This window comes from Ylistrum balloti, unplaced genomic scaffold, assembly GCF_031769215.1.
Source record: "Ylistrum balloti isolate Yb309-2 unplaced genomic scaffold, AGI_CSIRO_Ybal_v1 Utg369782, whole genome shotgun sequence".
NCBI classification, from domain to species: domain Eukaryota; kingdom Metazoa; phylum Mollusca; class Bivalvia; order Pectinida; family Pectinidae; genus Ylistrum; species Ylistrum balloti.
Window position 1 is genome coordinate 698839 of NW_026781970.1, and position 64692 is coordinate 763530.

A 64692-nucleotide genomic window follows, 5' to 3' on the forward strand; every position below is an offset into this window, starting at 1 on the left:
TAAATCTCGTGTAAATGAAGTGAAAAGCGAGCCAAATATATCGATGTTATATTCTGTTGTATATTGAAGTACAAAACAACGCTTTTGCTCTGATAAACTTTTCGATAAATCAAACACGTTATGAAACCACGAGCAAGCCTGCTATAATGTGGTAATTTGTGCTGCCACTGGTATGCCGATACACTGTTGGAAGATCCTGCCATATTTTTAGACATTCAATTATTCCCGCTTTCGTTATACATAAATACTTCATGTTGGTCTTATACGTTTTACAATGAATTTGAACCCCTATTGCTGGTTTCAGTTTCGGAAACCTCCGTCTCTTTCCGTAAGCAATAAAAATGTATCGTTTCTTACACTAAAAATGCCGAAGAAAAAAGCTTCAGGGAGCAGATGCTTAAAAAATCAATAAACTAAGAACTTCATCTATTTATCATGTTGCAAGTGTTCAAAGAAATGTGATTATTTGAACTTTATTTTATTTGAATGATTATAAAATTCCTTTAAAATAGATTTAAAAGCCTCTTGAGTGACGCCATGAGATAGGCAATTCAAAATGATATGTGTAATTCTAAATGTTAGACTTTTTATCAAATCGCACTCGCTTTGAGGCAGTGTATATTGATTTTCTGTATCAAATACCAATATTTCATCTGATATCTTATCAATAGATATGAAAAAGTCATCTACTCTAATATAATGTGCATCCGTCGAAATTAGGTAATGGTCAATACTTTCCCGTAGAATGGTTGTGTGGTCCTAGATTGCTGCAGATATATGAAGATTTTTTGTTTATCTGAAGCTGTATTTCTAGTGAGAAATATAGTATATAATTCTAAACGAATTATACCGATGATTTTCTTGGCCTTTCAGTTGCCAGATCTTCAATAAAATATGTATAGTATGTAATTCAAACGTGCATTAGACACTTAATAAAGGATTTCGTTTATAAAATCTAACTTCAAAGCGTTACTTTGATTTAACCTGAACGGCACCAACAGTTTGTTTAAAAATTGACAGCTTCTTGTAGTCATTAATTGCTATTCGTCCTTGGGTTTTCATTGTAATTATCAAAGTATTCATCAATGCAAAAGTACTATCTAGGGAAATCGGTAAAATCTATATTTGTCATATTAAGACATATGCATATCAAGGTCAACTCTGGGATTGTTGCTATATTATAAAGTCTAATCGTGCTGAATTTTTTTTTTTTTTAATTTGAAGTTTCTGATCAGGTAGTTATTAACCTGCTCCATGAAGACTCCACAATATCTATCATAGATAGCACCACTACGAAAGGCGAAAACACACGACTGTGTTATAGAATGAAACTTCAACGTCGAAATATGCCATATTGTCAAAACGCAATGAATACGTTATCAACATTGTCAAAACACAGGAACAGAATTATTCTGAATGTAAACAATCAACACGGTACTTAATTATCTGTTCCAAGAAGGCGGATATTGTTTTACCCTAGTTTGGTCGGTATTACGGGTCCCGTAGGATTCAATTAACACAATACTTAATTATCTGTTCAATGATGGTTGACATCACTTTACCATAGTATGGTCGGTATTAGGGGTCCCGTAGGATTCAGTCAATGCGACATTAATTACCTATTAGCGCATGAGCGACATTTAGCAAACGTCACATATCAGGGGGTAGGACTCCTGACAAAGCAGTACTGATACTATAATCAGTCACGATGCAATTGACACAGTACAAGTGTTCACATTTATTTCTATTTGGTGTACTGAAAACGGACTTTTTTTCCTTTCAAGAAAACGTTTCTTATCTGAGAAACTGTTAAAATGTAATTCATTCCAAGTTCGAGATTGTTATTTTTTATCAGTTGACAATGTTTATATTCATTTGTGACACGGAAACGTTCTGCAGAATCTACTTATTCAGAACTGAAATCCTATGACTATATACCACAGTGTTTAAACAGATATTTTCAGGAAAGACTAGCCCCCGTCGAGCCCGAACAAACTGATTGAAATTGAAATACTGATCTTTTGGCTTTTAAATTACATCTCTACCGGTTCTCGCAGTTCTCGATTATCCTGAATTTTTACCAAACGTTCTTGTCATAAAGGGCCAAATAATATACTTGAATGAAATAGAAGTACACGTTTCAGTTGTACGCAAATTTGTCTTAATTGAATAAATGTAAAAAAAAAATATTCACTTTTTATTTATTTATTTTTTTATTTTTATTTTGATAAATATTTACCACCATATTGTCGAATTGGTCCTTGTTATTAAAACAATATATCATTTACTAATGTACCCTGTGTTTTTAATACTTTTTCATATGTCATATTCATATGGTTAGGACACAAAATTGGTCGTAGCACAGGCTCTATGGACCTTTTGACATTGTTCCTGAAAGAGGTCCTTTTAAGAAACAAAATATGACCTAATAAAATTCCTTTTTGATAGTAACATTATCAAGATCTACCAGTTCAGTAAATATGTTTTATTAACTGCCCTGTGCAATTTGTCGGTCCCTTTGATGTATATTCTGTGGAATCGACGAAAGGATATATGCGCGCACGCGCACGAGCACGCGTAAGCGATTATATATATACAGTTACTCTCGTGTCTTCTACTACTCTAGGAGTCCCGGACTGTGCCGGGCTGTAATTAGTATAACCGCCATGGGAGGGGATAATGGTCGTCAGTGTCGTGTTCGGTGTCTCTGTTGTCTGTGGCATCTTCTCCGTATTCTTGTGGTGGTCAGTGTTGATGAACTAGGCTTTGTCGTGTTGCTGTCGGTGTTGTAAATCTAGTTCAAATTCTTTGTTTCTTATTGAGCATCTCATATTGATACAACTATGGTTATACAATTACATCTAAATTAAGGTCAGATTTGTGTGAAATACACATGTACTTAACATCATTTACGGTAATATACCTGATGAAATCGATGTCGAAAATAAATTTGTAAACAAATCATGACAACATATAATACAACAACACAAAATTACAATTTAATTACTTGCTATCAAAGTGGAGTACAGTAAAGTTCACAATCCTGTTTAAAATATCATCAAGTCTCTGTTTCGCTAAAACCAAAACATGATGAATGTTAAAGCTACGCTGTGATTGCCAATAATCAGACATACCAAGAAAACAGCTCACGTTTAATAGACGCAGCCCGATTTTCACAATGTTGGTTTGCTTCACATTTCATGTATACGTGTCTTGATATGCATTTAGTATACAGTTTCATGAACAGCAATACCTCCAAATTCTTAGTTTTCTTGAAAATAAAAGTCTTTAGAGGAAATCTACCTAGATCAAAATAAGACATTGTGTTTGGAGTTGATCTTCTAACTCCTAAAATATTCTTGCAAAAATCTAGATGGAGTTATTCAATATCAGGGGCTTAGTGAAATCATCACACCTCACAGGTGTAGTTAGCTACACAGGTATCAAAAAGTAACAAACGGTACCAAAATTCAACACCATAGCCTTAGATGACCGCTAAAGAGAATAGATAGTTTTCCTACCCTTTGCAGCCAATTGCTTCTACGTGAGGGTAATATTTCCATTAAAATTGAGTTTCACTCCCAAACCAGAGCACTCTACAGAGTCGAATGTTACACCGTTATACTCCCATTTTTCATTTTCCATTAGAAAACTGGAGACTTTCTAAATGCCACAATTTTATTTTTCTCAACAATAAGTGACAAAGATCACTTCTTATTACATGATGTTGAGTTATCCAACATATGCGATACACCATCAACACTGTCCGAGAACAGCACCATGTCTTCAACGTACATGAGTAGAAATAACGATAAGTCTTGCAGCTCAAAAGACTGAATTCCATTATTAATACATTCCATTTCACAGTCGTTTACAAGCATCCTTAAAAAATCGGGGAGACAGTTTCCCCTTGTAAGACTTTCAAAATATCTGACAACACTATATCCACCATAACATTTACTTTTATATTACTTTACAGCGAGTTGCTCACATTCAAACGCCTTCATCTGACTTAGAAGTATTATACCATAACTTGTACCTATTAACAGAGTTGTTGCCATGGTGACCGTAACAATAGTATTGATGAATAACTGAAGCGTTGTAGCTTCACCACAACCTTGTTAAATATTTTTTTCAAATAGATAAAATCGTATTTTATCATAATTTAAATTCGTAGCATAATAAAACAAAGCACAATCTTCAAATTTCAATTGATATTGACAACAATGGTAATTTTACTTTAGTTTATAAATTTTTCCAATGTTTTGGAAATACATGAAACATCTTATATTCATTTAAATATAAACCAACAAATTAAACTGTTTACATTAGATTATAAAGTTAATTATGAATGGGCTTGAAATATTTCTTTATCATTTATATTTTAGTATTTGTGTAAAATAATATATTTCTAAATGCATTACACTTGAGTTGGTTCTAAATCAGAGTCGTTCGTCTCAAGGAAGAAGTAAAAATCAGACTGCAGGTGAAAGCTTCTGATCGCTCGATCTTGACAAATTTAAGTTTGATGAATCCTTCCCAGTCAACTGCTCTAACATTCCTCAAAATTTCAAACGTAGACGTTCTACATCTCCATAGTGACTGATTGGTACATGGCGCAAGCAATGCACAGAATCCCTTGAGCATTTGCATCTTAATGTGCCTACTGATAGCATCAAAGCTAACAGTAAAATGACGTCACAGCCATTTCCCCCGCTTTCTGTCAACATGTATGTGTATGTTTGAAGACATAGCCCTTAGGTAGCAATGGGAACGTCTCGGATGGGGTATTACGATGTGACATCAACGCTAAGAGGACAAACTCTTCCTTGTTTTTTTTTCCTTAAAGATCAACTTTAACAGTATATACGAAATTCGCAATGAAAACCGCCACCTCTGTTGTGCTATGGCAATTTGTGTTTGTTACAGTACGCAAAATGTAACGGTAGGAAACTCTTGAATATATCAAACCCGTACATAATAGACGTCACAAATATGACGTTGAAAAATGTGACAGAGATAGAATTGTGGGAACGGCGATCAAACTAAATTTGTTTGCTTGGATTGTGGTTTCCAGTGTATGATATTTGATTGCTACACGATACACAAAGAGAGGCACTTCAACAAGCTTTATTAAGATAATGGCTCATCTGTTTGTGAGACTTTCTGGAAGTGATACACGTATATGCGAAAGAAAAAATCCACTATGTTGATTTTTCATGTTTGAATCCAATCATGAACAAATACTGCAAGTATCCTGTCGGCGTTGAAGAGCGTTTATGAATATTTTGGCTTGATAAAATGTACAGTTATTCTTCCTAGACGACTTTTCATTCCCTTTTGCTATTCAGAATGAATGGAAACCTTCTCTTTGGGATGTGACGGACGTGTAGGCAAAACAAACAACAGGGGACATGTTGAGACAACAATGATGAATTATCTCTGGTGGGCACATGGTGCTCTGTTAAGATAGACGTTGTTATCAGGAAGAAGTACAAAATACAGACAATTAACAAAGCCTATCACTTACACCAGACGGCAACATTATATGACTCAGACAATGGCCATGATAGACTGTTTACAGTCTACATAGATATATTCCTGAACGTCAAATACGAAGCATGCCGCTGACTCTCCTGGTGCAGAACTGATCACAACAAACTGGATTACATTGGGAAGTACAACGAAAGGAAAGGTATTCTTCTGGACAAAATAAAAAAGAATGACGGACTGAGAGCTTTCCCACATACTGTCAATGCACGACAAAATTTGCCATATTGTCAATACACAACGACAAATTCTGCCACACTGTCAAAACAGACAAAACATGCCATACTATCAAAACACAGCGACATAATCTGCCATACTGTCAAAATACGTGGACAAAATTTGCTATATTATCAAAACACAGTGACGTAATCTGCCATAAACAAAATTCTTAAATACCAAAATCTGACAAAAACCATTATTCAAACTTAATATCGATCAAGCAAGGGCGTTATATAAACAAAAGAAACATTTACAAGGAAACAAGAAAAGTAATCTCTACTACATTGACAATTTAAATCTAATCATATATCAAAAGCCTGTGTATGGGATGTAGGTGTAATTGGCTGCAGTCAACAGAATAGTGAGATAGTGGAAAGATCCTTGAATATTAAATCATTTACAACGGGGAAGCTTGGTTGTTACCACAAAAAAATGGAATATTCAAAATAGGAATATCGAAACAGTCATGCATTGTTAGTTTAGTTGCTTTGTAAAAATGCAGTAACGGCTGTTGTAGACGTTTCTTACCTATATTATGGTTCCGTTTCCGCTTGACTTGGTCATTAAAGAGATAAGGCACTAAAGGACGTGATCATACCTTTATAAAATCAAAGTCGAATACAAAATCATTTTTCCTTATTAGCAACATATACAAATACAATAAAAAAAACTATATTCGATGCATTTCGTTCATTACTTTATTTGGTGTCAAAGTGGCTATAAATACACATAAAGACACAATGCTTTTTCCCAGCGAATGATTTTTGCCCGAAAGGAAGGATCAGTTATGTGTTTAAAACCGGAACTGAAAAATGTCTGATTGTCGGCCGAGAGAGACTGAATTCCAATGAGTATGTCAAGGTTGATTGTTAACTAAATATTCAACCATTTTCAAGATTTTGAAATCCTCACTATACTCATCACTAATTCATATCGTCTTTAAAGAGGTATGGCATGTAAACATCTGATTCGACCTGAATGTGACCAACAATAAAATGGAAATATTCTATCCAGAGAAACACAGATAGATACTGTCAATGGTCAATATCCAAATGCTAAACATCACAAGAACATATGGATCATGTGTTATTTTCTGCAAATTTTCTACCTTCAGCAATATGCACTAAAACATTGGAGGTTCCTCGGCTTCAAATAGTATTTCGTCATACAGTGCTCACGTGTACCTACTTTTAGACAGTTTTATCTAACCAGTCTGATCAGATAAATCCTCTCCTCAAAACTTGGAACAACCATGCAGTGATGCCGAAAAATTGACACAGGACGGAAAATGTTACGCGCTTCTGAACTTAAAATTAAGAATTTCCCATCGAAGTATCGATTGTTTCATTATTATTGTTTATAGCACAAACGGCCACACTCACACGTTAGTTGTATTTTCATGGGATCGCACGTTCGGTTTCAGCTACGGACAGTATTGTTTTATTTCTTTTATCTATTTATCTATTTATTTATTTATTTATTTATTTATTTATTCATAGTAAAATTAGTTGCATCTATTACTGGCCATAACTCAGCCTATTATCACAAGTGAACATTGTTTCAGTCGATGAATTATGTAATAGTAATATAGAGTCCTTCTTGGTGTTGTTGGAGGCCTGGTAAATGTCATTTCAATACTTCATCAGTGATCGGGCTATTGGATTACATGTGTATTCTTTGATAAGTCTTTCCGTACGTCTTAAACATACATTTAGACTCAGATACACGTTTAACTGTGGTCATTAGTCTTGTATTTGAACTAGGTGCTCCGGCAAGGTAAAGCGCCATATCGCTTAAGACGAAATATGTACTATGGTGTGTCGATAAAATACGTAACAAGAAAGATAACTCTTCTTCTTGACAAGGGTTAGTTTCTAAGGCCATCACTTTTGATTTTTTGATTTTTGATTATTCTTTTTGTGTTTTCATATTAACTCATATTGAACTAAAGCTATTTATTCCATGTCTTTATCATATTTACAAAATCAATGTGTGATCTGTGGTGTCATGGTTTATGTCGTCATGTTTCCAAATACTAACGAATTCAAAACAAAATTTCTATGCTTTTTATACAGGAAGGAACTTATTCTTCTGTATCTCGAAAACATGAATCGAAATGAAAATACGATAATTAAGCATTGATTTAATACATACATCAGCATATACAAAAAAATGAGATTGTATCTGCTGAAAGCTAAATTTATTTTCTAAACATTTTTTACAGGATTGTTTTTTAAATTGAAAATCATATTAAGAATTAGTATTGCGTTTATATTTTTATACAAGTGCATTTTAGTGTCATATTTAATAATTATACCGACGATTTTCCCGACCAGATCGTATATCTGACTATTCATCTATGCTATTACAGTATGGGAGTGAGCATGGGCCGCTGAAATAAAAGAGAAAAATGATATTATATTGGACTTGTACAATTGATATATATTTGTCATATCAATGTAATTGTTAAACATAGTTTTATTCATATAGTGTCTGAAAACACTTCTCTATCATTGCTTATCAATGAACATAAGTATAAGGTTGGATATCATAACTTTAAACATATTGAACAATGACTATTTGTTTTATTCTATAATTGATAATGGGCAATATGAATGCAAAATAGTAAGGGAGACTATAAATAAAAAATAATAAAAACAATATTCTTCTACATTATAACTCACCTGTTCCGGACAGACTGACAGACAACGTCTTGTTTGAGTCACCGAGTGTGAACGTACGGGTTTCAATTGTATGTCCATGTGATTTAATCCGGAGCGTGTAGTCTCCTTTAAAGCCACGAACGGTCTGACTATGAAGATTGGTGGTCACGTCCGTACGCCATTTTCTATAGAGTTGCTGGTACCTCAACCCCGCTGCATTTGGCTGAAAGAGGTGGGTTTTTTTCTATATTATTTTACCATCTTGGCACATTATTATCTACCTTAGTGTACACTGGAAGCCCGGACAAAAAATGCAATCTCGTACACTCGATACGTCAGCGCTAATGCGGTTTACACTGGTCATTTGTCTGTTGAAGTTGACCGGGAAGTCATCGAAATGTCACATTGAAATCTTCTACTGGTTGTGTTAGAAGGCCTAACTCTATATTTGATATACCCGTACTAAAAATTCCTATAGCAGATACTCAACTATTTGTAATTGTGTTCAGTATTTCGTCGTATTTCATGTTAAATTTCACTGCAATTCGTTAATAAAATTGTGGTGATTTTATCGGGACTTTAAAGATTGGTGAGCGTCGCTCGTTAAACCATCACTGAATATCAGAGAGTTATTAGGTAAGAGGGAATACTCTTTCGAAGATATGAAATATGCTTACCATATATAACTATGTTCTCTTAACAAAGCATTAATATAACTGTTAGATAACACTGAACAATGAAAAGTGTTTATTGATCAACAACCTGTCATATTCTTATGTATGGATACTAAACCAGTCACAAATTGTAAAACGTTTTATCTCAGTCATATCATTCAAAATAAAAATGAACATTTTATGTCAAATGTGATCATCTGTGCTCAATAAAACATCTTATCCTATAACTACACCGTTCGCGATGTCAAAACATCCATCATATATATGTTTATGTAATTTTTTCTTCAATCCGGTGTTAATAAAAACTCGTGTAAGATGTTCTGTAAATCTTGATAAAGTATTACCCGCATAATAATAATTCCCTGTGTTTCTGTTAGGTTCGTTTCAGATGCTCGTAAGAGGCCAGATAAAGCCCAATAAATTATGGGTCAAGGTGAATGTGAATAAAAAGGCTATACTTTTGATACTTTGATACTTTGAAATTTAATTCGTTCACATTAAGTAAATCTGCACCTTAAACAGTTGGAAAATCAATACATTTTAATTTGAAAGATCTTACTGTTGAAACGTGACAGTAAGATAAATCTCACAGCTAGTCTTTAACTATCTCTTACCGTACAATCGGCGCCGTGTGCTAATGCTATACCCTGACTGTACACATGTTGATCCGAATAGCCCCAGAGTAGCATGCCTTCCACCAATGAGTGACTGAAGTACAAAGTCATTAAGTCCTCTAGTGTGTCCGCCTTCTGAGCTGCATTGTGATTTTCGACTGTCAACTCCGTAATCCACATAGGAAGTCCCGTCTCCGCAACCTTGTTCAGTCGATACTATCAAAATATTTATCATATTTGAAATATTACATCATTAAAAAATTTCTTTTCATTATCAAAAAAGAAGCGTAATTGACAGGAATGTAAATGACGTTGATCACGTGGATAAACATCAATCATAATTGTTGAGTACACAAACGGACAGCGACAGTAAACAACCGAAAAGACATTTAACAGTTCTCCATGAAGAAAATGTCTGGAACGCAATTATTCTGATATATTAACAATGTAAATTAAAGCTTATATGATACCTCAACTGTTGACATATCCGGATTGGAACCGTGGAAGTGACTCTGGATTCCTACTCCGTATATCGGAACGTTGGATTCCTTAAATCGCCTTGCGTGTTCTTTATATGCCTGTTAATGTTCAGAGTACCCTCTTTGTACGTCATATATCATCAGCAATAAGATTTCATAAAAGATATCTTTTTATATGTTTCTAAATTAAAATAGTATTTTTTCATCAAATATGTAACGCACATATTCAAGTTTACAGTAATTTTATATTACTGTTGCAAATGTTTTTTACTGCTAAAGATTTTTCAAAAATCGAGAAAAAAATTTTGACGTGGTCTAGTTTTCATTTTTTATTCCATTCTCAAAATTGCCGTCCTTCCGTATTGCAGAGTTATCTGCTCTTGTGAGCAGGCATTAGTTGTTACGTCATCAGTTTGCGTGAGACAATTTGTTCCCCGTGATGTTACTACTCTCTTAAACAAGTGACGTAACAATCTATACCTACTCTAAATGGCAGATAATTCAATATTACAAAAAGAACGAATACATGTAGCTAATAACAGAATTCTTAAAGACATCTTACAAAATTTCCATTTTCAATATATATCCATATATTAGAATAACTTAAAACAACACGTCGAATTAATCAGTAAGCATTCACCGAAACTGAGAATTCAACTTTTATATTTGAATATATATGTATAATGGTTACACATACAGTTGTTGAAAATCGGCTGCTGACGACATTGAATTCATTTAGAAACAGTTTGACGTCAGGCTCTGCTTGGTGTAACCATCGAAACATATCGTTTGTGATGTTCGGGTTCCCTAAGTGTCGTGCAAAGTAATTCCCGTGTATATCTTCGTTGTTTACATCCCAGTGTTCTAATCTGTGTCGCAAACACAATACTGTTAGTTCATTATATGTACATTATGTGCAGTTCAATCTTAAATGAAACTGGCGTCCTAAAACTGACTCAGACTTATGTTAAAGTGTGAACTAAAGATCTCAAGCTCTAAGCAAATCATTCTTTACTACAAATATAAACTCGAATCTGAAATAGTCCTCCAAATCTCCAGTTTAGATATGAAATGTATGCCCCTTACTAAGAACGTGTCGGTTATTTTCTGAATAAAAAATAATTTCGCTAAAGGTTAAGAAAATTTAAACCGCCTACATACTAATCATTTTCATGCTTTCCCAATTTCTCTCCGAGAAGACTTATTAAGTTTAAAGAACGTAAGGACCCGGTAACTGCATTATATATTTAAATGAACGACTTTCATACTCACGTTCCTCTTGTGTGCGAGATCACATCGTTCAGATGGGTGTGCATTGCCTGCAATAGCTCTTGTTTACTCATAGGCGATAGCCACTTGGGAACGCTTTGGTCGGCCGCCCAGTACATGTTGTGACCTCTGATCTTGATTCTACAAAATAGCAATGAGAGAACACTTCCTCACTGAACACTATTTGGAGGGTCCATATTATGTTGTTCATAATCATTCTAGTAAAATACCTCTTTCCAAAGACATGATCATGATAACAACCCCATTTACAACAGTTTTTTGAGGAACACAAACCAGCCAGAATAGAGCTTGATGGTTGTATGTATTATGTAACAAATCGTAATAGAGAGAGAACACGTAGACTACATAGGTAAATTTTACCGACAGGTATAACTCCTTACCCTTTGGAACGCATTGCACGTATAGCTGCCATAGGTCTATCAAAGTTCGCATGTCCCTGAAGTAAACAAAACCCGTGACTGAAGACAGAAATACTATGTAACAGCTTTGCATCGTTATATTATCGACAAATAATATTATTATGGTTGCTGATTTTAAGGATGTTTTTAAAGTAAATTTCATCATTTTATGTGTCTTACTTGTGTCCACTCCATCAATCTCCATTTGAGAGCATTTTCTAACACAGCCCATTCAAAGTTGTTATAGAAGAAGTCCTGATAGCCTTTTTGCGTCGGGTCGTGTATGGCATCAGCATTGATTGCAGTACCAAATGCAAACGCACTCTTTGTCTGCTCCAGCTGCAAAAGAAGATTGTATAAGCATGCAATCTAAGTCAATATATGATTTTAACTTTTGATTGAATATGTTATGATACATTATGATATTATAAATATTCTATCACACAAAAGTGCTATATTATACTCAAGTAAATGTCGCTTGTTTTCAAATGTTCTCGGCGAATTTAGTTTCAGAAAGGGTGTTCTATTTCAATTTTAAAACGAGGGCAGACTGGGCGCCTGGTAACAAAGAATGACGACCAAGTGAATATATTTGTAAAAGTTTGAAGTTACAATAGCATTTCATAGAAAACATGAAAGCATTATTATATTCGTTTTACAAAATGAAACTCTTTGGCTGCAGGTGTATTTACTGGATTTTTATTTATTTTTTTAGTCTTATGTACAACGTTTTAATAGATATATTACGATTGGAACAAATATACCACACGTAACAACATCACACATACATTACATGTCCGAAGTGACGACAATGCGTGATCACCAGTGATTTTACAACTTCATCAATATTATATCTAAGTAAATATTTTGAATTCTAAAAATAATAGTTAAGTAACACTTTTTTATTTTTTTTTTTTTTTATTTTTAATGATTTCGGTGATCTTATTTCGAAAATACTTATAAAATCTGATGTTAGCCAAAACATGGCGACCGGTCGTGGCAGACTCACTTGAAAATGTTATTGTGACGCCATACTAAAGTGTGTCCACGAACAATGAAGGGGAAAGTACGACAATGATAATCATTGTAAGATATTACGATTTTGTCCGCATTAATTGGGTTTGTCGGTAATGTCAGGAAGTCACCAAAACCAATAAACGTTACAGTAGGAGATATTCTCTATCCAGGGGTCAACTTTATTTCACAAGGTATTGTCTCCTACCATTACTTCCATTTGAAAGAAACATATTGACAACTTCTCGGTGAGTCTCCCGACACACTCTCTTGTCGATGCCTCTCCACGATATCGAATACTTTATCGATCTACTTTTTAGTACGATCACAAATCACTGAATGCCGCCTGCCGTCGTGATAACTGCCAATTTTGACTCAAATTCGACCGGTGGCAACTCGGTGGCAGACACAATCGGCAGGCGGCAGTTTAACATTCTTACCGTACTATCAGTGCATGAATCTCTTTACCATTGCGAGATGACAAATTTGGGTTATTTACACATGGATAAATCCATGCAGATAAAATATTTTGATTTTTTTTTCAAATGCCTTGACCCACATCTTATCGACAGCTGGACTGGACTCCGTCTTGTTTTAAAACCAAAATTCATTATCATTATCCAATCTCCTGTATATGTTTATAAAAAGCATACTATCCCCTAAATATATATCGAACATCAGAAAAGTTTGCCCGAATAATTTTTGTTCCGTATCTGCATCTACATATTTTACCTCCATCTGTAGATCGGATGTGTCCATTCCATTTCCGTTGACAATCCTGAATATTGAATCACAGAAATAAATGCGTTTAAACAAAACATGAGGTTCAATGTTTATAAAATTTAGATATAACAAAGTTTACGAAAAAGGCATGCACTATTCATCATCATCATCATCATCATCATCATCATCATCATCATCATCATCATCATCATCATCATCATCATCATCATTATTATGATAATAATAATATAGCCAAAATTATATATAATCAAAATATTTTGTTGTATGAAAGGCGATATTACTTAATGTCTATGTTAGATTTCCTGTAGACATCTATTCTGGCATTAGCCTTCGATTTCCAGTGCGAGTCGACAGGAAGTTCGATTAAACTCATATCATCCAGCATATAATTTACATCTTTGTTGTCCACTTGAATGTAAACGGTTATGCTTGTCATTCCTAAACAAAATAGTAAATGACATTTAGTATATCACCATTTTAAAGTTCAGTTACAGAAAGGACAAAATATATAAAATAGATTGTACAAAAACACCAATGGATAACACTGTTTAATACAAATGTAGAATATAGATACATTAACGCCAAACAATGAATTAAACTTCATCATACAGTTGTATAATCCTATACAGTACAAGGACAATGTACATTCTACGATATTATATAAATGTTATTTAAAACATGAAAACATGTCTTGAGAATTAGTCAGTGAGTAAAGTTAAACTGTATGCATTATTGCACTGTATGCCTGTGAAATAGGCCAGTGTTAAGAGAACAAACTTTCTAGCTCCAATGGCACAAACTTTTAATGAGGTTGTTTTACTATTAAAACTTGTATTGTAGATGTCTAGAATATATATTAGTGATTTGAATCGAAATGATGGTTTGTACTTTGGATATGTAAAACATCAAAGTTAGATAGAATAGATAAGCTGGATGAATGTTTTATCAAATGTCAAACTGACTCTTACACATAATACTTTCATCTATTAAATTCGTTACATATTCATACCGTGATTTGTAATAATGAAATCTCCTCCAATCTCCGTCCAATCAAATTCTTGTTGCACGTGCCTGTCTTCGGATACCATGATGTAATGAGTGTGACCTAAGTGTTTAAAAAATAGGTAAATTCCCCAAAACACATTGTGAGTATACGACCTCATGATGATTCATACTTCGCATCTATCATTAGTAGACCAAATGGTGAGTATGAGTTCAACACTATATCAGTGTCGACTTCCACACTTCTGTTTGAAACCCCTGATTCCTGATTGCGTAGGAAAAGAAGTTCACTGAAAACGACAGAACCAATTCAGATAATAATGAAAATTTACAAAATACTTTTGACCCGAGAATGTGTACATCACGGTATACCCATTTAAGTAATGTTACATGAGAATTAGGTATACAACAACGGAACCAACAGACTGACGAGCAACACATACATCCAACTGCATATCACACATAGAAATGAAATGTTTTTCGATAAGATCACAATGACAACCGTGAACTTCCTCATAATTTCATCAAAACATCACTCGATAACATGTTTCGAAATTTGTCTGTTGCTTATGGACCAGATAGAACGCAATATTTACATTAATCTATATCATAGCAAGCAGTGATGTTAACTGATTGTTTGTTTGTTTGTGTGTTTGTTTAATATTGATGGTTCCATTCATATAAATACTCCCTGAAGACACTTGATTACCTTGTGAATCTGTCCCTCTAACCATCACTTGCACCTTTTGGTACATGGTGTCCGCTACGCTATTTATCAGCTTTATGTAGCCTTTGACAACATATGTCCGACCAGTTGAGATGTGGACATCGTACGAGATACCTGCCCATGTCGCTGTACTGGTAAAAGTACGAATGTGATTATGAAATATTAAAGATAACCTTCGGCGTAATAGGTAATCAATTCGGTTATACAAACAAGGAATCTAATACTTAATTATAAACTTGTTTGTGAAAATACATCAGAAATGTTCTACTAAGTCATACATCAATTAATGTAATTAATAATATATTGTAAATAAATCTTAATTAAGAGAAACGAAATAAAACATCAAATCATTCATTTGATTGTAGAAGCAAATATTATGTGCCACTAAGTAAAACAAAAACAGGTCAGTAAAAGCACAAAAGTAATAAAATACTTTAAATATGTTCATCTCATTGTCAACAAAAAGTAAAGTTAGATACTAAAGGTAATTCTTACTCCTAACAAACTAGATTAGGGCGATAATAATTAATCAAAATACGAAGTGTACTTATTAAAATAGACAAAAGCGTTTTATTGAAAATATTGATGCTCAATTATGGTATTCTAATGGTAATGTTAAAGTATATATATAAGTATTAAAATCAATGCATGGGTTTTATATTCAATGTATCATAATAGCATTGTTCTACTTTTTGTATAAATATGTATTTATAAAATAACGGTGAAACCGTAAAACAATTATTCACTGAAAAGAGCAAAGCCATGAACCCTTAAAGCTTAATGTTGGTATGAAATATTTCCATTTAAGTATCAATATTAGATCTAGTAAATGTCACTTACCGCTGAGTAACCATTCCACTTTGATGTCCACTCACGTGATAATTTGTTAAGGATAAATGACATGAATTACACTTCCAATTACCGATAAAATTATTACTCTCAAAACCGCCATTTTGGAATAATTCAGAAATAGCTTGTCCTAAACAAAGAAACAGGATAAAGCAATAATGCTTCATCATGTTAGTAAACCCAGTCGAGTTAACGTGCAGCTGTACCAAAAGTAGGTTATTCGTCTAAAGCTGAAACGACGGTGCTTATCAGTTTGGCATAGGTCAAAGTTGATGACCGTCTATGGAACTTGGCCATGAAGTACACTTAGATATGTAGAAATGTGGGTTAACATCATGCGTAAAGGTCACATGGAAATCTTTAATGTATAACATTTTTCAATATTGCATAAACGTACGTATATGGTTAGTAAAGACCATAAGTCAGAACAATGTTTAATATACGTATATTAATAATGTTAATCAGATAGCACTGACGTCGCCCATTTTACTGTGAAACGCATGTCAATTAGTGGGACAGTAATATACAATGCCCACGTTAATGTTGTCACGTATGCTAGCATTTTCTATTAAACTATTGAGGTTACTAAACGTTTTTTACACTTTGAATCAAAACATATTTCTTTACAACAAATTGCATTAATATGTTTCGTTTAAAAAATAATTTTGAGTGTTGAATGTTTGTTCCAACATTGTACTTGAGAATGTGTGTGTGTGTACTTTTGGCCACATATATTCCAATGCCGAGGATAAAAACTTTCAAATTCCTTATAGGAAGATCTATTCCCTTACGTGCTTAATGAAATATTATTGTCAAATTATCGTTTTATCGTTCTAAAGAAAATTTCTATTGTTTAATTGTTTCACCAATTTCGGAGTTGAAATGGTGGTTTTTCTTCCATCAACGTTCTTGCTTTTTTGTGCTAATATTGAAAAACAAATAATTATAAAACTTCTATATCTGCATCAGAAGATCATGTCACTTGTTGCTGTAACAATGTAATAGAGATTTCTAATATTCCAAAGATCCATCACAGCAGAGATGAAAAGTTATATTTGTATGGCAAAAAATGCAAGAAGCATACATTAGTCTATGATCAATTATCAAAATGTGCTTGTTTGTTTATTGCATGAATGTCACATAATATTTTGCTCTTGACTGCTGTCCCTTGAAGTAAATACCATTATTTTTTATTTATTCAACGCATTACTTCTTCATCTTTGTAAATTTCTTTTGAATAATGAAATCGGAAACGAGATTCCAGAGAATAATTTGCGCCCACCATAGGGTCATCTGAATTTGTTCTTAATTGTGTGAGATTAGAAGAAATGCTCTGATACTTATTTCTTAATGCAGTATCCAAGCGGGTCGCCTTTAAGCCATTTCTTTTTCCCTAATCAGTCCCTAAATCAAACTGGCACAAGTAGGGACAAAGCGTCTCACAGACAAAATTTGAAAACGATTAACCAGTAATTATCAAGATATAGCGATAACAAGCTATCATTTTGACAATTAAGATTGCTGTATATCAGCCATGTTATTTTCTGATCAGTCCGAATACTCAACTGGGGACCAAGGTTAAACTGCATATGAAATTTGAGAATTATCAATTCAGTACGTCTCTAGAAATAGTGATAATAATTACTCTCAAAATCCTCATCAATCCATGTTCCATGAGAATATGTCTGAGCGTGACGTGATTCCAAACTTGAACAAAAGACACACAATTGAATAGTACTTTTTTCCAGAGGTAGATTTAAATTTCCAACTTTGATGACTTAAAGGTGAATGAGAAAAATCGAAAAGAATGTCAAAATCTTGATGTGAAGGTGCACTACCCAATGATTTGATACATTACGTATTTGTTTGTAGTTTAATGGGAACATTAAGTGATTCCACAATTCCTAGTTCCTGGTACCGTTTAGGGAAAGCGGAATTATAATATTGTAAACAGTTCTGTTTTTTCTAACATAACTAGAGTCTGGTTCCCAGTTTCAATTTTTTAAACAGAACTAGGAACTACGACTACGGACTCCACATCAGTGAATAAATCATATTTTATTTATTTCAAGGTTAGACATTCTGTTTTGTCAACATCTTATGAGTTCTGTGATGTTTTTTTTCTTGTGAATTTAAGTGGATATATTATTCAAAAGTTATCTTAATATTCTATATTATAAATCTGACGTTTGCAAATATGTAACAAAAAATCCCCTTCTAAACTGGTGATTTGTGCTGACGTCATAATCATATAACATGAACTAACCTATTGAAAACATCGCCATATTTTGAATTCTCATTTTGTTGGGAGTGTGTTCGTATTTGTTTCAAAAAACAAAAAGACGACAAAAACATTTTGAATTGAACAACTATATTTTACAATAGAAAGAACACTGATCGTTTGTTGACAGCCCTAATGGATATTAGTCGTTGTATGGACAGCATGACCTGGTAACAGAAACAGTCATTTCAAACAAATGAATAGTAATTCACCAGCGTCCTTATTGATAAAGGCATATATATCTTAATATTTTGATAATAAAACTTTCCACTTATATATCTACTGATATAGAAATGTGTGTTCATAATAACCGGCAATGTATACAGACATCAATTATAATGATATATTAAATATGCATAATTTTGTCAGATTTACATTTCAACATGTCAATCACTGTTTAATTAAAACTCATTTTTCAGTTTCCTAATTAAATCTCATACAAATCTCACCGGAGCCGGTCACTGTAACAGTCAATGTCTTTGTTACATCATCCAAAGTAAACGTTTTTGTTTCAAGAACATTTCCATTCTGCTTTACTGTCATTGAATAGTCTCCCTTGAAAGCCCGGATATTATGAGAAGCTAAGGACTGAGACACATTCGTCCGCCATGTTTGTCTTAAAAGCTGACTGACTTTTTCTCCCGCGGCATTCGGCTAAAACATCAAAAGATAAGTTGATAATGTATAACAGACGTCCACGAATATATATACCAAACACATAAAAAATAAATTCAGCAGACCAACCCTAACCATACAAAATTGGGACAAGGCCATCGTTTTGAAATCAGAAAGATTATACAGAAAATATCCTCATAGAGTTAATGTTTCTTTATAAAACATCGTCGATTTATTTCAGATCAAATCACAGCAAGTATATTTATAGATTAAAATATTACAATTAGTTCTTTACGATTGTACGAAAGAATGGCACATTTCAATAGAAATATGGACATGCATATCGTGGAACCAAACAGTGAAATATTTTTATCATACTGCTGATGTTTTTCCTTGCTCTAAAAGTCATATCGCGTGATTGCTTAATACACGTGATTAAAATCTTTTGATATCTACTCTTCATGAAGGTAAATCATTAATCTGTAAATATAAAGAAAAATCTTCATTATCCTTCAAGCAAGACATCTCTATGGTGGGACAATACATACATGACAATCAGGACCAATAGCGAGGGCACATTGTTTGCATTTCATAGTGTCTTGGCAAAATCCCCACAGGATGATACCCTCGACGGCAGGATGACTGAAGTACAGTGTGAGAAGATCTTCGAATGTCTGTGCCTTTGTATTAGCATTTGAGTCACCGACAGACAACTCGGTTATCCATATTGGAAGGTTGGCCTCTGCTGTCTTATCCAGTCGATACTATGGACAATTTCAAATTAGAACGATGTTTGTATGAGTATACTATATTTACATTATTATATCGTTAATGATGAAGTCTTGTGATGAAAAGCTTGCAATTTGAATACTAACTGGCGTTAATATTTGTTGGAAAATAAATGCTACTGATTATTACCGAAAAGAAACGTCTAATAATTACTATGACAGTTTCACAGGTGGAAAAATTAACTGATAATTACTAGTACATTTATAAATGCTGACGGGAAAAGTAATTTGTAGTTACCATAACAGCTTTACAATTGTAAATACTGGTGGGAAATATAACTGATAATTACTAGCATATCTATAAATGTTGGCGGGAAAAGTAATTTGTAGTTACTATAACAGCTTTACATGTGTTTATACTGGTGGGGAATGTAACTGATAATTACTAGTATATTTATTCATGTGTTTATTCTGCTTGTAAAGGTAATTGCTAATTATGTTATACTTACAAGTTGTTAGTTATACAGTTAATTTGTTGTAAATATAGATTTATGTCAGGTATGCATGGATACATGTGATACTTATAGATGGATATAAAGCAACACACAGGTGTAAGTTATATACAAACGTTTTATATAGGTAATAGATATATACAGATATTTATATCAGGAGATACTTATATACAGGTGTTATATACAGGTGGATGGTGTATGCAAATGGTACCTATATACAGACAGTATTTACATACTGTAAAATACAGGTTGTGCTTTTATAAGACTTGTTATAATAAACGCTTAATTCTGGCTTTCATGTCGTTGTAAACAGGTAGAAGCTATCATTAATTGGTATATGTATAGAGTAAAAGAGAAAACAAAATTGCATTCTTACCTTTACTGTTGACATATCGTCATGCCCATGATTAAAATGACTTTGTTCCCCTATTCCATAAATTGGAATACCAGCTTCTTGAAAAATTCGGCCTTGTTCCTTAAATGCCTTCAGTTACCATGTAAAAATACAAAAAGAAAATAAATGTTGTCTTGCGAGTTACAAAACGGTAGATGGGTAGTAGACCAAATGTAAGCAATATGATTTTTTTTTTCCAATCGTTCTGCTTACTATTCTAACTTAATTATTGTTCTTTCTCAGAACTTTCCCAGACTGGAACGGATTTACAAAAGCTAAATCTTTGAAAGGATTTATAACCCACCTCCAGAATTCTTAACAATAATAATGCCTGTTTCCTTTCTTCTGTAAATCCACATCAAAGCATTGACAACTTGTGGTAAAATAGAGCGCATACGTTTGTACACATATCTGACGTTAGAATTATACAATAAACACACACACACAAGTCAAAACATATTCAGTATAAGATTTAATAAATTATTAATTACACTGCATATACTTCGTACGTCTGATGCTAAACGTTTAAGAAAAGGGGATGTGAGCTCAGATAATGAGATACATTTAGATGCACTCGCCTGATAACTCAACATATATTACGGGGAAATATTGTCTCGATCTTTTATGAAGAATACATCATAGTTGTTTTAATCTTAGATTCCTCATAGATATGATTCTAAATGGAGTATATTTATATAACTGCATTATGTATTGCCTGTAAATACGCTGAAGATCTATGTTACTTACAGTTGTATAACGACCCTGGTTAAGAATGTTGTAATCATTTAGAAAAAGTTTCACTCCCGGTTCTGTATTGTGGATCCATTGGAACATCTCCATGGTGACATTTGGATGACCAGTTTTTTTCTCAAAGAAGTCGCCATGGAGATTCTCATTGTTAACATCCCAGTGGGCAAATCTTATTCACAAACATAAACAAAGTCTTATCTAATATACAACCACATCATTTTCGAAGCGTGTATATAACGTGACGTTATGTTATCCTAACACGTTTGGCAGTTGATATAATTAACCGGAACCTTCAATCAACAAAGCTTTCATTAACATTTCTTATCAAAACATCGTCTTGTTCTAGACTGGTTACCTGTCTAAGTGCAATTTCTTATCGATGCAAGTTTAACGGTGAGTAAAAACCTAAGACAGATAATGGAATAGAAGTTCTTATAATACAACCAGTAGAAGATTAGAGTGTGACATTTCGATGACTTCATCAGACAAATGACTGGTGTGGAGCGTACTAGCATTGATGTTAGTAGTGCACGAGATGATACGTAATCGACCAACTTTTTCGTCTGCAATATAATCCTAATCTAGTCTTAAGTGTTGTTAAAGAGAGAAAAAATAAGGAAAAAGGAAAAAAACAGAATCAATTCAGTCAGGTGTCAGTCGCAGATAAAAGCTCTTTTTTAACAAAACAGTGAACTATACATAGAAAGTCAGCACGACTATTTTAAGATTTTACTTCAGATGGTAAGAAAACGACTTACTTTCCCCGGGTGTGTGATATCATGTCGTTAACGTGGGTATGCATAGCCTGCAATACCTGTTGTCCAGACAGGGGATCCAACCAGGACGGATAGTGTCCATGAACGCCCCAGAACATGTTGTGTCCTCGTACTGTCATCCTGTGATAAGTTGTATAATGTCAATGAAGTAATACAATTAACATTGTATATTCTATACAGAGTAACCCTGCATTTCAGTAATATTCTAACAAGGACATAGATGATAATATTTTTAAGTCTGGAATAACACTGTACATTATAAAAGGTTTTGAAGTCTTTTCAAATGTCTTTTTTTTTCTATTTTACCCACGCGAATTCAATTTCGATTTTGAAAGATTCTGTTGACATGTCGTTTTTTTCGGCGTCGGTTTTTGTGGTGAATTATTCTATTCACTGTTTTGGTAATAATGTGTCTTAATGTAAAATAGATTAAATAGTGGAAAAACTGAAAAACTCAAAATATATTTGCTTCATTTCATAATATTGTATTGTCAAGATCTTGATGTCAAACGGAATTGGGTAACAGGCATAGCCTATGAAAGCCATCTCCATTCCTTTGTACTATATGCTAATGTAAAATGGTATTGATCATTTAAGATGAGAAAGAAAGTGATCGAAGGTTAGAATACATGTACTTATATTTTGTTAAGCCAGGAATATATCTGATATCAATCGTGGATTGATTCTCATTGACCTCTGATACAATACACTTATTGCACCATGACATTTTAGGCAACGAAAGTGCAATTGATATCAAAGCAAGGCCATATTATGTAATAACGTGTTACTAATAAACTATAGTACCACATAGCAATGAAATTAGATTGGTTTCGTGAAGCACGAAGCTATAACAGATCACATTAGTTTATCTGAAAAAGGAACTTTATCAAATAATATCTACAATGTGGTGGCGACACATGCTGCAATAATTACCACTCAATACGCGAACAATGAAAACTTGATCAATGTAGCCAGGTACACATAAGCTTTCATAATTCATTTGACTTACCCTTTTGCCAGCAATGCATTTAAAGCTCCCATACCATGATTAAAGTTGGGATGCCCCTACGAAACAAGTACACAAAACAATATTAGCAAATTATTCACACATATATCCTAAATAAAATCAGTTATATAGTACTTTTATTGTGATAGAATACAGAAACATGTAATGCCACTACAAATAGATGAACATTCAAAAGTAGCTAACGGGAAATGTTATCTAAGCAAAGCATCCAGATGGTTTCAGATATTCAAAATAAAAACCATTGTACCAGTATTCAAAGTCGTCCTTATTATATTTTCTGGTTTTTGGGTGGGGTAACCTTATAAACCAAGTTGGTGGCTACCTTACTTATTACCCTACCGCGCGAGGTACAACGAATGCTATCTAGAACAATTATGGTATAATGTCAATTGTTTTAATGTTTGATACTCTTTTTCATTAAAACATTGGTTTTGATCTTTGTGGGAACAAAGCTTGCCTTCAACCTCCATGAATTGCTGATTAATCAATAACAAGAATCAGGATATATACCTGTGTATATTCCATCAGTCTCCACTTAAAAGCATTTGCTACAGTTGCCCATTCAAAGTTGTCGTATAGATACTTCTGATAGCCGGTGGCTGAGGAGCTAGTTACATAGTCAAACCGAACGGCGGTTCCGAAAGGAAAGGCACTCGATTTCTGATTAACCTACATGCAATACAGACGCAATCAATTAAAATAATATGTAGATATGTATCTGTATAAGAATTTTAGATAAATATTTTAAGTTTGAAATTCAAATACACATATGTAGATATGTGTGTATATATATGATCAATGAAGTAATAGCGACAGTACGGACAATTGTCAAATTTTCGAGGCAACCTGCCCTTTTATCAAATATTACATGAATTGCATCACACCCATTGAACATAAATAAATATAAAGTTATAAATCTAACTCGAGAGTGATGGTGTAAATTTAAGTGTCACATGAGGTTGTTTCTAACTTACTATGTTTAATTTGTATATAGATACAGAGTGTAAAATAAGTACCAATGATACATACCTCAATAGTGACATTACTGAGATCTACGTTGTTGTGATTAGCTACTCTGATATACAAAACAAGAGGAAAGATGTATAACATACATAATATTTAAGGTTAGTATATATTTGTATTAGTAATGAAAACATTTCATGTCGTCATAACTTCTTGTGATTATTCATTATTTCCATTTTTCAAGTATACAAAATGTACGAAACATTCATCTAAAGTTATTTAAATAAAAAATTAAACATATATGGTATAACTTATGTATTAAGACAAGTTTCATTTTATCTGATCTCTTTTGATACCTTCAAAAAACCAATAACCGGAAGTGAGATATATTTTATCTAATTTACCATATTCTATTTATTTGTACATGTTCATCTCATATTTAGAGTAAACTAAAAAAATAGCTTAAATCATAGCTTTGATAACCAAATTTAACCAGTTGCTCAAGTTGATTCCACGAATGAAATATTTCAAAATTTTCTGAATACTCGTTTGAGAACACCTGACATTAGTAGAACACATGTATAATTATTATAGTCCCTGCTATCCCAACTGAACATGACAGTGTACATAACAAATATATTTTTCAGTAGTATTTATGAACCTGATATGCACATCTTGTTTACGGATGTGATCGATTCTGCTGAGAGCTTCTGTTTTCCAGGTGTTATTGGGAACAAGTTCCTGAAAACTTGCATTGTCGACGAGGTAGTTCACCCCAGGCTCATTAATTTGTATGTAAATCAAAGCCTTGTCCATACCTACAAATACAGATTTATGGCAAGATATTCAAATGATGCAAGGAACTATTATTGTATCTTATTGTAAAAATATTACTGTATTCTAAAATTGTACACTATACTTAGTATACAATGTTTTCCTGTTTCATGTGTCAATATTCTTATAATTAGTTAATTGATGAGAAATATTAAAGCATACTTTTCACTCAAGTAATGCATAATTGTTTTATACCTGATGCAAGTTTATGCGTATTCAAGATATCACCTGTTATGTGTTCAATAACAATATCTGCTATCCCACGTTATTTTGATAACGAGATCTGATCTTTAACATCATTTTCAAATCGAGATCACATTTACCACTTTCATTCAATAACAAGATACGATTTCTCGTGTTACATGTATAAGATGATAAGTTATTTTAATAAGAATATGTGATCTCTTATATTTCTTTAATACCAAGATCTTATCATTACGTTCCTTAATACCAAGATCTGATCATCACAATAGTTTAATAACAAAACCGTTTCGGTTTGATAGGCTTTTGTCGGCCACCATATATTTCACATCTCAATTTTTTAATGTTTCATTCTCTTACACCGTTTCAACACAAAGATCTGATCTCTGATATGATTTTGGTCTGATTTTCTCTCTCATGTTATTTCAAAAAAATCATTTTCTCTCTACCGTTATTTCAATAATCTGATTTTCTTTCTTCTTTTTAAATGACAAAATTATCTCTTACTTTATTTCAAGAATCTGATTTCCCCTTTCACGTTATTTCAATAACCCCGGCTTTCCATTTGGTTACTTGAATTCTCTTATTTTTTTGTTCATTTAAAAAAAAGTGATTTTCTATATTACGTTATTATAATCTACTGTTCCCTCTCACGGCATTTTAATAAGACAATCAGATCTCTCTAAAGGTACTTTACCTGCAGGTATTACATTGTCAAATCCAATCTCGACCCACCCTGATGTCTGTTGTATATAAGGACTCTCTCCACACGTTATAAATTTACCGTGACCACCTATAACACCAAACAACATGTAATTAATCATAAGTATTACGCAGTTTCAATTTGTCTTAAATCACAAATTATCTCTTGTCATATGGACAATGTCTTTTGGCAGTGGACCCCAGGAATATTCCCAGGTACATGACCATCTCTTCCAAGATATTAGTTGCTATAGACAATTTGGCTCCTGGGTAATCAAAAATTATCTCAGAAAACGTCATCAGAAATCTTACAGGATTGTCTACCTACCACTGGAAGATGTGGCTTGAATCATCAGTTCTACATTATGGTATGGTTGAGTGTGACTAAGTAGCTTGATGAATGCTTTGAAGACGTAACGATGATTTCCCTTGACGTTTACAGTCTGGGAAAGGCCAGCCCAATTATGAGTTCTGTGAAAAGGAAACCATTTCATTAGTCTGTAGAACACATTTGAAACATGTTTAGGTCATAATAGAACTGGACTGAGTGGCATGACAGGATTGTCTCGGAAATGTCAATGACAGGTTCTATGCTAATGGAATGGTACCATCGAGGTACACTTTGTTCCATTTAAGCGTGCGACAGAACGATGACTTCAAAAATGCAGCATAGCAATCAATCAACTTAACTTTTAAAGTGCAAGTGCCATGAGATAAATCATTTCCCTATTGATTGGAGTCATAATGTTTCACTACAATTACCGTAAAGTATGGAAAAATATCGACAAGAAAATTCTAAAAGTCTCAGACAGTGTAATCCAGAAGGATACGTGTTTTTTTTCAGTGGTTTCAGCCATGTGAACCATGATTAAATTTGTTTGGTGGTTGGGTAGGGCGGGGTTCGGTTCCCGGAAATGACGGTATGGATCATCTGCCCGACCATGTGGGTTTTTCCCGGGTACTCCGATTTCCTCCGAAAGTAAGCCCCACGCGCGCTTCCATCCGGTCCAACAAGAGTAATTGATAATAAGCTTAAAGCTTGTTTCGCAATTGTTATAAAATAGAATAGATTTATCAAAATTTGTGTAACGTCACCTTCGACAAAACAAGAAAATACCATCCGTGAACAAAACCTTAATCCAAATGCAAATTCATTTTTTTAAAAAAAATAAGTTCTGTCCTGATTTCATAAAGACATTAATGATCAACTTACTACTATATTGACAGAGCAAACCAAACATAGTAAATGAGAGACGAAATCGGAGGGGTCTTACTAATGAAGTGAAAGCTGGAAATCTATTTCAATAGTTCTAAAACCTGACACTGCGAATTAATTCATAACATTTTCTTAATTGTTTTATTAGGGGCGTAATAACATGTCCCTGTTTGTATCGGTGATTTACATTTTTCAGTCATCAGATGAAAACTTGAACGAATTCATTCAAAGTACTAGAGTTTGAAAATATTATAATATCAAAATAGATTCTTGCAGAAGACTTCAAAAACAACTTGAATTTATCATTCTTGAAAAATAAACTGTTTATTATAATCCTGGACAGGGTTTTGGGGTCGGGTTGGGGGCTGGGGGAGGAAGACGAGTATGGCGTACAGCAATTATCGACTACTTCAAACAAACGATGGCGCCTGCTTGTTGTTGACGAAAGTGAGGTCCTTGATGTTAATATGGATGTTCCACAATGTACGAGACATAACACCATCAAAGGACATTTTGTGTAGACATGGTCATGGAGTATGTGTACCGACACAAGCGTAAATTTTGCGGTTTCCAAATAATTACTGAGGCAACAATTCGAGACGAGAAGACGTTTCAACCAGACAGGAAAATGTCTTACTATCCAGTTCCAGATACATTTCTATATTCGTCAAGTCACAACATGTAATATTTTGCAAATCTCATTTATAAGAATGATAAAACATTTCTCTTATAGGTAATATATGTGTTATTGAGATCTATGGCCCCTAGAATATCAAAAGTCATCAAAAGACATGTCCCGTTTTCCCTTCTCGGACCATGGTTTTGGAATACGTGCCAAATCTATATGACTCCAATGGAAAACATACTCGAGGCATACACACGAAAACTTTGAAATAATATTGTTGATATCAAATAAAACCAATTTGTGTTTATATAGAAGCTCTCACAACTTTCCTTTTCGTATGCGATATCAGAAACGAGTTCCAATTATTTATTCATATTCGAGCTCTGACGAGCTAAACAAAAAACGAATTATTCACGTTTTTCAAATGTCACTCACGTTTCCCGTATGACGTCATTATGACTTTATAATGTAATTTGCGAGTAAGACGTCGTTTATGTCAATCAACACTAATATAGTACAAAATAATTTCACGACTCTATACATTAAACACTAAAACGATCATATGAAATATATCAAATACAGTATGCTATCAGAAACGTGCGACATCGCAGTTCTACAAAGAATTTGGAGCACAGAAAAGTGGTTAACTTAAGAGTCCCGGATATAATATACCTGTGAGTTACCATGGCGCTGTGGTGACCGTGATAGCTATCGGAACTCTGGGACAAGTGGCAGGCCTTGCAAAACCAACCATTTGCACCGAAGCTATTTTCAAAATCCGGATTACTGAGAAGCTCCGTTGCCCCATAAGCATTGCTTAATAACGAAATTGCCAGGATGAAAACCAACATGTTGATTTCTCTGTGAGCACCACAGGTAATGACCAAACAGTACAAAGATTGGTAGGTTATGACAGAGTGTAGTCTTATCTACTGACACCTTGTCGACCTGTCATAGGTATTGTCATATAATCTATAGAAACATGAACAAAGATTTTATCTAATGCTGTATTAAACGGACTAATTGTTCCTTTTTATCAATTCGCTTGATTTAGAGAGCTTTGGAATACCTAAGACATACTTATGAAGTGATCAATTTATTTTTGAAAACTGATCACTTTCAAACTTGTGTTATTCCACATTCGATGTTGTGTCTATCGCCATCCGTTGCTTTGTTCTGATCCGAGTACAGGCTGTTAACAAAGGGGCCGATCGCAATAAATTGGATCAGGTATGTCAGCTTATTCATTGACGTTAATGGTGTTGAGTATATGGTACACGTGTCCTAAAATCACATGTACATAAAGCTACACAAGATGAGAAAGAAACATATCACGCTACAAGACAGATAATTCTCAAATGTCGAGACAAAACGTGATGTACAGTGTTGCCCTGTAACTATGCGATCGTTTCCTCTGACACATGTGATTACTTAGAAAAACACATGTCCATCATTTAACAAAAGCGTCTATTACCCGTCTCCTTCGGATTTTATCCTTCACTGTGCCTGAAGACTAATGGTTTTATCGCAACTCGATCAATCCTAAAACGTACAGACGTCAAACAGGTAAATTGTCATTGGGAGTTAGTTATTTCTAAAACTCGTATTCAGGTTCTATTAGTGTCGATATAACCAGATCCGTCATTATAACCAACACTGCCAAACTTAGTAAACATTTACCTCTGCATCTCACAGGGGTGTTTGAAATCAACTCGGTTGGCGAGATGAAATAAAACCCTTGTGACGGCGGTAATCCCAAACACGTCCGTCCATGAACTTTATCGTAAATATGCATCACAAACACTATCTATACACGTAATATGGGAGTAACATAAAGATATTTCTTCAAGCGCGACCATGGCTTAGGTATACTGGGCTATTAAATGTCTTTTAAGGCGTAAAAATACATATAATGCGTAGTTTGCTGTCTAAACTGCTATAGGACGTCGGGAAACAGGCTGATAAAGTATTTCATAGCTTAATGTGACGAATTCATTCATATTGGACAGATACGTTGGAGTTCATTTAAACGATTAATGACACATTTCAAAATATTTCCATACACATAACGTTCTACTGAAATTGACAGATCTATGAAAATTACTAAATATATTTAATTATGGGACTGTTGTACCACTGGTTCAGATTTATTCCTCGGATGTACATTTAGCTCTTTGCATGACTGACGAGTCCTAGAAAGACAAAACAGGTGTATGATGGAGTTCACTTCGTTATTTGGCTCTTCTGTGTCTAAATCTAAATTTGTATTTAAAGGCGTGATTCAGTTTTGTGTCTCTAAGAAAAAAATATTTACCGCGTCCATCGCATATATCCATTAGAATTGGAAATAAAAGACATGACAGACTCTTCTGCGTCCGCTGCTTATCTCGATCTTTTCCTATAATGAAACCAATTTGGACAGCTCTCCACCAAATTGTTTGCTAAACGTGGTGATTTCATTTTTCTTTTGTGTGAATTTTCCATTTCTGGAAAGCAGCATACTTGTATCCCTAACCATTGGTGTTTTCATACAAGTTGATGAAAATTATGGGGAAGTTTTACAGTCGTCATAGTGATATCTTTGAGAAATATTCTATTTTTATAGCGAAATGAAGCTGGACATGTTTCATGCTCTTTAGCTTGCCTGTTGGTTTGTTGTTGTATACTCTTTTCGCATTTGAGAACGTGACATTACTTACTTATGGATTAAATATGGATTTATTGTCCATATTTTTTCGTAGTATTTGTTTTTGGATTATGAATTTTACATGTTGGTGTTGATGGCACAAAATCGGTGTTTTAAAGTCTTTGACAATACATATCTGTCTGTTTTTAGAAGAGGGGTGGGTCCTAATATGGGAATCGATACATGGTTTTTATACCTTTCCTTTAGTTTGAATTACTCAATTTCAGGAATGTAATCGAGTTGCAGACCCTGGGGAAATGGCGATAAGCGGTTTTCCAGGTGTTAAATAGGCCGTTGTTGTAACTGTACCTGATAAACGTCTTCTGGAAGAGATCTGCGCATGTGTCATACCTGAAGACGAGGCCAGCATTACAGAAAATGATCTGCAGAAGATTAGTTTTGAAAAACTAGGTGACAACGTTTTTGGAGATTCTCCGTCTTTTTATCTTGTGTTTGAAAGTTTCCCACGTCTAAACAATAGGAAAATAGATAGAATCAACACTAAGAAACAAGCTATGGAAAAGCTGAATCGTTGAGATTATCTAAGCTATTGCCGGATCGTGATGGTCGCTAGTGTTAGAAGTAGGCATACATCATAAAGAATTTCAGCCTATGCTATGTTAGATTTTAAAAATGTTTACCTATCATAAAAATGACCAAATTTAGCTTTTATTTGGCAATACTGTTGGAAATCGCTTTATCAACCAGGAAACAAGAAAAATATCTTAGGTAAAAGGTTTAATTGTAAAGAAATGGACACATCTATATTAGTTTATGCCTCAAATAATTTACGTGTTCTGGTTGATCATGTCGTGCCAAATGAAATGGCCAAGTATCAGCTGGTTTGAGAAAGAAACAAAAAAATGACTAGGAGATATTCTGTGGAAAACGGACTGCTGCCTAATTACCTCTAACAGTTAGCCATCTTTTCTAATTGTCGATACAATTTGATTGTAGATTATGATCCATAATGCTGTCCTTATGAAAACTCTTAGATATGATAAGAACAAAGAATTTAAAATGCTCCGACATCTTGATTTAAACGGCAACAAGCCGTTTTGTATGGAGTATAACAGCGATCGCAGGATATTTGCTTTTATTTATTTATCATCCAAATTTCATCATATTAGGCCATTTTGTCAGAGATAGCATTAACAAAAACATCAAAATAAATAGGGGTAAGATATGAATAAAAAATGTATATATATATATATCGACAGAAAGAAAGTTTATACCACCTGAGTGATCGCATATATAAATCAAATATCATTATGTTATTTCGTTCATAATGTCATTCCAAATAAAATGGCTATATATCAGCTAAATTAAAAGAGAAATCAAAACAAACGAGGATAAAATTTGTTGGGGACAGAGCTCATACTCAGTAACCGCTTAAGACCACTTTTTCTGTTTAGGTTATCAAGCGGATGTTCTTTCGATTGTCAGTACGTTTCAAATGACACCCAGAGCAATTTGGCCCAGGAACCAATATAAATCTTACTGGATGTTATTTTAGCACATTGAAGGACAGCTCATAAAATGTATTTTGAAAAATCCAAAATGTCATAAGGATCTGCGATATCTAATATCTAAATTTTACAAAAAGAGAAGTAATATAATTCAAAACATTTTTAGATATGACAGCTATTACCAGAAGTAATGCTCCTCTCCTTCCGGTTCTCGCACACCATATCGCTTTTCATCATTGAGATATATGTATCATTTGATGCATTATGCAGAGAGACTGTGATGAAAATTAAAGAAAGATTGAAAAACGGTTAAATTATCGCTTCTTGGTTAGACTAGAAAGGCCTTTTTTACCAAGAAATTCCAACGCCACTAGGACTATGTCCCTCAGTGAAACAGTCTTGGATATATATTATCTTAAATGGCATCAGTAAAGTTCTATTGAAAAGTGACCTCAACTATGTCGTGATAGGTATTGGAAAATATGCCATTTGTATCTATGTAAAACTTATTTGATGTTCTATACTTTCATGGTTTTAACGCGTGCAATTTCTATCCATATCTTTACTTTCATCTCTATCTGTATATTGGTTGTGTCTATTGCATGTGAAACTTATCTATATACATACATGTATTCAGGATTATATATGCTGGCGTCATAATCGTATAACAAGAATTAATCCTTACTTAAGTAATACATTGCCATGTTTAAAATTTTCTTTTTCTTCACGAAGTATTTGAGTAATTGACGACAAAAACAATTTGAAATGAACAACTGTATTTCGCACGAAATGAAATAATGGTTGCTTGTTGACGCCCCTACTGGATATCTGTCGACGTATGGACAGCATGACCTGGTAACAGAAACAGATACATAAACAGAAGCAATCATTAAAACCAAATCAATAATATCAAACGAAGGTCCTCATTTATAAAGAAGGTATGCTAATAAATGTATACATATTGGTAATTGACCCTGTACCTTTATATGTATACTGATATAGCAAATTATATTCCTATTGTTGCAACATCAATTATAAAATATTAAACTAGCATAATATTCATCAGGTGTATTGTCTTTTTTATTGTATTGTTCAATCAACAAAGATAACTTAATCAATGCTGCATTAAATTTACGAATATGTCTTTGCTTTTCGTTATTAAATTTTATACAAATCTCACCGGAGTCAGTCACTGTAATCGTCAGTGTCTTTGTAACGTCATTCAAAGTAAATATTTTTGTTTCAAGAACATTTCCATTCTGCTTTACTGTCATTGAATAGTTTCCCTTGAAAGCCCGTATAATATGAGAAGCTAAGGACTGAGACACATTCGTCCACCATGTCTGTCTCAAAAGCTGGCTGATCTTTTCTTCTGCGGCATTCAGCTAAAACACCACAAGATAAATTGATCTTAAAAGTGATATTCAATAGTCTATATGAAGAACATAAAAATGTGTTCAAACGGCAAATATGTACCATAAAATATCGAAATTCAAGAATGTCGTCAGAAAACCACAAAATTGTATCTTTATTGATTTAACGTTTCAAAATATATCATCGTCGTTCTAATTCAGATCAAATTTCACCGCATATATTTACATCTCGACATGTATAATGGGTAATGAAGTAATTAAAAAATAAATAAACGATTGAATAGCATATTTCAATATAAATTTATGATAAGATACAGTAGAGTGAAACAGTGAAGTTATCTGTAATATACTGCTCTTTTCAGTACCTTTTAAAATCTAAATAGTACTGTTGATGCTTAATACTAACCCTTGCTGTAAAAGTCATATCACGTGATTGTCCGATTGACTTGATTAACAAATTGACTAGATATCATGAAAAACGGCATTATATTTATAAGATTACTCTAAGAATGTCTGAAGAATCATATTTTGTACAGTAAGTAATCTTTATGGTAAAAATTACTAACATGACAATGAGGAAGAAAACAGAGGGCGCATTTTTGGCAATGCTTAGCGTCTTGGCAAAATCTCCACAGGATGATACCCTCGACGGCGGGATGACTGAAGTACAGTGTGAGAATATCGTCGAACGCTTGAGCCTTAGTGTCAATATGTGAGTCAGTGATAGACAACTCGGTTATCCATATTGGAAGGTTGGCCTCTGCTGTCTTATCTAGTCGATATTTTGGACACGACCAAATACGGACATCAGGATAATTTAAGTTAAAGTATACAATATATTTGCTCTATCGTTCTTGTCAAAGAGCTGTAATATGCTGGTGATTTGCATACTGAATGGCGGTAATAGAGTTGAGGAAGGTAACTGATACTTACTATTACAGTTAAATATGCTTTTGTACTGGTAGAACAATTAACTGATAATTACTAGTACAAGTATGTCGGCCTTAATAATAGTGTGAAATGTAAAGGATAATCACTAGAACATGTGTTAATACTGCCAGAAAATGTAACTAATGATCACTATTACAGTTATACAACGTTAACGCTGACTAAAATGTATTCGATAAATACTAGTAGACTTTCACATTATAAATGTATAATACTTGTACATTTATGCATGCTGGTGGAATAGGTAAGTGATGCTACTAGTTCAGTTATACATGTGTTAATACTGTTTGGAAATATATCTGATAACTAGTAGTACATGTACCTTTTTCCTTGCGTTAACTTCTCTGAGAAAGGTAATTAGACATTGCTACTACTGTTATGCATGACCTCTTTATTAGTAATGTACAGTTCTTAGTAATATACAGGTGTTAGCTATATACAGGCAGTAGTTATAAGGAGATGTTGTTATATACAGGTTATTCAATATGGTAGTTGTATAATCTACAAACAGGTTGTAGTTTCACATAACTGATCATAATATACTCTTAATTCTGGACTGGATTTTGATTCATGTATAAACAGGTAGAAGTTATGAATAATTGTTCCCCTATTCCATAAAATGGAATACCACCTTCACGAAAAATTCGGCCTTGTTCCTTCAACGCCTTCAGTTACTATTTGAAAATTAACAAAAAAAATTATGACTTGCGATTTACAAAAGATAAATATAATGGCTTTATGAATGTATTTTTTTCTAATGTTTTTGCTTACTCCACTAACTGTATTTTTATCCTTCTCAGAATTATCCCAGACTGGAATTAACTCTTAGTACATGTAGAACTGACACCCTGAAAGACTTCAATTCCATCTCCAGACGTTTCGACAATATCATTATCTTTTTTCTTTCTTCTGCACGTATTCACTATATCTTCTAAATGTAAAAGTAGAGTCAACAGAAATTGCATCCATTTTTACGCTTAATTGACGTTTGAATTAACAATAAACACACGGGTTGGTACAAATTTTGTTTTAGATTTGATAAATGATTAATTCAACTGCAGCATTCAGATATTTCGTTCCTCTGATGCTAAGGGCATTATTGGGATTATCTGGAAAATCCTATTGGGATTAGGGATTAAGGAGATGAGCTAATATGATTTCTGTGCTTATATGACAATGCATAATACAAATCATTTTCATTGTTATTTTAGTTATATAAATCTGCTTCATGTATCATCGTATCTACACTGAATTCAGGATTAAGACCATTGTGATTTTTTTCTGCAATACGATTAAAAATATTAATTGATAAGAAAATAGCGAGATCCTAACAAAATCACAGTTCAAATTGAAAATCAGCTGCAAATTATAAGCAAAGGAGAAACAGAGACCCCTGAAAAATACAATGAGAAAAACACTTTGTGTTCCTGGCAAATTCGATCGTTTTGCTTTTGCGACGATATCCAACATCAAATGTAAGATATACAAAGCAATATCAATTTAGAACTAGGTTTACATCAAAAGTTTCAAAGACATAAAAAAGACATATCGACAACCGTTTCCCTGCCATAACCTATTGCTAATCAGGATCTTGAGGTATTAAAATGATTTCCGCAAAGGTGTTCGGAAATCTCTATTTTACATGAATGTCTACCCACCACTGGAGGATGTAGTGTTAATCACCAGTTCTACATTATGGTATGGTTGTGCGTGACTTGGTAGCTTGATGAATGCTTTGAAGACGTAACGATGATTCCCCTTGACGTTAACAGTTTGAGAAAGTCCAGCCCATCCATGAGATCTGTGGAACAGTAAACCATTTTTATTATTATGTTTCACATATGTGAGATATTTCTCTTTTTCACTTCCTAAAACAACTTGGTTAGATGGCACAACGGTAAAGTATCGAGAAGTCAACTGCACTTACTTTACAATACCAGCTGCGCCATAGAGGTATACTTGACTCTAATTGAGTCTGAGAGAGAACGGTGACTTCAAGAACACATTATAACAAGCATTCAACTTAATTGTTTTCTCTGCAAGTATCATGATATGCACGTTCGACCATTAACCTATCAAGAGCGACGATGTTTCACTAGTTAGCGAAGATTAACATTAACAATCTGGGAAAGGCCAATCCCGCCATTAGATCTGTGGAACAGGAAACTATTTTTATCATTCTGTTTAACTTGTGTCAGATATTTCTCTTCTTTTTTTTCCCTTGGCTCAACTATAAAGTAAAATTTGAAAGTATGAGACATTGTGTTCCCAAAGGTAGTGTCTTTTGCTTCATCAATGACATTAGTCATGTAAGTCAATATTAGATTTATATATATTCATAGAATTTGGAATTGAGGATGTTACTATCAAGAAAATCACGACAGGGATATTGAAATCATCACGCTTATCAATTAAGATGCGACAAAACAACAACAACAAATAAACACACGCTAAATGACAACAAGTATGTACATTTTCTTTACGGATAAGTGATTCGTAAACGTGACCTTTTGGCCCTGATCAACTCTTTGATGGATATCTCATTAAACACAATAGTACAATTTTGTACATCTATTTTACTACGCAATAAAAACAAACGATATAGACTTTTGAAACAAGTAAAACGTTAATCAACGTTACACCTGTCCCGATATCAATGCAATGATTATTGATTTCCTGCTAAAAATTTGTCGCCTACAAACAGAGCAAACCCGATATGGTAATTGAGGGTGTGGAAGCGTAAGGGTCTTACTGATGAAGTTGAAAAATTTCATTACATTTTGTTTTCATCAGCAGGATCCTTTTTATGACTTGAACTATTATTTTTTACTAAACGTCATTTAACTTGGTACACGAATGTATCCAATTACTACCGCAGCAATCATGATAAATGCTAAGAAAAGTACGACTTTGTAGTTCAACAAAAGTTGCTACATTTAAAGGACAGAAACAATTATATATAATATATAATGAACCACAAGTAATGACTAAGCAGTACAAAGACTGGCACGTTATGAAATTATGAAGTCTTATCTACGGACTAACTGACACCTGCCCCGGGCACGTCTACAAACACCTAACAGGAATAAAATGCCTTTTATTCCGGTCGTTGTTCAGGTCCTCGTAATTAAACTATTTACAAATTATTAATGTATGTAGGAAATGTTATCAAACGTTGTTAGCATCAAACTTGCGTTATTCAAAATGTTGTGTCTATCGTTATCTGTTGTTTTGTTTGGATCCGAGTACAGCCTGTTATCAGTGGAACCGATCGCATTTTGTTGGATGAGATGTGAAGTCTACTCATTATTGTTCGCGCTAGTGAATATTTCGTACAAGTGTGTTGAGACCATGTGTATGTAAACTTACGCGAGATGAGACAGAAATACGCCATGCTACAAGAGAGATAACTCTTCAAAGTCCAGACAAAACATGCCGTACAGCGTTACCTTATATCTAAGCAATCGTGTCCTCTGAAACATAGATACAGACCATCGTCAGCGAGTATTTATGATTGAACCAAACAAAATTACAGCCACATGATTTAACAAGAGCGTCCATTACCAGTCTGCTTTTATAATTCAATATTCCTGATGACGAATGGTTTCACCGAATTTTGATAAATTTTAAAATGTAGAGACGTCAAACAAGAAAAAGCGTCATCCGTAGATAGTTATTTCTAAAATTCATATTCAGGTTCTGATAGTGTCCATATAACCAGATCCGTCATTGTAACTAATATAAAAGTAAGTAAATATTTAAATTAAGCTGTAGAGGTGCTTGACAGCAACTCGTTTCGTGAGATAAACAGCATTGTTTATGCTAGAGACTTTTTTCAGTCACGAACTTTATCGTAAATATGCATATACCTATTCTGAATGTAACACATGATATACTATGTTTAAGAAAATGTCGTTAAGCATGACCCTGACTTAGTTAGTCGATATATAATCATATATATATTTAGTTTGTTGTCGAAGCTTGCATTGGACGTCAGGCTGATAAAGTAAGTATTTTTGTTCTTGTGAAATTATTAGATATATGGAAAATACAAAATCCATTTTATTATAGGGCATGTGACTTTCCAATCGGGATTTTGACGTAATATTTGTTCACGTTAAATGTTCTTCTGTCACGTATGCCTTTTTAGGCTCAATGACGAGTCCTATAAGAACGAAACTGTTGTATGATGGCGTTTACTTCGTTACATTTGTATCTAGATTTAAACTGGTATGTAAATGTTCTGTTCACTTTTTTGACAATTCAATTTAAAAGAAGAAACTGACAACATAGAGGTATTAGAAAGAATCCATTTTACATATGAAAGAGTGCAATCCAGCACCACTAGAACATGGACTTAATTGACAGACTGGAGAAGGTGTAAAGGGTATTGAAAAGAATGTCCTTTCTAGTATAACTAGAACACCTCTGTAACATTTGAATTTTCTCGCTCAAATACAAAAATAAAATTTCAGGGGCAGTTTTATTGCAGAAAATATCAAAACTTTTTGTAAAACCTTGTCATCAGAAACTATGATATCAGAGCAGGTGTATTCTATGATTGTCTAAGTTAGTTTTTGATATCAACTTATATGTAACAAATCAATAACTACATAAGTCCGAAAACAAACATGCTATATATGTTGGTTCCTATTGACTACATAGGGCTATTAACAATATTTCTTGCAATATTTGAAATGCTTGATCAATTTTAATCCTTATACTTCGTTTTAAAGAAGATATTATTATCAAACCACTGAACCTTTGTCAGTCCTTTTGAAAGTTATTCATATCATATGGTAATGAATGGTTATTCGAGTGACAGGGGTGTCGTGGTCTCACTTACCTTTGCCGTTTACGTAGAAATTACTAACTTCATAAATGAAATAGTGTACTTATCTCCGATACCAAATTTTCATGAAATTGATTGGCAGGACAAGATTTAGCGGGCAATGGTATGGCGTCTATCTGGAGGGACAGATTTATTCAATGTTACATCATCTTATTTCGTTTCGGGTTTAATATTGTTATTTCCATTTTCATGTTTTTAGGTGAAGAGTGAGAATGTCGAAACTGAGTTACATATCGTCACCCAACTCGACTCAAACTGATTACGTGTCCATTGTTGATGTTCTCGAAAATAGAGCCAAGGAAACGCCCGATAAAGAAATATGTATACACAGATTACCAGACGGAGGGAGGAAAGTTCTCACATACGAGGAACTCACACGGAAGTCTACAAAACTTGCCAAGTATCTTGTCTCCATAGGGATCAAAGTCGGAGACAATGTGGCTATCATGGGATCAAATAATCTGGAATGGATCATTGGAGAGTTTGCTATTTTTATTGCTGGGGCTGTTGCTGTCCAATATCAAGGAAGCGGTCAAGTTTTCAACGAGACGGTGCATTTACTTAAGTCAGTCCGGTGTAAAGCTGTTCTACTTGATCCCCATGCTGATCAGACATATCTCTCGGAAATGAAGAAATACTTTCAGGTAAAGGACACGTCAAGCGAAGGTGATGAGAAACCACAAGTTGTATTACTTCAGAAACCAGATGGAGTACCATTACCTTATATTGGTGATATTCTGTCAGCAGAAGAAGATCCTAAAGTAGCGTTGCCAAGAGTTCAACCAGAGAGTTCAGCTGTTATCTTCACTACGTCGGGGTCAACCGGTGTCCCAAAAATGGTCGAATTTACACATCTTGCAATTACAAATTCGCCAATGAAAAGCTACTTCTGTTCAGAGAATGAAATCGTTTTTTCAGACAGACCGTTCTCTTGGTTGGGAGGATCGCCATTATACCCCATTGTAGGTGGATTTGCTCGCATTTTCACAGATCCAAAAATTATTTTGGCGGAAGAGAAAATTCAGAATGTTTGGGAAATCTTAAAAGCAGAAAAGTGTACAGTTGCATTACTTTTTCCATACGCATTAAGAGATCTTCTTGATCACGAAGAAGAAATCCTGAGTATGAAGTATAAGCCTATTTCGATTTTCACTGGAGGCCAAAAACCTGGGAGTCACCTAAATGCGATGTCCGGTAAATTCTGTGAAGAAATTTACAGTGTTTATGGATCAACGGAAGTAGGCAATTTATCAAAAATTTCTCTGGCGGCAGAAACGGAAGTAGATCATGTGGGAGAAATAACACCTGGTTATGAAGTTAAAATTATTGGAAACGATGGTGAAACGTTAGTCTGTGGTGAAATTGGTGACATTGTTAGTCGATCTCCATGGATGTTGAAATCTTACAAGGACTCTCCAGAGCTCACCAAGGTTTCCTTTACTGACGGAGGTTGGTTCCGTATGGGTGATACAGGTTTGATCACAGAAGATGGAAAGTTGTTTGTGAAGGGAAAAGCAGGAGACGTAATAAAGAGAGGGACGAAAAAAATCCTATACAGCTATGTGGAAATGGCGATTACCTGTTTTCCTGGGGTTACAGAGGTCGTTGTTGTAACTGTACCGGATGAACGTCTTCTAGAAGAGATATGCGCATGCGTTATTTTTGAAGACGAGGCCAGAATCACAGAAAATGATCTCAAAAAAATGTGTTTTGAAAAACTAGGCGATAACATCATAGGAGACTCTCCTACTTTTTTTCTTGTGTTTGAAAGTTTCCCACGTCTAAACAATGGGAAAATAGATAGAATCAACACTAAGAAACAAGCTATGGAAAGGCTGAATCGTTGAAAGTGACGGTTGCCGTATTTTGTTCCCAGACAAAGTAACTGTATATAACGTGCGTAGGGCGGATATTTTATTAATTTACACTGTCTTAGTATATTCAGTTTTTAACCTGTGTGAACCACCCCTTTCTCTTAAAGAGAAGATTTCCTATATTATTTCAAAAGAATATTTCAGTATAAACAAACTTATTCAAACATCCATTATTTATGTATATAACTCAAACACATTAGACGATATGGATTGTTTCCTGTTTCAGAAAACTCTAATCCACCATCTCAAACATTACATATTGCCCAGAAGTGCGAGTTTCCATCTGAATCTTATGTCTGTTTGGTCTGTTCTAGTTGTGCCCTTTTGATTGCGAGACTGATCAGAGATAAATTACTGACAGGTGACCATTTTTCCTACCTATGAACGTTTGTTATCGCCATTTCTTTGGAATTACTGAGTGGATCTTTCTTTGATTTCATATGTAGGTTTCTCTTGGTCCCTAGTTGTGTCTTTTTTATTACGGGACAGATCAGAAAAAAGAAGTTGTTGACAGGCGGCCATCTTGCTGTAACTTTCTTAGATTTGATATATAATTTTGATTTCACTAGTAGTGCCCTGTTGATGTTTCGACTTTCAGAAAGAGACGATCAATAAAGGTGGGCGCCAGGATCTGTCTATGATCTTTTGTTAAGAGCGACTGAATACGAATTGCCTTCAAGATACGAAACTATACCATAAACCTCCACGGTGCTTTTCATTAAAAGCATTGCTATCTAAAATGCATAGAATCAATGATGTTTTAGGATAAGTTTATGCGTATCACTGAAACAAACGCATTAACATTTAACAAAGATAACGCCATAGATGAAAGTAATGGGCTGAGATCAATCAACATAATTTGGAACTAGTCCATTTAGTTTTCCATTTTGACAAATGTCTCATCTGTTTATGTAATTTAGAAACTCTTTTATTGAATTTCATTACACAAAGTACAATTTATACGTCACTTGATTGCAGTTTCAGAGGTCTTGCATCAGTGATTAATACTAATAAGATATGAATAATTGATTGTATTATGCGAAACCTGTTTAATAATAAATTATTCTTATCGCTAGCAATGAGATGTACATGAAAACATGTTCTCTTGTATATCCGTCGTTTGAAAGGATAAAACGTAACCAATTAGTTTTAAGGTACCAGAAGAGACCCGATGCTGGAATGAAAGAACAGTCTTATTTTATACCCGACGCTTCTGTTGTTGCCGATTATAATCCTGAGAAATAGTGCACGGCTTGTTAGAAGGAGCACAGGACACAGTATTCTGGATGTACAGATTCGTTTGAAGGTTTTTAATTTCATCACTATTCGTGACAAAATATCCTTCAATGATTGTCAGATAAACATGAACCTATTATTTCAAATTTGTACTCATGGATTTGTTCTTCAGCTTATCTGGATGTACATGACTGCGGTATGTATAAAAACGCTTGTCTACTGACCACCTTATTTCAAAGATATTCTACTGGAGGTCATCAAACACCTAGTGTATTATGTGATAGTAAGAAGATGCAAACAGTTAAATAACGTGTTTCCTTGAAGTTTGTACAAGAAATCTTCCCGAATTCCTTCAACATATATGAATTGTGGAATATAGAACTAGATGGTTTATATATATATGAATGCACTTTCTTAGATTAACAATAGTTTTGTCCTTCACCTCGAGATCATGAGACTGTACAAACACAAAATCACTCATTTGTGTTTGGGAATGATATTATATATTTTTTTCTACTTTTTAAATCTATCATATTTTGTGGACGAAAAGATCACCATCCCTAAGAAGGTGTTTACAACTATGGCAAAAATTGACACCACAAAGAAAAATGACGTCATCTTTCAAATCGAGAATAAAGCAAACATCAATCTTGCAAGAGACAATACAGTACTGCCTTTTGCCAACTTCACTTATGCTCTTGATGTAGATATGGAAAAACTTGTCGAGACCTACAAAAAGGATGGCGTCGTTAACGAAAAAGTTATAAATCCTTTCCCATACAAATACGTAACAAACCCTTTTCACAAATGCACAGGAAAGAAGAACAAAGGAAAAGCAAATACAATATATATCTTATTCGTTGTTAAATCTTCATATAAACACATAGCACAGCGTGATGCAATCCGGCAAACATAGGGTAATGAAAATTACATGAAATATTTCAACATTAGAACTGTCTTTGTCCTTGGCCTGCCACCAGATGGCACTAATCCTGGCGTCAACAGGGAATGGCAAAAACATAGAGACATACTTCAGATGGATTTTGCAGACACCTACATGAACAACACCCTTAAGATGATGGCGGCCGTTTTTTGGACAACAGAATTCTGCGCTCATGCGCAGTTTTTGATTTTGGTTGACGATGATTTTTATGTTGCCCTTGAATCCCTCATTATTCTGTTACAAAAATTGCCTTCAGAACTACAGGAGAGTCTTTACCTTGGCAATACATTCACTTACCGCTCACCAAGTCGTGAAAAAGGATATAAGTGGTACGTTTCTCCGGCAGAATATCCTTTTGAGGAATATCCGCCTTACATAAACGCAGGAACTATTGTCATGTCAATGGACTTTGTGAAGAACGTAAGAATCGCCATGCCGTACACTGCTTTTTTTCGTTTTGATGATATTTACATGTCAATAGTGGCATATAAACTGGGCGTGGCTCCCATTGGTAGCAGGCGATTCTGTAACTGTAAGATTGTCCCTAAAAAAGAGTATTTATTTAATTACATTGTGTCGTCACATGGATACACACCCAGGGAAATGCTGTCATCATGGAAATTACATTATAAGCGACCATATTTAACATCGGTAATGGATATCTGACACAGTAAATATTATAAGATAATGGCTGATGATATTGTTTGAATTGAAATATATTGAAGTAAGTTCTTATTTATCTAATTGAGGACCTAAATGAGCTTCCATGATATGTGTTGTCGAATGAAAAGTTTCATCAATTTCTTATGACATGGAAATTAAGGTTATGTTTTTCACATAACTTAGATATGTGAACAAAAATACGCGAAAATGACATTTGATTACATTTTTACAAAATCTAGCATGGCGATAGTCTTTTTCTTTGATGAAAATACAATGCAAAGGAAAGTATGACCCAATTACGTTACAATGGAATTAATGTGAACCTTCAGCCAATTACAGCTCCGCTAAGTCATATAATACATGTGTAATAACAAACAGATAGAAATGGTTGTCATTAAATTGATGAAAGGATATTTATGTGTCAGTACGGAGTGATTCGACATTTTGGTGAACGAGTTTTGTTTATCGAGATTCATAACCAATGTCTTCGATTGCATCGGTGTATGTTCTGCTTCCGCTTTAGGATATGATCACGACAGATCAGGACGTTAAAACATGAAAGATTTACACTACTGGATAATAAACCCCTTTTCCCGTCATTCTCTATACGTTGTGTTGCGAAGTATCTGTGTCAGTTTCTTGTTTAATTTCATATATATATCGTACACTGTGAGAATTTATGTCGTATTTTAGAAATGTGGTAAGCTCGAATCTAGAGAATATGTTAATGTTCCATTAATTTCTTAATATTACTCAAAATCTTTTTTTTAAGATTGAAATTTTTGTGATGTTTAAGGTCGTCAGGTTAACCTTTATCAGGATAAATTCAATAACATAAGAATCATAGAACCTTATATGGGTCTGTGTCGAGTACAGGGATATTACAACCCGGGTGTAAGTGTTTGGCTGATCAGCACAAGGTTGAGATGTTCCTGTCCACGGAACAGACTCTGTTTTATCATCTTTCTCACTTATTAGAACACCAACAGTTTTTTTTGTTTTTGTTTTTGTTTTTTATTATTAAAACCTTTTCATCAATGTCTCATGAAATAAGCATCGAAATGGATGATGTTATCAATATCCGAAATGGTCATGCTACATAAATGACAAAAACGTTAATATATTGTTAATAGCGTCATACCGCGCACCAAATGTTCATCAATATTAATTATATTTGATTATTTACACTTCCTTTGATGTCCATATTAGAACTTAAATGATCTTGTCATTCATCTAAATCAAGTTTACGTACAGGAATGAATATAGGTGTTATTACTTACATTATCAAACTTGAACACACCACATGATAATATTATCACATATTCCGTAAAATGTTAGCAAAACTAATCAAATTCTGAACAAATAAAGTAGACCATTGATGCACTATATTATTGTTCATGAGAAAAATATATATATATCCCGTGGTCAAACATTGCAGAACCGTCATTAGATATCTTATCAACAACAAAACGAAAAATGAAAAAGGCCATTATTATGAAGACATGGAAACATGACATCTCTACTGGTTGTGTTATAAGAACTTATATTCTAATAACATTACCGAACAGAAGAAAATGTTTCATATTTGAGATCAGTGTCTTAATGAGTATGAGTAGAATATTTTATTTTGTATCACTTAACTCATATATTATGCTATTCTGTGTTATTCCTACTTATGGGAACAGAACTAGCATAAGCATGCATATTTAAACTGTAAAATTGTATAGTGCATATTTAATTAATTTGTCAAGATAGTTAACTATCATCAACATATAGTATTGTTCTCATGTCACTGATTCTTTCAACAATTGTATTAAAAAAAACAATGGCATGATATCACTAGATAATGTTTTAGCTTTATTTTGTACACATATTTGTACGGTTTAATAAAAAATGTGGTCCTTTTTTTCTGTCCAGGTATGCATGTGTGTAATATATGATACATATATAGTTCCTGTACAGGGGAGTTAACTCTAGCGTTACGTTTGAAGAACTCTCCAGGAAGGAGATTAAAAAGTTATCAATAAAATGTCTGTGAAAAGATCTGAAGATACGTGTTATCTCTTTTCAATGCCAAGCTCCCAAATACCGAAGCTCCATAGATCTTGCTGTGGAAGGAAGTAAGTACACCCGTGGGGAAACTGAGGTGGCGGGGCAGGTAACCACATACTTTTCCCTGGAAAAATTAAATAAATAACATGGACACCAAATCGATCCATGGTGTGCATGTCTCTTTTTTATCCTTCCTCTGGTGAAAGATGACGAATATGAATCCGAGTCCACACCTGCGGGCCTCCTGATTAGACATCAAACTACTAGAAACGCAAATAGCAGGAACAACGACCAAACTGTTAAAAAATTCAGAGGCGATGTCATGTGTTCGAAAAGGCGTTCTGGTCCAACAGATGCCAATAAATTTATGGGGAAATTATGACACGACATATAATCTATTTGTTTCGTATGTAATTTTGCCAATTTTATTCTGACATGTAGCGAGAAAAGGGACGAACACAGGGTGTATTGTAGTGTTCTGAGAGATATTTATGATGCAAACAACATTGGACGCCACAAACACAAAAAATGGAAAAATCAATCACATTATGTCAAATAGAGCATATACATGTACTACAACAAAAGGGAATAATGTCATAAAAAGTATCAGTCACGACGATGAAATAATATGAACGTGCTATCTCAAATAGACGAATCCATATCCACGTTTGATTATCAAAGCAATACGCATGGTGTATAGATTGTCATTTTTGAAACATTAGGAAAATACATGGTAATACCACATACATGATATCATAGCATCACTGACGCGGAGCGTCTCTGTAATTGCTTATACCTGTTTTAACAGAACGTTAATACCTTCCTTCGCTGTTTTCTGTCGCCAACGCAACGCAGCGGAAAAAAAGGAAAATACACGCTTGAAAGGCACAGTGTTAATGGTTTATTTAGGATGATAACAACATTGAACACCATAATCGATCACATATTTTCATTGAGGCATATACATGTACTACAACAAAACGAAATAATGCTGTATACAGTAGCAGTCATGATAGTGGAATAGCATATGCGTTCACAATTAGACAAATCCATACCCATGTTAAAACATCAAAGCATTAGCATGGTGTATAAATGTCCTTTTTGAACTATTAGGAAACTAGATAGTTATAACATATATAATAGCAAAGCATCACTTACGTGGAGAGTTTCAATAATTGCTTCTGCCTGTTTTAGCAGTGTAAATATCTTGATTGTTATCGTCAACATCCATATATGGTTTCAAGATGATACTGGATTATTCAGACTCCAACTACATTGCTAAGATAAGAGTTCTGAATACAAACCAATATCTTGTGGATGTGTGTTTTTATTCTTTTGTTTATCCTTGTTCTCACATCGAAACATTGACCAAGACCACTGGGATATGCATAACTTGTGTTGTTTTCTCCCGTTTTTGGTGGCTTTCAACAATTTAACTCATTGTACTAGCAGTATAAATTCAGCTTCAGTTTCTCAAAGCAGTCTCCGACAAACCTGCACTCAACATATGATACTCGCCTCTAATACGTCCGGAGACCGTTTGTTTTTAAATTGCCATATATAGAGAGGAAAAGTTTGATAGTATCATATAGATAGATAAGCTACGTCATGTGAACGTTTTGATAGTGGCATGTTACTGATATATACGTTTTGATAGTGGCATGTTACAAATAGATACGTTTTGATAGTGGCATGTTACTAATAGATACGTTTTGATAGTGGCATGTTACTAATAGATACGTTTTGATAGTGGCATGTAACTAATAGATACGTTTTGATAGTGGCATGTGACTAACAGATACGTTTTGATTGTGGCATGTTACGACAGCAGATACGTTTTGATAGTGGCTTGTTACTAATAGATACGTTTTGATAGTGGCATTTTACTACAGCAGATACGTTTTGATAGTGGCATGTTACTAATATATACGTTTTGATAGTGGCATGTTACTACAGCAGCGATGCATTGATTGTGACATGTTACTAATAAATACGTTATGATAGTGACATGTTACTATAAAAGATACGTTTTGAGAATGACATAAAACTTGCAGGCATATTTTGTTGGAGACATTTTATAATTATAGTAGTTACGTTTAAATAGTGACGTATCACTAAAATGGATACGTTTGATAGCGGCATGTTACTACAGTAGATACGTTTAAATAGTAACATGTTACTACAGTAGATACGTTTGATAGTGACATGTTACTACAGTAGATACGTTTAAATAGTGACATGTTACTACAGTAGATACGTTTGATAGAGGCATGTTACTACAGTAGATACGTTTAAATAGTGACATGTTACTACAGTAGATAGTTTAAATAGTGACATGTTACTACAGTAGATACGTTTAAATAGTGACATGTTACTAAAGTAGATATGTTTAAATAGTGACATGTTACTACAGTAGATACGTTTGATAGTGACATGTTACTACAGTAGATACGTTTGATAGTGACATGTTACTACAGTAGATACGTTTAAATAGTGACATGTTACTACAGTAGATACGTTTAAATAGTGACATTTTACTACAGCAGATACGTTTAAATAGTGACATGTTACTACAGCAGATACGTTTTAATAGTGACATGTTACTACAGTAGATACATTTAAATAGTGACATGTTACTACAGTAGATACGTTTAAATAGTGACATGTTACTACAGTAGATACGTTTAAATAGTGACATGTTACTACAATAGATACGTTTAAATAGTGACATGTTACTACAGTAGATACGTTTGATAGTGACATGTTACTACAGTAGATACGTTTAAATAGTGACATGTTACTACAATAGATACGTTTAAATAGTGACATGTTACTACAGTAGATACGTTTGATAGTGACATGTTACTACAGTAGATACGTTTAAATAGTGACATGTTACTACAGTAGATACGTTTAAATAGTGACATGTTACTACAGTAGATACGTTTTGATGTTGACCTGTCACTAGAATACATACGTTGTGATGATGGGATGTTGCTAGAATAGATTCCTTCTGATAGCGACATGTTACTACAGTAGATATGTTTTGATTGTGGCATGTTACTACAGTAGATATGTTTTGATAGTGACATGTTACTAGATACATATTACTGGAAGAAATGCGGTAATATTGTAGAGATTTTCTATTCTGTTGGTTACATAGGAATTTTACGGTAGCAAAATAATTTTCAATTATATAGCTACTTTATCAAAACCGACGTATCATCGCAACTCTGAATATGTGATATGTGATACTAAATTGCGCGTCCGATTCCACCTCATCATAAAACAAAACAAACAATATAACACGATAAAATGTTGGTGTGGTACATTATTGAAATTTTAATTGATATTGCTGCATTGCGTTTATGTGAACGATCATTAATATTTCATCCCATCACCACTACAACCGATAATGGTCTGATATTCACTAGACCTTGATTGTGTGATATATATGGTTATTATGTCCGCTCGTTTCCAATAAAGCCATCAATAATAAACACTACACGAAACACGTTGTTATTTATGAAAACGCAAATAAAGCAGAGAGACATCTAGTGAAAATTACATATCCAAACTCTGGTTACATTTTACTATCAAAACATACCTTCCCTAGTAACATGTTACTATCAAAACATATCTTCCCTAGTAACATGTTACTATCAAAACATTTCTTCCCTAGTAATATGTTACTATCGAAACATATCTTCCCTAGTAACATGTTACTATCAAAACATCTCTTCCCTAGTAACATTTTACCATCAAAATACCTCTACTCTAGTTACATATGAGTATCAAAACATATCTACACTAGTATCATGTCACTATCAAAACGTTTCTACTCTAGTAACATGTCACCATGAAAACGTGTCTATCATATGTCCCTAACAAAACCTATCTACTCTATGTCATTATCAAAACACGTCTACTCGAGTACCTTGACACTTTTTAAACCTCTCTAATCTACTCATGGAACCTTTCAAAACGTATCTAATCTACTTATATGACACTATCAAGCATGTCTCTATATATGGTAATATAAGAATGGTATCGCGATTTTCATATGGTAAAAACGTGTTTGTGACAGACTGCTTTACGTAACTAAAACAGATTTTATACTGCTGTTACAATGTGGTACACTGTTGAAGGACACCAACAGTGCGAACATCCGTTAAGTCTCAATGGGAGAACAACAAAACAGACCATGCATACTCCAATAGCCTTGGTCAATGTTCCGAAGAATGAACAAGGTTAAACCTTTTTTAATGGGATGTAATTACTAAACATTTCCTTAAGTACACACATTCACAAGATATTGGTTTGTATTCAGAACTCTTATCTTAGCAATGTGGAGTCTGAATAATCCAGTGTCATCTTGAAATCATATATGGATGTTGACGATAAAAAGGAAGATATTTACACTGCTAAAACAGGCAGAAGCAATTAGTGAAACACTCCGCGTAAGTGATGCTATGATATTATATATGGGATATTACCATCTAGTTTCCTAATTTAGTTTCCTTAAAATAACGTGATGGATTATGACGTCCAATATCGTTATCATCCTAAATAAACCATTAACCCTGTGCCATTCAAGGGCGTATTTCCTTCTTTTTTCCGCTGCATCTCAGAATAGAGTAAAATAGGAAAAATTCATACCTAGGGTATAATCATAAGAAATAAAACATGTTAAACAGTTGTATGCCTTGTCATAATTTCCCATGATAATAAAGACATATTTTTACCAGAACGAGTTCCAGAGCACATGACATGGCCTCTGGATTTCATTTTTTTTCTTTCTACTAATGGGTCGTTGATTCTTGCGATTTGAGTTTCTCATAGCTCATGATGTCTAATCAGGAAGCCCGCAGGTGTGAACTCGAATTCATATCCATCACCGTTCACCAGAGGAAGGATAAAAGTGACATGCAGAACAGATAGATCTTTTCACAGATTTGTTTTCTTGAGAGCTTTTTAATCTCCTTCCTGAAGAGTTCAATAATTTCCTTTTCATGATCGAGTAGATCTCTTAACGCGTATGTAAAAGGTAATACAATTGAACACTTTTTTTTAAGATTTCCCAAACATGCTGAATTTTCTCTTCCGCCAAAATGATTTTTGGATCTGTAGAAATACGAGCAAATCCACACAAAGTGGGGTATAATGGCGATCCTCCCAACCAAGAGAACGGTCTATCTGAAAAAGTGATATCATTCTGTGTAGAAGAAGCTTTACTTTGTCGAATTTTTAAGTGCAAAATGCGTAAATTCAGATAGTGAAGATAACAGCTGCTGAACTCTTGGCCGCGCTACGTTAGAATCTTCTTCTGCTGACAGAATATCACCAATATAAGTTAATGCTACTTCATCTGGTTTCTGAAGTAATACAACTTGTGGTTTCTCATCACCTTCACTTGTCGTTTCCTTTTCCTGAAAGTATTTCTCCATTTCCGAGAGATCTGCCTGATCAGCATGGGGATCAAGTAGAACAGCTCTACACCAGACTGTCTTAAGTAAATGCACCGTCTCGTTGAAACATCCATCGCATTCTTGAACTTGGACAGCAACAGCCCCAGCAATAAAAATAGCAAACTCTCCAATGATCCATTCCAGAATATTTGATCCCATGATAGCCACACTGTCTCCGACTTTGATCCCTATGGAGACAAGATACTTGGCAAGTTTTGTAGACTTCCGTGTGATTTCCTTGTATGTGAGAACTTTCCTCCCTCCGTCTGGTAATCTGTGTATGCATATTTCTTTATCGTGTGTTACCTTCGTTCTATCTTTGAGAACATCAACAATGGACACGTAATCGGTTTGGGTCAAGTTGGATGACGATATGTAGCTCAGTTTCAACATTCTCACTGCTTAGGAATCATTTGAAAAATTAAGATAAATATACATAACAAAACTAGAGAATAAAAACCTAGAATAATTTTGTTCCTCCGGATAGACGTCCTATCATCGCTGCATCTTGTCCTGTTACCCATTTCAGTACCATTTTATTGATTTCATGTACACTAAAATCAGCGCATACTGTCTATTTACAAATCTTTTCTTTTTTAATAAAAGATTGCAGTTCATAATAGTTATTTGATACCAATCTTGGCCTTTTAGTTCATTAGTCGTTTAAATGTTAAGATAATTTGACCCCGATTTTTTTTCTCAGTCTTTGTCGGGCGTCATCCTAGAAACGAACCATCCAAATATCATGTCTTTAGGCCTTTTAGGTCATGAGAAGAAGTCGATTAAAGGTTTTGATAAATTTAACCCCTGTGACCTTTAATACATGCCAAGGTCATTTATGTTCGCAATTTGGTCGGGCTTTGTCCTAGAAACATCATCTAAATACCATGCCTCTAAGCCTTTTAGTTCATAAGAAGAAGTCGATAAAAGGTTATAACAAAATTAACCCCAGTGATCTTGAATATCAGCCAAAGTAATTTATTTGTAAGATCTTTGCCAGGCTTGAACTTCGAAACATACTAACCAAACAAATACCATGCGTCTAGGCATTTTAGTTCGTGGGAAGAAGTCACTTAAATGGTTTGGCAAATGTTACCCCTGTGACCTTGAATATCGTGGAAGGTCACTTATTTTCGGGACCCGTGTTGTGTTTCATCTTAGGAACATACCATCCGAATACTATGCCTTCAGGCCTTTTAGTTCACGAGAAGAAGTCGTTTAAATGCTTTAACAAACCTGACCCCTGTGACCTTGAATATTAGTCAAGGTCATTTCTTTTCACATTTTCATAGGACTTTGTCCTAGGAACAAACCAGCCAATTGTCAAAATATTTGGTATTTAGGTTATTGAAAAGAAGTTGACGACGGACGAAGTACGTCGCAAGACGGCATAAGCTCATTGGTCCTCCTCGTCGAACTTTGATGTACGTTTTCCGAAAGCAAACTGTATTTAGTATATACAACAGGATGGTAATGGTATTTAATGGATAGGCCCGTGTGATATTATTGTGTACTACATAAGCGATTTTTAGTGATAAAAGGATCCTGAATTTAATTCGAATTCATGAAACTTGTCACATTTTCCGTTTTAGTTCGACAGAGATCAAGTATGAAAATATATTAAAACTAGTTTCTTAAATCGCATAAAGCTCGAGTCGGTTTTATTTGGTAATAGCAGTAGTGATTTATAAACTTGATGTTATGTGTAGGCCTCGAGTTTATTTTCCATCCAAGACCTATGGACTTGGCACGAATTCCCAAACCATGATGGTTTATTGATATTCTAGGGGCTATAGATCTCAATAACACATATATTACCTATAAGAGTTTGTTTTATCATTCCTATGAATGAGATTTGCAAAATATTACATGTTGTGACTTGACGAATATAGAAATGTATCTGGAACTGGATAGTTAGACATTTTCCTGGCTGGTTGAAACGTCTTCTCGTCTCGAATTGATACCTCAGTAATTATGTGGTAACCGCAAAATTTACGCTTGTATCAGTACACATACCCAGTGATCATGTCTACAAAGAATATCTTTTGATGGTGTTATGTCTCCAACATTGTGAAAATTCCATATTCACATTAAGGAGCTCGCTGTCTTTAACAAAAGTCATCGCTTCTTTTTTATGTCATAGATGAAACGACATTTGACAGCAGGAATCTGTGGTACAATAAACAGACAGTGTGTTGCACATGTAGATGTCAATATCTGTAAAAATTATGAAACTTTTCAAAAATAAAAGAAATTTAAAAATAAAGAGACAGTATGAGTCAATGATTTGATAAACAAACAGCATTAATCAATGATATGATAAATGGACAGTAGGAATCGATAACACAACAAACGGACAGAATGAATCAATGATATGGGCACCACCTCCTTAATGAGGTGTGGACCAATCAGAGACAATCACATATATGATATCCGAAACATCGCATGGTATGGGATTTATTACCGGGAAAAGATCAAAGAAAAACCAACGCGTCATTGGATAAATATAAGGTGACTAACACTTCTCAAGTAGGGATTCCCGCCATTGGGGTGCGAAAGTTGTCAGTTAGATACTGTAGGAGAGCGGTTTACTCCGATTCTCTCCTTTAAAAAAACGGCATGTCCATAGATGACTTGTGTGTCGACATTAAATACCTATGCTCGGCATTCAAAGGAGGTGTGTTCAGTATCACTGTAATGGGGTACTAGTGTCTAACTGCAGCACATTGCTCAAGTGAACTGGGACTCAAGGTGTCTGCAGGATTTTCTCTCCAGTACAAGCGGTCCATAAGCACTCATTACACACAACACATATTATGCACCCATGATTCCGTCCGCAAATGACCATAACTTGCGTGGAATTTAAGCCCGTTACCGCCATCTCTATCAGGTCACAATGGTACACTCCATTACAACCTCGGGTGTATTTGAATGAAAATTATTTCAACAGTGGTTGAACCAATACAGCGATATCGCATGCAGAGTTCACTATTGACAAAATATTTCAATACAGCTGACATTATTACAATAGTAGCCATGATTGAATTGAGTCTGCGACCACCATTGAAGTAATTTTTTCACCACTGAAATGATATTTCAATAGTGAACGTTGTTTCAATAGGGGCATCAATACAGGTGTGGTGATCGCCAGGTACTTGCAGCAGGTCGGTGGGTTTTTTCTCCAAGAACTCTCTCTTTCCTTTACAACCAAACCTGATACTTTCTTAATTGTCACTGACTGTTAATAGGACGTAAAACAACAACAAAAATTGTTATTTCCTTTCCGTTATTCTGCTCTTGTGTCTGACGCTCGTTGTTTATCTGTTAGTAATCCACTCAATACCGACTAAGATCAATGTAATCCGGACATTAAAATACTAACTCAATAATATAATGGTTAATTAATCTTAAATCCTTCATTGAAACGGCTGCTTTTCCGCTGGATGAGATTGTTGAAGGGCTTAAATGGAAAATAAAATGTTGATAATACCCTTTATCCAGAAATGTTTTATTTAGTTTTCCGGCTGTGTAAACGAAGGTATCATTTTTTTTAAAAATGAACACTAGACAATTTTAATCGTGGATCATATTCACCTGATAATCGAGTTTTTGTATCATATATTATTCATGGTGATTACACACTTAGTTAATTCAATGTGATAGGTCTACTGCTATAAAATGTGCTGAATTTTCATATTGTACAATAAAACAGGATAATTCACCATATCGGCACACAATTCTTTCTCAAAAATTTATTTCTCAATGAAATAGGTACACTGTCAAGCTTTCACGGTGTATCATCGCCTGGAAGATATTTTTTAATTAAAGCCCCAATATACGTAACATTCACCAAAACTTTAGTGTAGAATTACACATAATTATTGAGATATTCTCTCAGATGTAGTTAAAATTAAGTTATTCAAACAATAGTTACCATGACTTTTTGCATAAAGTATTGATATATGAGCAGTTGAAACTCGCTATTTGTAAACACGCCTCCATTTAAACGCGCCGCCATCGAAATTACGATTGTTGCCGAACGACGTCGGAAAGTTCGTGACCTGATCTCGCGAGAGTTGAGGTTTCTACTTATAGAGGAAGCACATGCAGATATGTCTACGGTAAGTTTTTGTTTTGTTTACAAACATTGTTTGCGAAGTCTTGTCGTAGACTTGAGGTATTCCTGTGATAAACATTCAGTTTTTGGGAAATTATTAAAAGGAATATTTAGTTTAGAAACGATACGACGCACAATTATAACGTAAGAATTCAGAACTGGCCTGATGTATGATTGGAAAAAAAGGAAGCGACTGCTGAACGTCTGTACTGTGACTGCCATGTTTGCACACTCGGAATATGCGCATGCGCAATGTTATCGCTACGAGCGGTAATGTATGAATTATTGTGGGTCCCACATTGTTTATTTTCCGATTTTTTCAATTTTTATTTAAATTGAAAACAGTCAGTTTTATTTTCTTTAATTAAAGGAAAGTATTTGTTTTGTTGCATATATTACGGGGAAAATAAGATAAAGTTTGTTTTTTGTTGTGATTTTTACGTATATTGGGGCTTTAAATGACTCATAGCTACATGAATGACGAGCAACTTGCGATTTAAGTGTTGCAGTTTTGTGCTCATATCGGTATAAATAAAATCTCTTTAATTCCTGTATTTTCTTAATAACAAACAATTCTGATTGATTTCATCATGAAATGTACACGATGACGCTCCCAAAGGGACATGTATTGTGTATTCAATTACACAGATATGTAAATGCCTTTTTGATAAATCCAGACTGGTTCTGTGGTACAATCAACGTGTGTGGGAATCGACTGGATGTTAACGGTGTTTCTAGACAACATATGAGTGCATCAAAACGAAATAATCGGAAAAAGGACTTTTAAAAACCATCATCATTGAAGTTACCATTAGGTAAATGAAGAGTGTGTCCGCTAATATAGTACATAGCATAAAAGGAAAGGTTCTGCATGAGTGGACATAAGAACTAATTACGTCGGTCTATTAGAGTCAATATTGATCGTTTTCCCTATAACTTACTGTTCCGAATCCAAGTACTAATTTGTGATAAGAGACAGGTAGCTACGTTTTGGTGTTATATGTGTGATACGGGTACACTTGCATCATTCGTTTTCTAGTTCGTAGTTTATGATAAACCTAGTTCCATTTTCCGCACGGTTTAAAAACGATAAGTACTTGCAGCATAAACACCATCGCCCATATGAGCAGTTGCGTCTCCGGTCTCATGAGACCAATTTACACAGCGGAAAATTGATGTTTTCTGAGCTTGTTTTCCGCATGTGTTTGTTGGGACTGTGTTCAGGTTAGGACATAGATTCACGTGCAAGATTCGACACATGTCGTTTACAATTCGTTCATGTGCAGCATGAGTGCCACAGCGGTGAAAATGATATGGTTGAAATGGTTGTCATAGCCATCGAGACTGACCGGGATGATTAGGGAGATATGTCAATTATGTTATGTATACAACAATGGATCTATGAATACTCACTAATTCGCCTACCAATGTGTTTTATGACCAGTAATGAAGAGTAACACAGCTAGTTGAAATTTGAAAAAAGTTCTGTCTGTTCGCTTTCTCAACATAGATTTCAGTACAAGTTATACACGACAGCTATCAGAAGAGCTCTGCACCATGACATTCGTAAACATCAACCGTAAAGCCATTCTGATTCCATCAATGATGATTTTCACGTACTATGTCGTAAGGATGTTTACTCCTGCTGCTCCGCCACCGGACCCACCCGACCTTAACTTCACAATCAACTTTTCATATCCCCTAGATACTGACATGGAGAGACTGGTCTCGGACTATCGGAAGGGTTACATAATCAATGAGGAGATCGTCAACCCTTTTCCATATGAGTTCATAAAGAATCCTTCGAACAAATGCACGCTCACTGAGGCAGAGGTTAAAGTTCAAAACATGGTTTTCATACTGTTTATGGTCAAATCGGCTTATGAAAACCATGAACTTCGAAACGTCATTCGTCAAACATGGGGAAATGAGAAGTACCTAACACATTTTAACATCAAAACTGTGTTCACAGTGGGAGTTCCGAAGGACAGGAGTAAATTTAACCTGATAAAAAACGAAAGTGATCAAATGAAAGACATAGTCCAAGTCGACCATATCGATACATATTATAACAATACAATAAAAATGATGGCAGAGTTCAACTGGGTTGTCAAGTTTTGTCGAAATGCCAGATATGTTATACTGATAGACGATGATTATTTCGTATCACCTGAAGCTTTGGTGACCATGTTGGAACATTCCTCGGAAGTGAGAAATACAAAGCGCCTGTACATGGGAAACAAAAAAACACAATCGAAACCACGTCGAGACAAGCGAAGTAAATGGCATGTGCCATATTCCGAATATCCGTATGACATTTATCCGGATTTTATAAACGCTGGAACCATCATAATGTCCATGGACTTTGTTATCGACGCTCAGATCGCAATGATGTATACGAAATTGTTTCGACTAGACGATATATTTCTTTCCATTGTGGCACGGAAGTTGAACGTGCCTGCCTTAGGGACTGAACGCGTGTTTAGCATAAGTGTCATGCCATGGGATCGTCTAAATTTTGAATTCCTCGTCACCGCTCATCATTACAAAGTTCCTGATTTACAGTGGCTCTGGAGACGACATGGCCGCCGGAGAAATTCAAACATTCGACCAAGATATACTGGCTCTAACACCTAGTGCAGTATAGGTTTAATGTGAATTGATAAAAAAACATACTGGAACACTTGTTTATGTAAGTGCCTGACACGATAGTAACGGAGATTTTGACAGAAATTGTCAAGTGTGTTTATGTATTGAAATATTATTCATAGTCATAAATTTTATTTGTTGTACAATTACAGATAATTTTTAAAAAAAGTTTAAATATTTTATTATAGAAAAACATTATTGGGGTCACGTAAGAAAACACTACCGTTGAATGGTTTAATTGAACTTTTGACGAACATCTGTCACCGATAGTTCAGATAATTGATTACAAATACATTGGTGTCTGCTTTCCTTTAAAGTCTAAAGTGTCAAATCGGACATCAGTCGATATTTGTTTCCTTTCTGCAGTGTCGTTCTAGACACAGGTAACCACCGTACTTCAAAGTCATGTATCTTTATAATCTAAACAAGACACAGAGTATGTCATCGTCAGACAAACAACTGGTTTAAAACATATTAGCACCTGTAAGCAGTTGTTAGAGAGACTGCATTTAGTGCGGCTTACATAACCTAGTTAACTATTTAAAGACCAATACCTTAAAATTATCAATAAACAAACATTGAAAGTATCATTTTTCTAAAAATGTTTATTGGAAATTAGTTGCCATCATTTAAAAAAAAACCCTCGTCATCTAAGCATCTCTGATGTAATGGCCGGTCCTCTGTTTTAAAACCCGTGTTGGTTGGATATATTTATTGTCTTGAGAGGTCAGTGTCACGCACCTTGTAGGTGCATAAATCAGCTGGACAGCCGAATGACTGAAATGGAGGACAGTGTTACATTGTCGAAAAAATGGACAAATTCTCTTTTGTTCGGAGATAAATTCGAAATATGAAAACACGAGTTCCTTGTTTCATCATGAACTGTTGTGTTGTCTGTGATCAAATTAAAGCACTATGCACATGTATATAGATTTAAATGTACAGTGCAAGATCATGTTGGACTAATTTTCTAAAGTCAGTCAGTCTCTACATTTAATACAAGTTCATATCAAATAAGTGATCTTTTATTCAGCCCTTGTTTGCCAAGACACGAACACACGCAATTTCTTGTCTTATGATGAGTAAAATTAGAATGACCTGTCAAGTTCAGTTACCTGGAATTTCAAATAATAGATGAGTGACTTTTTCTTACGCTCTTGTCTGACCCAGACGTGACCATGTGTGAATTATTGTATGTTACGTGGAATATTGAAGTTGGGCAATTATATTTTGTCAGGTATGCCCGCTTTTTTCAAACTGTGATATATATTCATTTATGTAATAACATGTGTTCTCCTTCGTTGGAACGCTGGTTACTTGAATGTCGTTTGGCTGTGATATTAATTTGGTAGAACAAAAAACATTGAGGCAATAGATTATATAAAAGACATCTAGTTTGGTAAGCATGTAGTTATACTGACAATGAAAGTGATCTCAACCTAGTTTCGGTTAATATCAATTCATATGGACAAAACTCTGAAACATCTGTCTATAAACACTCCTTGCTGATGAACATTGGCAAATATTCCATTTTTTAAACGGCAAATTTAAAAATCTCACTGTGACATCGGACCACCACTAAAATAAATATGATCCCATTCGAGTCGGGTAATGTTTGTCCCTTGTGTGTTTTCCTCTGAAGCAAAGAGATTCAGTCAAACAAAGATATTGTTTGTCAAGTTTTGTTAAACACGTAAACATCACCGCAAGCCTTTATAAGCATTATCGACAGATCAGTCATCTTGTTTTATATGTCATTTTAGTGAATTAAATCTCCATACTCTCTGAATATTTTTTTCTCCTTTGAATCATTCAAAATCAGATCTAATCAATTTTGAAGTTCGTTAAACTTTCAATCCGGATGTTTACATCCTGTGTTTATTTCCTTAATTTGTGTATTTTCAGATTAAATGTTTGCATCAAGGCTATATATCAATCATGTCTTTTATCACAATCTGCACATCGTATTTACTCCCACGCGCATGTACAAAATACTGATTAAATTGATTTTTAACGGAAATAAACACAGCATATTAGCACCGGTCTTTTGCGCAGCACTTTTCTCATTAGAATAACAACTCTGATTTCTAATGAGTTTTGTCTTCAAAAGCAACAAAGAAATAACCGACATGTCACGATAACTTAAATCAAACTCAAAGTCGATGAAACTGGGTAAATGAAAACAGATATCTACATAGAATACCGCTGGAATAGTGCAGGGAGAAAAATAACGAGTTGTCAATCATATTCAACATGTCAGAACAAAAGAATAATAGAATACTGAAAAGGCTAGGTTTCCAACGATCACTTTCGAGAATTAGAATAAAATTGCCAGAGATAATCTATATTTTTAATTATTATTTAAGAAACCATATTCCTTTTCATGGCTTCCACGAGGGAAAAAAATGTTGTTCTTGCTTCAAAACTATGGTAAAGCCATTAAGATTGGACCATCGACAACGACAAATTTAAACATAAAAAATTCAAATTGTCGACCCACGATCTACCTATGTGTATTATTGTGACTGTAATACATATATATGGGAACTCGTGCCAAGTCCCTGTAATATTAATATGTCGCAATTGATTCGAAATGCATATTCATTTCCTATAATATTTCGTTTTTCGTGATAGATGTCGACAGCTGACGGAACAACACAGCATTCTCGTCATGTGCTGATATAAAGAATACAGGCAAGATCCATGAACGTTACCATATTATTAGGAATTTTTTTTTCCAACGGTTCAACGGCTCGACACTCGTTAGAATGCTTCATCGCCATGGTAATAAGGTTGCAGTTCCCTAGTTCTTCTTTTGAGAACTTGATATCACTTAACGTTATCTACAGTGTAGATTTTCAAGACAACTTTCATCGATGAAGTAGACGAGAATACGTTAATAGCGATAGGGGGTACTGGTATTCATATTGTACTTCATCTTGATAATGTCAAGATTGGTCCTCGTTTTATATATTACGTGTTAGAAATTCAGTTTTATTTACAATTGGTATAAACAATTGTCTTGGTTCGGCAAGTGCTTCTTTATTTTGAACAGTTTGTCTAAAATGAAGGTTACACTAACTAATATCTGCACGTGCACGGTCTATATCTAGGTAAATAACAGTCTTATAGGCATGTTTAGAGTAAAATTTCATCCGCTGAAAGACCGAAAGGCCGAAATAGTGGACGTAAAACCCGTTGAATAAATAAATAACCTATCATTTCGGTGAAAAAGTACACCAAAGATCTAAAACAAGATAGTGGCAATGCACCCATTACAGTTCCGTTAAAGAAATCCCCATGAATAATTGATGTTTGAAGGCAGTTTCAAAATACCTTGTCTGGGCGTTAGTTTTGTATGGCATGTCAAACGATACATCATGTAACAAAGCTAACCTTATAATCAACGTGTCTTCATTTATATTGAATAGTGTATTTTGAATTTCATATTTGTATCGTGTATTGATTTTCTTTGTATTCAATGTTGTCATATTTCGTCATATTTAAATCTCACATTAATATCCAATGGTGTGTATTGTATATTTTTTATTCATGCCAATAAAAATTTGATTTGTGTTCTCACATCGCATTCGTATTTGAAAAAAAAACTGTTTCAATCAGTTGTTTTATCTAAAAATCATTTGTTTGTATTGTTTTCATAATTATTGTATGTGGAGTGCATTTGGTTTCAATACCACTCGATAATTGTTATATTAATCAGTAGGAGTTGCGTCCCTTTAATCTCCAAACGTCATTTTGAGCAAAGCTGTAAAATAACCTACATAGCCCATGTGGATATGCGACTTTCTCTCTGTTTCAACATTACAGAGGGTGGGAAGGAGGTATGCTTTACACAACAAAGCCAATGTTTCACACGCACACCCGCGCATTTTTAAAAGTAAAGAACACAAACATTTGTCTGTTTATTTATTTTTCTTCAGAAAGTGCTACAAAATTTAGGAAAATGAAAGAATTCAAAAATCAATTATTGATTTACTATGCACATCCTACATTCGTTTACTTTTACCAGTGATGTTGTGAACTAGTCGGTTCCGGATATACTGTTCCTTTTAAGAACACTTCCAAATGGTTTTCAAAGAATCCTATCATCAAAACATCTTCGCTGTGGTCAGCTAGGACAAACAAAATTGATAGAAATACTCCTGGCCAATACCTGTCAAATGTGGTGAAAATGAAATGATCAAATAAACATAAAATTTCCTGTGTTAATTACACTCACTTTGTGATATGAATGGTCAAAAAGGTCCACACAGAAATGTATCTGTGGTAGCTAAGTGCACACATTCATATGTCATTCAGCTTTTTTATCAAAAAGTTTAATTTTCGTAATTTGAAATTATATTTTTTATTTAAATTATGTCTGTGCAAGTAATGAATTGAATTTATACTGTTTAGAAAATTCAATCAGCAAAATTGCGCACTTTAATTAAATACCCCATTTTATCATGCAGTAATCTAATCCCCTGTGGGATTCCTCCCCGAGACTTATCTATATGGGGACATTTGACGATGTCCCACATTACATTAATTGTCCTACCACTACAAACGAATGATATTTGATTGAGCTGAATTGATTGGCTTAAGTCACTTCATGGTATCATCTGAATTGTGACATCACCTAAGATGGAAATACAGAGTAGGAGTATGCCAGTTTACTTTCATATTACTGTGTAAAATACAACTTTCATAATGACTTGCACAAAGTCATCTACAAGTAAGTTCTGTGATAAACAGAATCTCACAATTTGCTCCCATTTCATATGAAATTAATTTAACTTGCAATGAAATTTCCGCCTTTTGCCTCACAAAAGTTTGGTTAAAAATTTTTTTATTAATTATACATGTACACTGTAACATCATTTGTGTAAATCAAGTCAGCATTCCCAAACTGACTTAAGATAACATATCATTTTATCAATTAGATAGTGATGTGGTCATTTTTTGGATCTTGTAATATCAATTCTGATCCCTGTATTCCATTAATTTTAACCACTAAATGAAATGTGCTTTAAAATTGTGATCATTAAAGAAACAAGACAAAAAAACCCCAAATCATCTGTACTGAAAGATATTTAATAAATTAATCACCTAAAATCTAGACAGAATAAGATTATCAACAAATGCATAGATGTAGTGAAAAAAAATGTACACACGTTATGGAGAGTATGACTAGTGACTCTGATACAGGTGTAAAACAGTACAGCAAATCAAAAACCATACAGTGAATACACAAGATCAAAAAGTTTGCGTAAAATCCAGCCTAGTTATCTCCCTTTGTCAGGAGTACACTCTGATAAATATAGATCTGTTTTCAGGAAAAGAATGTTTTGTAAAGTATACTACATGAAGTAATATTACAGATAATGTCAGAAATCATTTACCTATTTCTTCTTTTGATATTTATACATAAATGACAAAAAACCATGCGTGTGTTTTTGTTCAAATTTGATGTCAAAGCTATGAAAATAACACTCTCAAAATGTATTTGAAATATGACATATTTGTATACCTGGTATATTACAATATGGAATATGTACTGTATAATATGTCCATATAAGGTTATAATGTCACCAATCTCTATTTACAATAATAATATCACAATATTAGATACTTTGTATCATATTTACCTGTAAAATATTCTGACTGAACAATAAAGGAAAAAATAATCACAAATATTAACAAGTCTTACTGAAATACTTCTTATTTGAAATCACACAGAAATCAGTAATTTTCATCTCTAAACAGAAAATTTTTATTTCATTTATTATTCACGGAAAATTCAGTAAATTGTAAACTTCAACAAAAACCATCTTAATATTCTGGCAACAAGTGCTTCACTTGATTAGAAACAAATATATGCTGCTGAGCCTCCACAGGAGGCCGAATATATTTACTTTTTCAAACAGCCAGCAAAAACAAAGTAACTTCAAAGTAGAGTGGAATTGCTGTTTCAATTCACATGCCTACATGTGTTTCCCTGGATGTGTTAGCAGTAGAGAATATTTTATGCAACAACTAAAAGATAGGAATATATACCATTTTTTTTTTTTACAATATTTCTATCAGAAAACTTATGAATTATGAAAATCTACAATACAGAAAACCAATTTCATCGCAGAATATGATTATTTCTGAACTTTCAGTATAATTTCTGTGATAAAACATCTATCACCTTTGATATGAAACATCCATGTATATATAGTGTATTACACATCGTATGATGGAATTATATTCGAGTATTTGGAATCACAGAATAAATCAGCATTATGATTTTAGGATATCTAGAAACTTTTCTTTTAAAATCCTATTCTTATAGATTAAAATTTTCAAGCTGAAATAAATGTTTTACCATTTTTTCACATACAAACATTGCTATTCCAATTATCAAAAATGTCTTTTAGCTGTTGAAAACTTTTTCCAGCACCAGGTTCAAAGTACAATACACAAATGTAATCAAATGACCAACCAAAAAACAAATTTTCTAGTCTTTATTT

The 64692-nt window shown here is 34.1% G+C and overlaps 3 protein-coding genes and 3 pseudogenes across 3 annotated transcripts; 3 read left to right on the forward strand and 3 right to left on the reverse strand.

The window, feature by feature from the left end:
- Positions 1 to 8126: 8126 nt before the first annotated feature.
- Positions 8127 to 16393, reverse strand: LOC132544170 (uncharacterized). The gene is made up of 13 exons (XM_060207743.1): positions 16215 to 16393; positions 15357 to 15505; positions 14645 to 14750; positions 13927 to 14073; positions 13634 to 13679; positions 12068 to 12226; positions 11870 to 11925; positions 11472 to 11609; positions 10897 to 11068; positions 10191 to 10298; positions 9721 to 9936; positions 8454 to 8655; positions 8127 to 8161 (listed from the first exon to the last, which is right to left on the reverse strand). Exons 1-13 carry the CDS (start codon positions 16391 to 16393, stop codon positions 8127 to 8129), a joined length of 1713 nt encoding a protein of 570 aa, XP_060063726.1.
- A 3281-nt stretch (positions 16394 to 19674) lies between these two features.
- Positions 19675 to 28698, reverse strand: LOC132544171 (uncharacterized; annotated as a pseudogene).
- Positions 28699 to 39387: 10689 nt separating this feature from the next.
- Positions 39388 to 41022, forward strand: LOC132544172 (putative acyl--CoA ligase YdaB). Its single transcript, XM_060207744.1, has one exon. The coding sequence runs from the start codon at positions 39388 to 39390 to the stop codon at positions 41020 to 41022; it is 1635 nt and encodes a 544-aa protein (XP_060063727.1).
- A 1843-nt stretch (positions 41023 to 42865) lies between these two features.
- On the forward strand, positions 42866 to 43894 carry LOC132544173 (beta-1,3-galactosyltransferase brn-like; annotated as a pseudogene).
- A 6950-nt stretch (positions 43895 to 50844) lies between these two features.
- On the reverse strand, positions 50845 to 51804 carry LOC132544174 (uncharacterized; annotated as a pseudogene).
- A 5281-nt stretch (positions 51805 to 57085) lies between these two features.
- LOC132544175 (lactosylceramide 1,3-N-acetyl-beta-D-glucosaminyltransferase B-like) lies at positions 57086 to 58165 on the forward strand. Its single transcript, XM_060207745.1, has one exon. It carries the CDS (start codon positions 57086 to 57088, stop codon positions 58163 to 58165), a length of 1080 nt encoding a protein of 359 aa, XP_060063728.1.
- The last annotated feature ends 6527 nt before the right edge of the window (positions 58166 to 64692 follow it).

Excerpts from the sequence above, each read along its gene's own strand:
- LOC132544170 (XM_060207743.1), bottom strand. The coding sequence starts at position 16,393 with ATGATGAAGCATTATTGCTTTATCCTGTTTCTTTGTTTAGGACAAGCT. Across the intron at positions 14,074-14,644 it reads ACAAATCACGGTATGAATAT|CATAACCGTTTACATTCAAG; the intron begins GTAACGAATTTA and ends AGGAATGACAAG. Across the intron at positions 12,227-13,633 it reads CATCCGATCTACAGATGGAG|CTGGAGCAGACAAAGAGTGC; the intron begins GTAAAATATGTA and ends CTTCTTTTGCAG.
- LOC132544172 (XM_060207744.1), top strand. The coding sequence starts at position 39,388 with ATGTCGAAACTGAGTTACATATCGTCACCCAACTCGACTCAAACTGAT.
- LOC132544175 (XM_060207745.1), top strand. The coding sequence starts at position 57,086 with ATGACATTCGTAAACATCAACCGTAAAGCCATTCTGATTCCATCAATG.